The sequence below is a fragment of the Dreissena polymorpha genome, chromosome 11 (genome assembly GCF_020536995.1).
Source record: "Dreissena polymorpha isolate Duluth1 chromosome 11, UMN_Dpol_1.0, whole genome shotgun sequence".
Taxonomy (NCBI): domain Eukaryota; kingdom Metazoa; phylum Mollusca; class Bivalvia; order Myida; family Dreissenidae; genus Dreissena; species Dreissena polymorpha.
This window is the reverse complement of record NC_068365.1, coordinates 1,851,840-1,923,928: the sequence shown is the minus strand read 5'-3', so window position 1 is coordinate 1,923,928 and position 72,089 is coordinate 1,851,840. Positions and strand designations below refer to the sequence as shown.

The 72,089-nt window shown below is 35.4% G+C and overlaps 1 protein-coding gene across 1 annotated transcript; it reads right to left on the bottom strand.

The window, feature by feature from the left end:
- Positions 1–20,962: 20,962 nt before the first annotated feature.
- LOC127850735 (hippocampus abundant transcript 1 protein-like) lies at positions 20,963–69,169 on the bottom strand. The gene is made up of 13 exons (XM_052384020.1): positions 69,003–69,169; positions 54,462–54,557; positions 52,955–53,017; positions 51,706–51,833; positions 41,290–41,404; positions 35,742–35,960; positions 35,059–35,172; positions 33,917–33,988; positions 31,905–32,017; positions 31,360–31,457; positions 26,191–26,360; positions 24,944–25,091; positions 20,963–24,332 (listed from the first exon to the last, which is right to left on the bottom strand). Exons 1-13 carry the CDS (start codon positions 69,081–69,083, stop codon positions 24,268–24,270), a joined length of 1,482 nt encoding a protein of 493 aa, XP_052239980.1. The 5' UTR covers positions 69,084–69,169; the 3' UTR covers positions 20,963–24,267.
- Positions 69,170–72,089: the final 2,920 nt, after the last annotated feature.

Sequence of the window (72,089 nt, the reverse complement as noted above, 5' to 3'; positions counted from 1 at the left end):
GTTGAACAATTGAGTCACATAAAAGTGAATTGTCGTTATGCATATGTTCCCCATGTTGAATCGATGTATTCGGGCACAGTATTCCTGGAAGAATTAAAGCATTGTTCTGCTATTTACAGCAGAAAACACATATTTAGTTTGTTTAACAGAATCAATTTACATTTCAATGACATTGTGTTTGTTTAACTTAATCAATATATTTTTTTATTAAAAACAACACAATCTTAAAACAGTTTCATAATTTATTTGAAAAGCAAAATTTGTAGCCATACCAGTACAAAAAACGTCATATTGCGTCATTACATAAATAAAATATAGCAATACAATAAACTGGAACCAAGACACGCGCATACATTTTTTTAAAGAATAACACGTTTTTTTAATGTACAACTTCCTTTACATTACTTTGACACATTTTAATAGAGCATAAACAATACATGTATTAAATTGAAAGAAATGTATTAGGACAGCGAGCTTAACTCCTCTTGTGCTTCTCAAGAGTTTGTTCACTCTTTTTCCAAAAGAAAAATGGAAAGTAAAATAATTTTAATAGCATCCGTTTTGCTTTCAAGCTTCTATTTTTCTCAATTGAAAATATGTGTATATAGCTATTGAGCCATTTCTGTCTGAGAAACCGATCAGGTTACAAAAGGAAATTTGGGAATTCCACAACAATTGTGGAATTTATGTTCAATTATTGAACGGAAACTGTTAGTCTTTTGTCAGAATCCGTTGCCTGGACCATCGGCCCATCCGATATTCAATCCCGAGCGAGATCTAGATAAAAGAGAATAACACTACATGTACTTCCAAATTGTTCAAGTGTAATTGAGCTAAAATCATGTTTGTCTATACTGACATTGCGTTTAACCGCATCCGCTCAATATCCAATCCCTTGAAAGAGTCTTGACAAATTAAAATCGAATCACATTTGTGTGGTTAATTGTAGCCTTTTTGTTTTAATTTGAAACCTTTCATCGATTTCAGCATATAATTATACTGGTATGGGTCGCATGAACTATAAGAAATTCCAATTCATCATCATATCATATCAGACTCAAGTCACGTAATCAGGTGATTTTTGTCTTACAGTTTTTGTTTTATTTAATTTACAGAGCATTGATCTTTTTGTTGATTTCATGAAAAGATCTTACACAATTTTGGAACAGTGAAAAATAATATAAAACGTACGTACCAGAAATTTAATACCAAATTTTTAGCATAAGGACTTTTATAATATAATATATTGTGGTTAACTTGAGTTAGAAACAATGCATTTTGTAGTGCTATTATTTCAAGATATAGCTACCCATACAGTTCAATATTGTGTTAATTTATTTAAACACTATAATGCGAAGTTGGAATGAGACACCAATCTTGGAATGAACTTTTTTTACAATGCATTATCGGCAGTTTAACCTTTTGTATTTTTAACTGTTTTAAAGTATAATTGAAATTGACACTTTCATAAACAAATTGTATGATATAAATTGCTTTAACTTCAGTTAAACTTCATGCTGACTTGGGATTTTTAAATCCTAATAAAATGACACTCCAATAACAAAAGGATTTAGATTGACTGAGTAAAATAATAATCCTTGATTTCGTAAGTTCTTTTACAAAAGTTAATACAATTTATAATAAATCATTAAATTGTGGAAAATCATCAAAATTAATGAATATAATAAAAAGTTTCTTGTATATAAGTCACAAGTTAGATGTGTTCATCAAATTAATTGCACCAGTCTTAAGTTAAGGGTCAGAGGTTTGGGGGCTAAACAAAAATCCCATACAAATTGAAAGAATACATTACAATGTTTGCAAAGAACTAATCGATGTGAGGTCTCAAACACAAAATAATTTCGTATACGAGGAAATTGGCAGAACCCCTATGAAAAATAAATGTTATATAAATGTTATAAAATACTGGTGTAAAATATTACAAGTGGAACCAATTAAATATGCAAAAATAGTACAGTAGAAAACAATAATGATACCAAGTCATGGGCATATACTGTTAAGATTTTATTACAATCTATAGAATTTCTCATGTGTGGATATATCAAGGTGTTGGGGGCATAGATATGTTTCTTCTCGCGTTAAAAGAAAGAATCAGAGATGTATTTTTACAAAATTGGACAATAAATTAAACGAGTCAACATGATCTAGTTCATATACTATGTATTCTATTTTTAAGTTACAACCATATTACTACCAGGTTAATATTGACAGTTGTAGGATTGCATTATAAAGATTAAGAATGTCTGCACATAATTAAGAAATAGAAGCTGGTTGATGAAAAAAAAAACAATACCTGCTCCACGCGAAAATAAAATATGTTGTGTATGTCATAAGTAAGAGGACGAATTACATTGTTTTAATTGAATGCCCATTTACACTAAATTCAGAAAAAATCATTAACAAATATTTCTATGTCAGACCAAACGTTCCGAAATTTATCGATCTTCTTCAGTGCAATGATAGTAAAATAAAAAGAAACCTGGCAATTTTTGTAAAAAAGGCTTTCAAATTGAGAAATACATACCATACATATTATACATAATTTTAGCAGTAGTATAGTACATACCTCTCACACGCTCACCTAACACATAACTTGCTAACTCAAAAATATTTTCATCAGTACATTTTTTATTCTGTACTACGTATTACATAACAAATGATTTATAATCGGATTGTAACACATTTCATTTGTTCAGATGTCACTGTATTTTTTAAAGAGAATATATTGTACGTCATAACATCGTGTAACAATATGCATGTTTTATTATGACCTTGACATTAATAATAATAATAATTATTATTATTATTATTATTATTATTATTATTATTATTATTATTATTATTATTATTATTTTATTATTATTATAATAATTATTATTAGTAGTAGTAGTAGTAGTAGTAGTATTATGATAATAATACGAAGAAGAAGATGAGGAAGAAGAAGAAGAAGAATAAGAAGAAGAAGAAGAAGAAGAAGAACAAGAAGAAGAAGAAAAAGAAGAAGAAGAAAAGAAGAAGAAGAAAAAGAAGAACAAGAACAAGAAGAAAAAGAAGAAGAAGAAGAATAACATACACTGTGAATTAATGAAAACCTTTTATTATTGAAAAATACCATGGTATTTACAAATGAATTCACCGAATTATAACAAACACATTAATTTATAATATTATTAGTCAACTGTCGCGAAGTACGCGAGTAAACTCCGCTATATTGATATATGTATGTGTACAATATTCCCGTCGATAAGGCGGTGCTGTTTAACGGATAATATGAGCCGTCGGAGCCGCCACAGCCGCTAAAGCCGTCGGAGCCGCCAGAGCCGTCGGAGCCGTCGGAGTTACTATATAAAGGACTTACGAAGTACGGACTGGGACTGTTAAGAACCAGTGAAGAACAGTGAAGTTATTGTATTAATTTGTTAACTGAATATTAAAAACTATTAAACTAACTTAACTATTAAAATGACTTGTTTCTTATTCGGAAATAAATAAGTTTCTCCAATGTGGTGAAAAATATACAGTCGACAAAAAATAGAAATATTCACCACATTGATTGGTCCCGCGAACCGGATCTTTAAACATTTGGAATACACGTGGTTGTGTTAAAAGGTTGTGAAATTGGATTAAAAATAAAGTGTTAAAAATTATATGGATTTGTTGGACACATATCATTGACCAACTTCATCCAAATTAATTACATTAAGATAAATAAACGAATAGAAGTGGAATTTAAACTTCAAAATGACGGCTTTAAGGTACGTTAAAGCAGTAAGAACAAGGTACATAAACAGCCTTGAAAAAGAAATAAATTCTGCCAAGGATATTCTTAATCAAGACTTAAAAAGTGTGGATATAATCAAAACCAAAAATGAAGTAAACACGTGTGTTCAGATGTTAAAAAAATATAGTGATACGGTTGAAATACAGTGTGAAAAGTACATTTCTGCATTAGGTGAAAATGAAGACGATGAAAAAGAAATTGACAAGGTCATGGACGAGGATATGTCTTTATGTGACAGAGCTACTAGATTTGTTAGTTTGCTGGAACAGTTAAGTACGCACATTGTTTCTCAATTAGCAGATAAAAAAGATACAGAAGAAAAGGTACTTCATCAAAAGTCATCAAAAGGTAGCTGACGTTCCCATTGAATCACGTTCGACGTCAGTTAAATTACCCAAACTTGAACTGAAATCATTCTTCGGCGACAAAGCAAACTGGCCGGCGTTCTGGGATAGTTTTGAATGCACTATTAACAAAAATGCACGTCTTTCCGATATAGAAAAAATTAGTTATCTCCAAAGCAAGCTCGGCGGAGAAGCAAAAAGGGCAATATCAGGACTTTTGTTGTGTAATGACAACTATCGAATAGCTGTCGACATACTGAAGGAGCGCTTTGGAAAGAAACAGGACATTATCGACATTCATTATTCGGAAATGATGAAAATTGCACAACCCCAAAATAACGTACATAGTTTGCGACAGTTTTTGGATCGGTATGATCGGCATCTTCGCAGCCTTGATGTAATGGGAGAGAATACCGATCAGAATTGGTTTGTGTCAATGATCAAGACGAAACTTCCAAGAGAAGTCCTGTTACACCTTGAAGTTCAGAAAAGAGTTGACAAAGAGTGGACTTTAAAGGATCTCCTTTACAGCTTACGGACATATATTGTCGTAGGTGAGCGTTCGGAGCAAAACAGTATTTTAACCAAAGACGAAACTAAGCAGGGGATCGCAAAACGGGTCGCCTATGAAAATCAAGCGTCAAAACTCGTCTCGAAAGGAGCTAATAAAGAAACTCCATTTCAACGGCGCACATCGGCGGAGACATTATTGACTGGATCCGCCGGAAAATTAGAATTATTGAAAAAATTCCAATACTGTGAAAAAAGTCATTGGAGTGACGAGTGCAAAAAGTACAAGACCATTGAGGAGAAAAAAAGGATATTGAAAGGATCTTGTCATAAATGTTTAAGGCAAGGACATAAATATGAGGAATGCAGACGGAGCAAACTATGTGTGTATTGTGGCAAAAAGGACGCCCATCACCGTAGTTTATGCCCGAAAAGGTTTGCTACAAAAAGCAATGCTGGAAATGAATGCGCAAATGTCATGAATGAAATAGAATTCAGTTTACCTAGAGAAGAAGGTATTTCTCAAAATGTTCTGGTATCGACAGGAGAAATAGTTTTCATGCAGACGGCGACAGCGGAGGTTACTTCGCCTGCCAATAAAAATGGGTTGCATGTACGCCTGCTGTTTGACTCAGGATCACAAAGAAGTTACGTAACCGCCCGCTTGGCGGAGAAATTAGAATTACCTAAAGGTAAACAGCAAGAAATAAAACTAGTTACCTTTGTCAGTAAAACAACAAAAGTGATTAAAACACTTTCAACACAATTCAACTTGAAGCTGAAGAACGGAGAATATATGACTATAAGTGCGAATATTGTACCAGAAATAACAGGTTGTGTTGAACGCAAACGATTGAATTTAAGTGAGTGTCCAGAATTACAACAAACCTTGAACAACGTTGATCTAGCAAATACAATACCAACTCAGAATGAGAACGTGACTTTGGATATTCTAGTTGGAAATGACTTCTATCTTGACATTGTGTTGTCGCAAAGAATAGAATTGCAACCTGGGTTGTACTTATTAAATTCGAAACTTGGATGGCTTCTAACTGGAAGAAAATGTGATAGTGACTCGACGATGGAATCCGCCAGTATGCTTATACTAACGTACGGGTCAAGCATCGAACAGTCGAGTACATTTACGACACTTGATAGCTCATTACGAAAACCGCCAGACATTGAAGATTTTTGGACAATGGAATCTATTGGGATAATAGTTGATCCGACAAGAAATGATGACGAAGTAGCAATACGAAAATTTAAAGAAACATTGACGTTTGAAAATGGTCGTTATCAAGCAACTTGGCCCTGGAAAAATGATACACCCGAATTGCCATTAAACCGTGGCCTTGCACTAGGCAGGTTAAGGTCAACAGTCGGAAGGTTGCGTGATAAGCCTGAATTACTTAGACAATACGACTCCGTCATCAAAGAACAATTACAGAAGGGGGTCATTGAGAAAGTAGATAAGAATGTAACAGACGGTGTAACACACTATCTGCCACACCACGCTGTGGTCACCCCTCAAAAAACAACAACAAAGATCCGCCTCGTGTTCGATGCTTCCTCTAAAACAAACAAACAGTGGAATAGTTTGAATGGATGTCTACTAAGAGGACCTGTGTTGTTACACGACCTTTGTGGTATTTTACTGCGATTTCGTACTTTTAACGTCGGAGTTGTTGCTGACATTGAAAAAGCCTTTCATCAAGTTGGATTGCAAAGGGACCAAAGAGATGTTACTCGATTTATATGGCTGAAGGATTATGAAAACAATAACACAAACGATGACAACATACAAAAGTACAGATTTTGTCGCGTACCTTTTGGGGTAATATCTAGTCCTTTCATCCTTGGTGCCACGATTGATCACCATTTAGAAACATATAATACAAATCTTGAAGACAAACTTAAGAACAACATATATGTTGACAACCTAATCACCGGAGCAGATACAGACAGCGAAGATGTTAACATGTACACCAAGGCAAAGGTCATGTTTAAAGAAGCAGGCATGAACCTTAGGGAATGGTCAACAAATTCAATCTTTGTGAATAACATAATTCAAAGTGAGGACAAATCGTCGATGTCTACAATCAAAGTACTGGGTCATTACTGGAACACGAATCAAGACACTTTGTCATTGAAAGAACCGTCTCTTGTGGACAGTTTGGTAAGCAAACGAGCAATCCTTAAAGACTTAGCCTCAGTATTTGATCCGCTATGCTTTGTGTCCCCCGTACTTTTGAGGGGGATTGTGCTCCTAAAAGAATTATGGAGCAAAGGACAGCATTGGGACGATGAGTTGGATGCAAACGAGATTGAACGGTGGCTGCACATTAAGGTATCACTGGCGGATATTACGGATGTTTTATTACCAAGATGTATTGCAATGAAAACAGAACGTAATATAACATACAAACTAACATGTTTTTGTGATGCATCGGCAAAAGCATATGCAACAGCAATTTATCTGCGCCAAGAAATGGACAATCATGCAAAGGCTGATTTGGTTTTCGCAAAGTCAAGACTCGCACCAATTAAACAAACAACAATACCAAGACTGGAATCAATGGCTGTTGTTATTGCTGTTAGGTGTGCTACATTTGTGAAAACACAGTTACACATACCAATTCAACACATTATAATGTGGAGCGACTCTCAATGCGTTTTAAATTGGATAAAATCAAAATGTACATCTCCTGTTTTCGTTGGAAATAGAGTCAAGGAGATCATAAAAGCTGAAAATGTTGAATTTAGATATGTGTCGAGTATTGAAAACCCCGCTGATTTAGCTACCAGAGGAGCAAGTGTTAAACAACTCAAAGAGTCTATATGGTGACATGGACCAAAATGGTTGGAAAAGCCAAGTAAAGAGTGGACAACAAACAATGAAAACGAACACATACCAACCAGCGAAAGCTTGATGACGGCTATAAATTTAGGTGAAAATGGTGTAAACCAGGCGAATGCAGTACAAAAGCCACCATTTGAAATCGACATCGAGAAGTACTCTTCGGTCTCTAGGCTTATACGAGTTACTGCTGTTGCACTTAGGTTTCTAAACCAATTAAGAGCACACAGATTCTCTAGTGCTTCACTGAACAGCGAAGAATTAACTGTTGCGGAAACCACGTGGATACGATACATTCAACTTGAGCATTATGGTGACACAATCGACTCAATAAAAATAAATAAAAGCAACAGTATACAAAAACAACTTGGGCTAATTATAGACAAGGATGGACTTTTGCGATGCAAAGGAAGAATGTGCAACGCTGAATTAAATGAGGCTATGCGACAGCCTATTTTGTTGCCAAAACAAAGTCATTTTACACGGTTAATGATTGATAAAATGCACAGAGAGATTCTTCACAGTGGAGTATCACAGGCGTTGAGTTATCTTCGACATAGATTTTGGATACCAAGTGGGCGTGCAATTGTTAAACAAGTACTACGAAATTGCCTTGTATGTCGCAGGTGTGAAGGCGGTGCTTATAAAATGCCTGAAATAGCTCCGCTTCCAAAATTGCGTGTAACGGAGTCTACTCCGTTTTCACACGTTGGGCTTGATTACTTGGGCCCATTGTATGTAAAGACGACCGATGCAACAAACAAAATTTGGATCTGTTTGTTTACATGCATGGTTACCAGAGCGATACATCTCGAAATGGTTCACACATTGTCTACCAAAGACTTTCTTATGGCGTTTCGACGTTTTATATCAACAAGAGGCAAACCCGATGTTATCATTAGTGACAATGCACCTCAGTTGAAACTGGCAAATGACATGTTTGATATAAACTGGCGTAAAATACGCAAACATGAGAACATACAAAACTATGCTTCCGGAAAAAGAATCAATTGGAAATTCATCGTAGAGCTTGCCCCGTGGATGGGAGGGTTTTATGAACGGTTAGTGGGTCTTGTTAAACGGTCTCTGAGAAAGTCAGTCGGTCGAAATCTTCTTACAGAAATTCAAATGCAACCCCTCGTTAAAGAAGTAGAGTCAGTAGTGAACTCGCGTCCATTGGTCTATGTAGGAGACGACATAAACTCTTCAATATCACTAACCCCGGCACATTTTCTGTCACTCAATCCGAAAGTAGGTATACCTGATACCTATTCGGACGGTGACGATGAAGAATATTTACCAAGAAGGAGTAGTTCGCAAAAATTGCTTGACATCTGGAAGAAAGGCCAAAAATTGTTGAACAAGTTTTGGTTACTTTGGCGCGATGAATATTTATTAAGCCTTAGGGAGCGAAGGCAGACTCATCTAAAACAGAACCGAATACAATCTCCACATACCGTTTTGGTAGTAGATATTGTTTTGGTTAAAGACGGAATGCCACGTGGATGTTGGAGACTTGGTCAAATTATTGATCTAAACACAAGTTGTGATAGGCATATTCGGTCAGCAAAGGTGCGTTTGTCTAGTGGGCGTGTTATAAATCGGCCCCTGAATTTACTTTTCCCAATCGAAACCTCACAAAATGTCGACCATGAAAAGCCGACTGTCTACGTAAAATCGACAAGTCAGCTTTCTAGACCAAAACGACAAGCGGCAGAAAAGGCTAAGAAAGCAATAAAATACTTGAGCGTCAATTAATTAATATAAAACAATAAATATATATTTGTTGTGATATTATACATTTAAATGAAAGGAAACTGGTTAAAAGTAAACGATTACTACATGTGATATAAAAACATAACTGAATAATTAAATATTAAGTTAATATGTAATTATTTTATGAAATGGCATTTCTTGTTATTTGATCATTTGATATGAGATTAATATCACCATTTATTGTGGCGCTATGTTATTCAGTTCATAATGATATATATTAATAATTGGGAATTAGACGTTAGTCTTATTTTGATTTATAAAATGTTTTTCTGTGTCTCCTTGGTCGGGAGTGTCGCGAAGTACGCGAGTAAACTCCGCTATATTTATATATGTATGTGTACAATATTCCCGTCGATAAGGCGGTGCTGTTTAACGGATAATATGAGCCGTCGGAGCCGCCACAGCCGCTAAAGCCGTCGGAGCCGCCACAGCCGTCGGAGCCGTCGGAGTTACTATATGAAGGACTTACGAAGTACGGACAGGGAGTTAAGAGCCTGTTAAGAACCAGTGAAGAACAGTGAAGTTATTGTATTAAGTTTGTTAACTGAATATTAAAAAATATTAAACTAACTTAACTATTAAAATGACTTGTTTCTTATTCGGAAATAAATAAGTTTCTCCAATGTGGTGAAAAATATACAGTCGACAAAAAATAGAAATATTCACCACATCAACCCTGTCATAAATTTGATTAAAACATGTGTATGACCTGTCATATTAAGTAGTTTTATCCGGTACGTCAATCGGCAATGATAGCCGACTCTCTTCCTCAAACTGAACAAATATTTCACTTTCACTTTCGGTTTTTATAGTTTTGTAAACATTGTAAATTCCTTTTGAAACGTTGACAATACGGTTGTGTAAAACTTTTTGACCAGTTAACCGTTTGTATAATGTAAAAATGAACATTGACTTTGCTATGTTGATCAAACTTCGGCAGAAAGTGTAAAGCCAGTTCAACGCGCCCCCAATACAGTCTTATAACAACACACAGATCGCGCGTTGTGTAGACGGCTACACAATTGACGCGAGAACTATCTTACTGGAAGGAGTACTCGATGTATCACGATTTGATTATTTGAGTAACATGATACGTGTTTTTGTTTAATCGTGTTTGAAGTTCAAGGCTGTGTCTTCTTCTTTTTATGTTCGATTGCACATTTATTTATGAAATCGAAATCGAAAGTAGCAGTGAACTGCTGTACTTAATAATTTACATATTCAAATCGAAAGTGACAGTACTCAATAATTTGCTTAGCGACAAGACGTACATTTCACAACTGTGAGTGTGTATTTATGATGATTCAAAATCAGGACAGTCTAAGTACTGTGGAAAACCTTTAGTTCTGCTAAATTACTCGCAAAATCTTATGTGTTAAAGTTCATACAAAAATATTAAATAGGTTATTAATTTAACCAGATTTTTAAAGCAGGTGTACGAATTAAACTCACTTAGGTGGACGGTGCATGCAATTTTAAATTTGACAAGTGACATTGGAGCGATAACTAGCAAAACTATAGGTGGAATATTTAAAATACAATCATTGTTTCTTGTACATGATAAGCTACGAAGATTGTGAGATATATATGGTGAAGATGGGAAAGTCGGTAGTTAAGAACGTATTAGTGTACCGGTATGCATAAACGCAGATCTGTGTCCGATATATTTGAAAACCGCTTTCATTTCGTGGAAGCGAACAATCAAGATGGCCGATAAATACACTAAAGAACCACCGGTAATCGCCGCTATTGATATTGGTACGACATTTACAGGTTACGCCTTCAAGTTTGCTTCTAACGACACAATTTACTGCGCCGTTAACCAAACCGAATTACGGGTTCCAACGTGTGTTCTACTAAATCCAGACAAGACGTTGCGTGCTTTCGGAAAGGATGCAGTTGAGAAGTATGAAGCGGTTATGTCGTCCGCAGAGCAGAAATCCCATTTCTACTTTCGAAATTTTAAAATGTCGCTATATAAACCAGAATCAGGGGATGTGAAAGTTAAAATATCTGACGAACGTGGAAAAGATATGGATGCGTTAGAAGTCTTTAAAATCGCCCTAGCTCATATGAAGAACAAAATATTACAAGACATAAAAACGAGGAGATATTTTGACACACCGATGATGGATGAAGAGATACAGTGGATTATAACTGTCCCTGCTATGTGGAGTGATTTCTCCAGGAATTTTATGCGACATGCAGCCGAGAGTGCAGGATTCGTTTCTGAAAAGACGAGGCTCGTGTTAGAGCCAGAAGCGGCATCGGCGTTTGTTAGAAGTCAAAAAATAGTGATCAAAGGTAATGCCAGTGGTGCATTAGAGAAAGGCCATCGGTACATTATAGCTGATCTTGGTGGAGGAACAATCGATATCTGTGCCCATGAGATTCTTGATAAAGGAAGAGTTATTGAAATTAACCGGCCGTGTGGCGATTACGGAGGTGGGACTGTTATTGACCAAGAGTTCTTTAGTTTTCTTGTTAAACTATTCGGAGGAGAGGTTTTTGAAATGTTTAAAACCGGCAATCGATTAAAGTTCTTTGATCTTCTGAGGGATTTTGAAAACAAAAAGTCCACGTTTTCAAAAAGTACTGACGAAGTCGTCATAGATTTAGGTGGTCTTATACACCTGTATCAACAAAAAGAGAAAGAAAGTACATCGGAAATGCTCGAAAGATCGTTATATGGAAACAAAGTCCGTATGCATGAAAACAAAACCCATATGTATTTGTCCAACCGGACGATGAAAGAGTTCTTTGAAAAGTCACGGTCGGCGATAATTAAAAATATGAAAGAAATAGTTGAAGAAAGTAAAAAAAAAGAGCAAGCCCATTCAGTCCATTTTGTTAGCTGGTGGGCTTTCAGAATCGCCTTACATAAAGGAATGTATCAGAGAAGAATTCGAGGGAAAACTACAAGTCGTCTGTGCGGACGAAGGTAGATTGGCAGTAGTAAAAGGGGCTGTCATACTAGGATATACACCGCGAGACCATATTACAAGAAAGGCACCGTATACGTACGGATTTTATCGAATACGACCATTTGACAGCAAATGCCATGACGAAAATCTCAGCGTAACGTACAACAGCGTCAAGCAGTGCGACAAATTGTTTCATAAATTGATCGAAAAAGGACAGACCATTCAGCATAATGAATCCTTTGAAGTAGAAGGCGAAATCACAATACGAGATGACGATCTGAAAAATAAAATCCGCATTATGTCACTCTGGCGGTCGTCGCTTACCGACCCTAAATATTGTCTACCAAACGAGGAAAACCAGGCTCAGATTGTAGCGAAAATAGAGATAGAACCACCAAAAGGTGGATGGCCGAGCACGCTGCGGCACGTGCAAACACTAATAGTGGATGACAATGAATTCGTCATCAAGTTTGTAAACAAAAACAATAATATGGAATTCAAAACGACAGTCACTTATGTAAGCAACTAGTCCTGAAGACAGAGGTCGTTTAGGTTCGTAACATACCTTTTGGTGGCTGTGGTTTACAATTAGCTACGATATTAATTAAGGGCATTATAGTTGCTCTCAAATGTCATTTATGATTTATCATAATGTGTATAGTGTACCGGTAATTGAATTGTATTATATTATGAATATATATCAACTGTTGAAAGAATACAACCATGTGTATGCCTGCACATTATTTCCTTAACTGTTATAAGCATCTGATTGTATCAAACAATATATTGTAGAATGTATTCTTATAGCAATACTTACTTGATATAAAGTTTAGTGTCGTCGTCATTAAAGGGACCTTTTCACGTTTTGGTAAATTGACACAATTGAAACAAAATGTTTCAAAATTGCACATTGTCGTTTTTGTTATAATATTTGCGAGGACACAGCAATATTGAACATTTACCATGCTCTAAAAATCCATTATATGCATCTTTTGACGATTTAAAAACCTGAAAACCTGTAAAATTATAAAGCGTTACAAACGCGAAACGATTGAATAATTTGGAGATTTATGATGTTTTTGTGGAGATAATGCTAAAATTTCAAAAGCACAATTTGGATTTAGAAAACGATGTTCAACTGTTGATACAATTTCTTTCTTGATGTCTTTTGTAGAGCATATTTTGAAATGAAAAACAAACATTTGCATGTTGTATACGTTGATTTGCTTAAAAGTTTTGATAGTATATTTCGTAGTACATTGTGGTTAAAAATGTATAAATCTTGTATATAAATTTAATTAGTAAGAATGTGTATGAAGATTAAATCTTGTGTTAAGTCGTGTACATCATATTCGTAATACTTTAGTTATGATGTCTGTCTCAGACAAGACGAGATAATGTCCCCGATTCTTTTTCACTTTTTGTAGAAGATATTGAGCCTTTTTTACAAGATAGCACATTGTCTGGCTTCAGTATATACGACCTAACCTTAATTTTAGAGTTATAGTACATAACCTTTTTGATGACCTTTACCTGTATTGCAATTTTAGTGTGTGTGGGGGTGGGGGGCTCAATGGGAACACTTCAAAAAACAACAATAATGGTTTCAATCGTTTGTCGCAATAGAGGAACAATTTGACAAGATGGAAAATGGACATATTATGGTAAAAATAAAGAAATCGTCGATGACTTCAATTATATCGGCACTGTTATTAATTGCATTGGTAGTTTCACTTTAAATCAAGAACATTTGGTGAAAAGGCCTTTGAAGCTATATAAAGTAGTTTAATATATAAATGTAATCTTAGGCCGAAATTATTTGTCAGTTGTTTGATTCTTTTGTAGCGTCTATGTGTTGCTATGCCTCTGAAATATTTGATTTTCGAAAATCAAAAGAGATCGAAAGCAGTCATTAATATTTTTTTTGCAAAAGAGTGTTAAATGTAACAAAGAACACATATGTCATGCTTCACTATGGTGAGTTAGGCAGTTACCCGTTATATGTAAATGTGTATATACGAATTGTTCGATATTGCTTAAACGTTAATAACAGTAAAAATATTAATATTCACACTGTTTATAACCAAGCATTAAATGATAATAATAAAGGATGCAAACTTTGGGTTGCAAACGTTAAGCAAGTGTTAATGTATTTGTATATATGTATATGATTGTCTTTGCAACTTTTTTTTGTATTTGTTAATGAACAAAAGGCAAATATTTTGCCGATTGCTAACAAACTGAAACTGTTTAACGAATACGGACTGTCCCATAATTTCGAAACTGCGAATATAACTAATAGTCATGCTTTCGTATTTGAATTTAAATTTATTGAAAACTTTAATCATAAATGGTTGTGTAATATGAATAGAAGTTATATTCTAGATATTATGTTTAAACCTACATTTGAATAAAATACTTCTTAGATTTCGTTTATAGTTTGCCAACCCCTTGTATTCAGACCGGAAGATACTCACACAACATTATCATTCGTGAAGAACGTTATTGTTTTTTTTTAAGTCAACGGGACAAAGAGGATTAATTCCATTTGGATGTTTCATCTTTTCAAAATCGTTGTTTTTCTCTGCTCTTATTTTGTTTCGAAATTTCATTGAATTTAAACACACACACATACACTCACACACGCACACACATATATATAAACAAACAAACGATACAAACATAGCACAAAAACAAAAGACAGTCAATGTAAATAAGTAGAGATTAAGTCAAATTGTTATAAATATATATATATATATAATTGTTATAAATATATATATATATATATAATGGCCGCTGATGAAGACCGTGAGGTCGAAAGCTTCGGCAAAAAATAATACAGCGTTTTTGTTTAAATACAACAAGGCTAATAGAGACTTTGTTATATATAGATATATACATGTAAATACATAGATATTTTCAAAGCATGACCCTTGGTTATCGCAAGGGTGTACTTTATTTCTCAGTTCTTTGAACGCGTAATATTGATACCTTAATCAGCGTCCTTTGCACTTCACTAATAAAAAATATAGCGAAATTTGGAAGTGCCAGGTTTGGGGTTCGACGACATGCGTGGAGTTCTCTTGATGACTATGCCGCGAGTACCGATTGTAGAAAATTGGTGTAGTTAATCAAAAACTCTGGGTAGAGTTCTGTAGGCATCAAGTCTGATATGACGTCATCGATCATTCCCATGAGGTACAACACCAGTGTTGCAGGTTCTGCGTTTTTTAAGTGTTCGTGCCGTGGTGCGCTTACTGGCCGAACGGTTTCTAGGAACGTTTGTAGACGTGTCGGCGAGTCGGTAAAGGGGCACTCAAAAAGTGCGTGTACCACTTCGATGTGCATGTACTGGTGTGTGCACTTTGAGCATAGGACGGGTTGTTCAGGTGGATTTTTGCAGCATAAACGAGACAGGAACTTCATGAGCGAAAGGCTGTCTGGGCGGATCTTCGCGAGTCTCCATATGGTAGCCGGTTGCAGGCTCTTGTGAACTTCTTTGAAAAGCGAAAAATCTTTATGTTGTTCGAGCCTCAATCGCCAGTGACTGGTTTCGTGTTGGCGCACTGCCTTTTTAATTACAGATTTCCATTTCTCTTTTGACGGGAATAAACTGTTGGTTTTAAAGCTCATTAAATAGTCTTCAAGGTGATATTTTTGAAGAATTTTCACAATATCTGGAATAAAGAAAATTTTCCGGTTTTCGCACAAATCAAACTGACACAGTCTTACAATGAAAAGCATATGGCACGGTTCGCTAGTAGGGGCGTGGCATAGTGAACCATAAACGCTTACTTTTGTAAGTCGATAATCGCTTCGCTAGATGTCATTTCCGCAAGGCCGAGCCACATGTCTGAGCGCGTGAGGTGGGGGAGACCTTGGGCACGTTTCAAACAAAAGTGGTGGGCTACCTCGAGTTGTTGCATGTCGGCGATAGAGATACTGTTCCACAGCTCGCAGCCAAACAGCGCTTTGGGAATGACTGCGGTCTTGTACAGTTAAATCGCTGTGTTTGGGTTTGCTCCGGACCTTCCGGACACTTTCTGGGAGAGGGAAAGGAACATGCCTCTAATCGTCTGTTTCACAGCGTCAATGTCGTAAGGGTATTTTCCACTGATCGACTGGATTATACCTAAATGTTTGTAATGCCGCTTCAGGTATTGGTGTTGAGTCATATGCAATCTGGAGAGTGGGTACTGCTTTGGACCGTTTTCGGCGCATGGTCATAACGGCACATTTGGAAGCGTTGTATGTGAAACGCTACTTGTTGGCGTATGAGTTGCACTTCTCCACCAGTTCGTTTAAGCCGCGGCGCGAAAGCGACAGGAGTACCACGTCATCAGCTTTGGTTGGGGAACATAAATAACAAATTGAAATAAATGTGGCCCGAAATGAGGATTACGGGCTTGAGTCAACCGGAAATATCTTATACCTTATAAAATAAAATTTATGAAATGACAAATGAAAAACGTAATCATCAATTATTATTTTCAAACATAACTATATACCCCTTTAAAAAAATGCATATAAGATACTATTTATAGTGATATTTGTGGCAATCAGGAACAGTACTAAGTTCCGGACGTTCGTTAGTTCGGACTTTTGAATCTATGGGAAATATCCGATGCCTTATAAAAATAAACTGTATTAAGTTACAAATGATGAGCATACTAATGGGTTATCATTTTCAAATTATAATTCTATCCAATTGTGTTTTGTTTTCAAAAATGCATATAAGATACTATTTATAGTGGTCTTTGTGACAATCAGGAACAGTACTTTGACGTTTATTATTTCGGATATGTTTAAAAATAGAATATTTGAATCAATTGAAATAACGAAAAACGAATTCGAATATCATTTCAAGTTCGTTCCCACTCATAATTGCAATATAATTCGATAATGATGACCATTAGCTTTACATTTTCAAGTAGCACATGAGTTTTTAGTATATTAAACACTTATTGTTAAGCTTTGTGTTAACCTATATTCATCGACACGATGCAAGGCATGATACTATAGGATAAAACATTGAGCAATGTGCAAATGCTTGCATCACTTAGTAGAATTATACTTCAAATGCAATTCCTGCAATGCTTATGTCCGTCTGGTACAAAACGCGCATACGTCAAAACGTACCGAAACTTCTTCCAGTTGCTAATCGGTTTAAAACGTATGTTTCTTATAGACGATATAAAGAGAACTTGTACAAAATTGCTGAATTATAAAACATTTAAGCAAGAACCTTGTATGGAACCATAAATACCAACTCGGGGGAGAGAATGTTGTATTTAAGTGTTTAGTTAGTATTATAATTGTGTCCCTTTAACGTCAACATATTGAATGGAAATAACTATATGTTATGCGTTTTAGATGTACATATTTAGCAAATACAGCTAAACAAAGATATCGTTATTAATTCGCTCGCATCGTGAAAATATTTTTTACCGGACAAATTGTGAATTAAAATTCGATCATTAACAAAATGCAACAAATATGTGTTATTTAATAAGAAAAGAACTAATGGGAACTGTTAATAAAACAGAATTGTCTAAGCACATATGTCTTAAAGGAACTACAATTACCAACTTATGGGAGGTAAATGATGTATCGAAATCTTTAATGAGTATTAAAATATTGACCCTTTAACTGCATGCGTAATGAAGGGAATTTAATACTGCGTTCTCGATATACGTCTATAAACCATATTAGAAGTGTGCTCCTTATTTCTAAAATAAACTATTGCGATCTTGTTGTACAAACCATGAAGTATGTGACTTAACAGAAGCATTTCTTCATACGATAACGTAACAAATCATGTTATCACGTTATCTGAAACTCTATTATTATTATTATTAAATGTACCGAATAAAATGACAAAAAGAATGTAAAGATATCTACAGTCCTAGTGGAAAAAACAGTGATCATTTCTTGTTTAATTAATTTGTATTTTTCGAGATGGCGAAGTGATTTGGAAGTTTTCAACCGACAAGCATAAGACATTAATACATTTATATTTTCCTTTAAGTGTCAATCTAATTAGTTAGCATTCTTATTGAAGTCATTTGTTATGACAAAACGTCGAATTACATTTTGTTTTCTGGGACATCATCTTATATCAACATTTAAAGTAATGCGGAAACAGTTGTTATCATTATCATTAAACAAATTGTTGAGATCGTCATCAAAACTATAGTAACTGTCTTTAAATCGTTATTATTGCTCCAAATTGTTAAAAACGGGCAATATGTATGTAATACGAAACTTTGCAGGGTGACATGCGCTACAAGTAATAGTAACGCACATGGTTAACTGCTTGAACCTTTTATTTTAAAGCGACACTATAACATATGCAAGGCATTTATGGTTTTTTATAATTGTTTTCATGTATAAAGACATGCACATGATACCGTTATTGTGTGTGTGTTTGACTGGTGTAGAATACAGCAATTTTAAATAGTGTTAATTAAAACGTATTTTTAAAGTGTGCTAGAACTTGAAGTACTTTGCGCACAGTGAAGTTTTACATACGCTGGCGCAAAGCAACAGTGAAGAGAATAAACTATTTAAGTGTTTCTCAATACCAGACAAGGAGTGTGCTTCTCCGTGGTAAAACGCATTGTAGAGTTCCGTTTATCATATAACATGTTTAGAACACAAAGATATTTAGTGTTGTCGTAGTCAAGAAACACATTGAAACATCGCTTTAAAAATCAAAGAATAGTTAACAAAATAAAATATGTGTGTGTTTTTTACATATACTGGTGTCGGACCGACTGGCTCAGTTTACTCATTGATGCCTAGCGTCTAGAAAAGAGGCCTTGGCAAACAGCGTAGACCCAGATGAGACGCCGCATGATGCGGCGTCTCATCAGGGTCTGCGCTGTTTGCTGAAGGAATTTCTGTGATTAATATTCTAAATATAGAAATAAATATACTAGACATCCCTAATTTTGGAAATAAATTGATCCAATTTAGAAGGATTGGAGAGTCCACTAGGCATAAATGGGTTAATATAGCACTGGAATGCAAATCCGAGGACTGCGGTTTCGATCCCCAGCCCGGCTACATCACGTGTGTGGGGACTGGTCATAAAACCCAACACAACAAACAAACAACCGATACTGATATATACGTTTCTGCACAGTAATTACCGAAGGGAGTTCTGTAATTTAAGGTAGTGGAAAGATTTGTAACCTTCTTATGTTAATGAAATAGGGTTTAAGTTTATATTTATAAATATAGTGGGATTATTTTTGTTTTCAATGTGGTGTCATTGTATGTTATAATAGTTCACTCAAATCCATTACCAAGCGAGTGGCTATGTGTTAAATGCTGAGACCAATACATAAGTGTTTGTGGTTAAGGTGTTTATTTTTGGAATGCTGTTAGCATGTTGTGTGGCATCGTGTTTTCATGTTTTCAAATTGATACCGTTTTATTTTAGATCTGTGTCAAACAGCCCATGCAGATTGTAAAGTAAATCTCTTTTATATTTGTTTATGCTTTCTTTATTTAGGCAACTTAGCACATTATGGTCATCACATGCTGGTTACAAAATAATATGTTTGAGGCTTAAAGAGCATTAACCAAAATTTTGATGTACGCATTTGTTTTTTTTTATACATTAGAAGTTTAGAAAATGTATTGTAATGATTTAAATTTGAAAACTCTATCACGATTACATCCTAGGTTGATGCAATCAGTAATGCTTAAAAGTAATACACGTATTGCAAGGTATGCAATAAGGTGCTTTTTCTCCTTCATCAAGGTTCTATACGTTGGTAGTGAGAATGTATAACATTATGTTTACTTAGTTAAGTGTACACTCAAGTGTTCACACACTTTTGCATGTTTAGTAATGCACTTATAATAGGATATGTTTTACCAACCATGTTGTAATTATTTTTATTAGATGAACTTAAAATCATTTTAAATTTCCTGAAGACATTTGACAAAAGATGGAAACTATGTTTTTTATGGAAATTCTTCCTCTGTGCTGTATGTATCCCTCAATGAAGTCTGATTCAATACTTCTTATGATCAATCATAATACTTAATTGTCGTGATGCAAGGTTTTCATATGGTGCTTAGGGAAATATTATTTATTTATGTTAAAATGTGCTGTTCATGCTTACCTTTGTCAATATCGTGTTGTCGACGCAAGTTCAACATTGTTGCAACCATTTAGTCTGACATAGTATTTGTATCATATTGGTCGAAAAAAAAAACGGAAAATCATTAATTGATTCATTTATCCCATCCCCGTCCCACACTACTACATGAACATTCAATTTAGTTATGAAACATTACAGATAACGGGCAATATGATATTTATGCAAAATCTTATTACTACTGTCTCTTATTCAAAATCTAGCGGTAAGGCATAACACATTTTCAAGGGTGTACTTGGGAATTTAATTTAAAGCATTATACCATTTGTAACATTAAAAATTAATTACTTGTTATTTTAAACTTCGTAAAACTAATCTGATTTGTTTAATTTGCATGTTTTAATTGTCTTAGCTAAATAGTTACTGTTTTAATTAAAATAATTTGTACCTACTTTGCTGTCAATAAAATCGTTTTTGCTTTAAAATAGTTAGTTATATAATGTTGTTGTTGCTGATTTAGTTGATGATTGTTTTCGTTATTGTTACATTGTGAAATTCAATGAAAACAATTCTCTTTTTCTTCCAACGGACTCATTATGCCCGTCAAACATCTCATACAAATTCAACAAATACAATTAACACTATATTTTGATTTTATTTAAAATGCAATATTATCGCATAAAATGATAACATGAGCAATTAAACAAATGGCATTACATACATTATTGTTATAAAAACTGATACTCTAGAACACGATTAAATGACATTCAAAAACAGTATGTCTTCCTAAACCTTGATTTTTTTTGTTAAAAAATAAATCATAATATACATTAAACATAATACTATAGCTTTGGGTTCCTAAAGTCGAATAAGAACAATATATAAAGATACATACTTCATAATTTGTATTCTAAGCTAACCATTATGGTAAAAATCAGATATACATCATCAGGATCGCTCAATGCAAACTATAATAATGAAACTTTTTTGGCTATGTTTTAGTAACAGTGACTATGTTTTAGTAACCGTGGCTATGTTTTAGTAACAGTTACCTTTGCCTGACTGGACCCAAATGCCATTTCAAGCTAGGTCTTCTTGTAAGCTACATGAACACAAAATTTAGAGTCAATTTCACAAGTTATTGATCGCAAACTGTTTTATCTATTTTAGAAAACAGTGACCTTGATCCTTAATGGACCTTTAAGATGGTTCTTCATGCAAGCTTGCAATATCCTTAGTTTTATCAAGATTGGTCCATGCAAACTAATGATATTTTCCGGAATATACCTGTTTCCTTTGTTTTCTCTATTTATAAAAAGTGATCTTAACCTTGAGCCACTGGTCCCAAATGCCATCCCAGGCTAAGTCATCATTAAAGCTACCTGCACACAAAATGCCAGTGCAATATCTCCATTTAACTCAAATTATTGAGAGCAAACTGCTTTCTATATTTATTTATTTTTTTGTAAAGAAAGTTACACTGTTCGAAGTTTCCCTAAATGGGTCAATGTAAACTTCAGTTATCGACCTAAAATCACCTGTTTGGGGACACCCTCCCGCCATACCCCAATCTAGTAATGAGGACTTTCAACTTTGTTGGAAACCTAGGCCGATATTTACAAATATTATGATGTAAATCTAAAGTTAAGTTGTTGAGAACATTTCATATCAAGTTCCTTTAAGAAATCTGGTGTTTTCTGCTAACAAAAGGTTAAACTATTAATGAATGTAGCAATATTTACTTGTTTATAAACCTTATAAAATACATCAGCCAAAGATTTAAGGACTTAATGAATTTAACGAATTTCCTAAGGTTTTCCCAAGGATCTTTGTGAAAACTGGCCTTGGTTAAGAAAGCAATCCTATTCAAAGAAAACACTTCTGTGCTTACCAAATATGCCTGGTACTTATCTAGTTATCAATTATGCTGTTATACCTAAATGTGGATGAATATCAACCAACATTGTCAGAGTTTTACCTATCGTTTAAAACATGTATTGGATAGTCTTGAGTGAGTCTCATAATTTCTTTTTTAACAATCTAAAAATTATTTTCATACATTTGAAAACTTCGAGAAATAAATACTTTTTTTTCAAATGAAATAAACTGAAAAACGGTACCCAGTTCAAGACAACTGCATGAAATTTATTAATATCAGGACCGAGATGACAATGATGCAACATGAGATATGGTTACACTTTAACATGATCAAAACATAGAATAATCAAGTTGAATAATACAAAGTTAAACAACAACTTATTCTACAATTCAATATCACAAAAACTGACAAGACATAGCCGCTTAATCTGTAACAATACTAAACAGAAAAAAACACAATAAGCTCTTTTCCTAATTAGCACAAGACAAAGCGCTGACTATCATTTCCACATAAGCTCTTGAAGTGAATGCAGATATTTATAACTTCAAATATTTTAACAATTCTGATACACATAACAGACTTTAAAAACAAATCATTTTTCATGAAACATTTAAAATATATATTTACACCTGAAAATATGTAATTATTTATAAACACATTGCACCTATGGATTAATTATAAACATGTTATACAGTTTAATAGATTTACAAAAATGTACATAAGCAAACATTGCATTTGACATCAAACAAATACCCTTTGATATAATAATTTTACAGACATTTTACACCATTTAATTATCATTACTTAAATTTAACCCAAAAGATATTAGGCTAGTTGACAACATGACCTCAAATATCCGTCAGTCGCTCTGTTTTACTGTGAAATGACGTCATTTTTTTAACGAAATGACGTCATTATTCCAGCGAAACTCTCCAGTTATTCAACTCTTTTACAGTGTAAATAAACGGTGAAAAAAAGCATAAAATAAAAAGAAATAAATGTGACATGACAAATAGAATAATAGGTTGGTGACGTGGATGGAGAATGGTTATCTGGCTCGTCAGAGGATCTTATCTGGTTCGCTTTCGGCCCACCGATAAATTCCTCCGACTTGCCAGATAACCATTCTCCATCCACGTCACCAACCTATTATTCTCTATTAAGTTGTATGGAGGTATTGAGATGAAGTTATTTGAACAATATTACAATATCTTACACAAAAAGCACTTAGCAAAAATCATGGAAGATTTAGTTGTTTAATGCAAAATATATAATTGTTGTATACGGCAAAGCATTTTAGGTTAGGCATAAGTAGTTGCCATCTTATTGTGTACACATATTTACATTTACCCAAACTTAGCAGACAGCGAACAAATACAGAGAACAGATTAAACATGACAGTATTTGAAAATACAACTGTACAAATAGACCTTTACACAGCAAGTTATTTTCTCTTAATACTAGTTTCCCAAACTTTTTAATATGCAAGAAAGAGAAATTCATGCAATGAAGCACCATTAACTTCAATCTGCCTCCGTTGACTTAGTTATTCTCTACTTCGCAATGTAAAGACTAAACAATAATATGACACAGTGGTTTTTGACATATCTTTGGGCTGTAAAGGGAGTAACTGATGATAAATCAGCAACAATCTCTGTCATACATCATGCACAAGCCATGTTCTGTGTAACATCACACAATGACACGCCTATTTGTCATAGAGCCTGTATTCATTATGCTTTTAAGAGACAACCTATGTCCAAGTCTAGAAATCATAAAAGTATGTTGTACATATTAGCTTTTTTGTACACAGTTGTCTTTAACACAAATAATACTATAATATCTGGCAAATTTTCGACCATTTGTTAAAAGAAATAACAGCATTTCACCCAGAATGGTTAAACTGGAATATTATCTTAGAATTATTTAAGGTAGATTTTTCCGAAGGTAATTTTTGAAGCTCTGAACATGTGACATGTGTTATTATGGATATCTGTTAACAGCGGATGAAAGCCCTTGCTGACCCCAGGGGTTGACCCCTGGCCCTGTTGTAGGGTGTGATCATAACACCTCCTCCTCGGAGACGGCCATCAGGGGCTGTACATCTTCCTTGTCACTACGGAGACCTGAGAGATATCGTGCCAATCATTAATGACAAAGTAACAGTGTTATACTAAATATTCAATGGTAATAACAAATGTTAAATTTCTTAAATAAAATGGCCATGCTAAATTTCACTGTAACTCATAGTAATATTTATAGCACATAAGATTTCATTAGACAAAATATGTAGGACGCATATTCAAAATAGGAAGCACTAGTAACTAATCCAATCATTTTTCCTCAAATATCAGTTCCAAATACTCCATATTATAAATAACATATCTCATAATATAAGTACAAAATTTTATATTTCTGAAACTTTTGACAATAAGACAGCGATTAAATTAAAAACAAGATGTGTTTGAGATACACTATGTCCCCCCTCTATTTTACTTTTGACCTTGAAAGATGACCTTGACCTTTCACCACTCAAAATGTGCAGCTCCATGAGATACACATGCATGCCAAATATGAAGTTGCTATCTTAAATATTGCAAAAGTTATGGCAAATGCTAAAGTTTTATGCAAATAAACCAACAAACAGACAGGGCAAAAACAATATATAGACTGGGGGACATCAAAAGTGACCATGTCCCTACCCTTATGTTGCTGAAATTGTTTTGAGGCTGCATACCTTGTTCCATAGACTGGTGCAGCTGAAGGGCTGCCTTGGAGACTCCAGTCTTCTTGGGGTGGGGACTGTCCGGGATATTGATAGCAACCAACATCGCTATGATCACTAGCACCGTGCCGAACGCAAATGGTGGGCCAGGGATAATAGACTGAAGAAAAGTCGAGCTTTAAAATTCTTAAACTCTCTAAATAATGGGCATTGAAAACAATATATAAATAGGAAATTTGTTGTATTTGGTGGAATATCGATTTGAATTCACGAGTGATCATAGAAAATTTTCACACAGCCACAAGCGAAAAAATATTTAATCTAGGATCACGAGTGAATGAAAATCGATATTCCACCAAATCCAACAAATTTTCTTTTTATTTTATGATTACAAATGATTATTTTTGCTGAAATAATGACGTCGTAACACCATGAAAAATGACGTAATTTCACAGTAAAACAGTTAAAATTATCTATAATTTTCACTGTTAATTTTCACTGTTGGCATCAGGGAATTATCAGTATTTATTCATTGATAATTCTCTATTAACTGCCCGATAGCATAAAAAGAAGTGATTAAATATGATGAATGTGCTAATCACAGACACATGGAGTTAAGATCATGAAGCCATTGAAATGTGTATATGCTGAATATTGACCACAGATTTCTGGTCTTATCATTTCAATCGACACTTATCAGAATTACTACTATTATTTATCTAAAATTTCAATTTGAAGGTCACAATAGTGTATAGGATCTTTTTTCAACTTTGCACTCAGGATGTTTCAGGTTCAATTTCTACTCACTGCGTTTCCAAAGACATCAAGTACTGATTCTTCCCTGTTAACTGACACAAATGTGCCATAAGAAGCCAAAGGCTTGAAATTCAATCGAGGGAAAATAATAACAAGAGCACCGCAAAACGGGTGCCAACGCTCGGCTGCGGGTGCAGTTTTGAATAAATGAAAGCTTGTCAGATATTTTTTTTTTTTAGAGGTCACAGTGACCTTGACCTTTGACCTAGTGACCCAAATATGGGTGTGGCATGTAGAACTCATCAAGGTGCATCTACATATGAAGTAGTTCAAAGTTGAAGGTGGAAGCACTTTGATTTTTAGAGCCAATGTTAAGGTTTTAGCACGTTGGACGGCGGACGACGAGCTGGCTATGACAATAACTCGGGTTTTCTCCAAAAACAGCCAAGCTAAAATCACAACAAATAATAAAGGTCATAAACAAGACTATACAATCTACTCACATCCTTGTGTGTGTGGCTAGCAGATGCATTGAGTGTTTTCACTTTGGATGTGTCAACGTTTGTAGTCTCGTTAAGATCCACATGGAAGAGGTAGAAGATGAACCCAAACAGGGCTGGTCCCAGCCCGTTACAGAGCCCTCGGATACCTGTCACCACGCCCTGGGCGACACCTTGCAAATACAGCAAATAGCAAGTGTTTATATATACCTGGTCTATGTTTGGACAATACAACTCATAGGCTTACAAGCAAGTTATTAGCTTGAAAAAAGATACTGTACTTGATTATAAGGATGATTAACCCTTTGCATGCTGGGTAATTTGTCTTCTGCTAAAATGTCGTCTGCTGAATTTCTAAAATAAGCATTTTCTTCATTTTTTTTCCAAAGAATACTATCAGAATAGCAAACAGTTCGGATCCAGATGAGAAGCCACGTTCTGTGGCGTCTCATCTGGATCCAAACTGTTTGCAAAGGCCTTTAAAATTCGGCTCCAGCGCTTTAAGGGTTAACTGATTGAAGACAGGGGTCAAAACTTAAGCGTCAATTTCTTTGTCTTTGGCATTGACCTCATTATTAGACAAGGTTAATATCTACAAAGAAAGCTTTTTTTTCAGCAAAACCAAATATGCCTTCAAATTATTTAATCCAAGCATTCCACTGAACTTTGAAAATGTATCAGTCTCAATTATAAACAGTCTCAATTGTAGACAGACATTGCCTTGAATCAGTTTAAAATTATTCTGGACTTGACTTGTGTTAAGAGCTACAGACTAAACCCGATGGCTCGAACTCGTCGGGACCGGCAACAAATGTTCGAGCCATCCGGAATTCGAGACATCCGATTTTTTTTAACTTTTATAAACTTTTGTTTACAAACAAGTCTGCAATACATTTCACCTCCAGTTGATGCGTACACATATTGCTTAAACTCCATACTACTTCGTACTACTTTCTGATTTTGAATTAATAAGGACCAAATATATACTTTTATTTACCAATATTTTAAACTAGGGATGGCATCGAATACCAATATCGGTATTCGAATGTTCGCAAATTCATTCAATCGAATATTCGAATATTCGCATAAAACGGCTGGATTTATTTTACCTTGTTATGTGTTAATTAACATTGGTTTGTAATTTATATCCGTTTGCTAAATACGAGGCTGTTTATTAACGTTGCTATCGAATAATTGTATTGCTGTCGACTAATACTATGACCGATACTGTGGTCGGGCACAAATAGAATGAAAAACATCGTGTCATAGAATTAAATTTTTTAATGATTCCACAGATTTGTAGCAGACTGCGCATATGTACAACTAAGTTTACACACATTACACGTTGCGGTCTGCTTATCCACAGACCATGTAAAGTATTCCATACTGCAGAAGGGGCTGGTGGCATTTTCAGATTTCAATTATGATTCCTTGATGATTGTTTAATTTATATCATCTGTTACTTTTAAGTAATTCACATATTTAAATGTCTGTTCAAACTGTGATCACAAAAACTAAATTATTATTCGAAAGTAAATTGAAGCCCTTAATTGGTACCTAATTGACAAACAACAGTTCGGGCCCTTACTTATAGTTAGTATATTGCATTGCTTGATTTGAGTAATTCACACATTTTAATGGCTGTACATACTGTGATCACAAAACTTAATTATTATTCGCCAGTCAATTGAAATCGTTAATTGGCACCCCATTGGCAAACAACAGTCGGGGCCTTTCTTAGAGCGTGTATATTGCATTGCGCAATCAACACTGATACGGGCCGCGTTATCAGTTTGACACGAATAACGGCACGTCAAACATGTTACTCCCAGGTGATTTTGGTTGCTTTTTAGTAAGCGGTTCGCAGGTCATTAAATATTGGTGAAATTACGTTTGGAAAAAATGCGAATATCATTTTTATTATTCGAATGCTGACCATTCAATCGAATATTCGAATAATTTTGCCATCCCTATTTTAAACAGTTACAAATAGAATCAAACATAAAGTAAATTACAGCCGGTTGAGATTGAACATGCTACGAGTGTTCGTACTCAACGAGATAATTTCTGATTACATTAATACAAAATGTTATCTTTTACTCAAAACAATTAAAGATTAAGTCGCTGACATGTTTGCAATCAATGTTAAATCAATAATTGCGTGTCTTTTATCAAGCGGTCCTAATGGATTAACAGTTTATAAAAATGCGACCCGAAGCGAGTTCGAGCCATCCAAACAAAAGAACGTGTGAAAATTGTGACCGGGACTGTGAAAACAGTTAAGCCATCCGATAATTCGAGCCTGGTAATTCGAGCCATCTGACACAATTTTATATGAATATATAGCAATAACAAGAGGGCCTGAAAGGCCCAAAGTCACTCACCTGAGATTCAATGGAACTGACCTGTTCTGTGCAGCCCAAAATGTCATTAGAACAAAATGTTCTTACCAACTTTCATGACTCGTGAACACCCTGGCATCCACGTTTTTCAACAGACCAGAACCATTTTCATACACATCTAAGATATCATTTAAACAAATATACTGACAAAGTTTCATGAAGATTCATAAGTCCATATAAGGAAAAATGCCCGACCCACTGGTTGCCATGTTTTTCAAGCAACTGGAACCATTTTCGAACTTGTTCAAAATATACTTGGGACAAATCTTCTGACAAAGTTTCATGATGATTGTTCAATAAATACGGCTTCTAGAGTGTTAACAAGGTTTAACTATAGCTATATAAGGAAAAAAGCCACGCCCCCTTGGCGGCCATGTTTTTCCACCAACCGGAACCATTGTCGAACTCATCCAAGATATGATTGGGACAAATCATCTGACCAAGTTTCATGATGATCGAACAATAAATGTGGCCTCTAGAGTGTTAACAAGGTGTTACAAAAGCATGATATATAGCCATATTTGGAAAAATGCCCCGCCCCTGGTGGCCATGTTCTTTAAGCAACCGAAACCATTTTCGAACTCATCCAAGATATCATTAGGACAAATCTTTTGACCAAGTTTCATTACGATCGGAAAATAAATGTGGCCTCTAGAGTGTTAACAAGGTTTTACTATAGCCATATAAGGAAAAATGCCCCGCCCCCAAGCGGCCAGGTTTTTCAACCAACCGGCATCATTTTTTAACTTGTCCAAGATATTATTGGGATGAATCTTCTGACTAAGTTTCATGAAGATCAGACAATAAATGTGGCCTCTAGAGTGTTAACAAGATTTTACTATAGCCATATATAGCCATATTAGGAAAAATGCCCCACCCCCTGGCAGCCATGTTTTTAAAGCAAACATAACCATTTTCGAACTCATCCAAGATATCATTGAGACCAATCTTCTGACCAAATTTCATGAAGATTGGACAATAAATGTGGCCTCTATAGTGTTCACAAGGTTTTACAATAGCCATATATATAGCCATATAAGGAAAAATGCCCAGCCCCTAGGCAGCCATGTTTTTCAAGCAAACGTAGCCATTTTGGAACTCATCCAAGATATCATACAGACCAATCTTCTGACCAAATTTCATGAAGATTAGACAATAAATGTGGCCTCTAGAGTGATAACAAGGTTTTACTATAGCCATATAAGGAAAACTGCCCCGCCCCCTGGCAGCCATGTTTTTTCACCGATCTGGACCATTTTCGATCTCATCCGAGATATCAATGAAACCAATGTTTTGACCAAGTTTCATGATGATTGGGCAAAAATTGTGACTTCTAGAGTGTTCACACGGTTTCTCTTAAGCCATATAACGAATACTGCCCCGTCCCTGGCGGCCATGTTTTTTAACGGACCGCAACCATTTTTTTAACTCAACCAACATATCATTAAGACAAACATTTTGACAGAGTTACATGAAGATTGGGCATCAAATGTGACTTCTACAGTGTTCACAAGGTTTTTCTTTTTTTTGACCAAGTGACCTAGTTTTTGACCCAGCATGACCCAGATTTGAACTCAGTAGAGGTATCAATGGGACAAATGTTCTGACCAAATTTCATGAAGATAAGATAATAAATGTGGCCTCTAGAGTGTTCACAAGGCAAAATGTTGATGACGCACGACAGACAAAAGGCGATCACAAAAGCTCACCATGAGCACGTTGTGCTCAGGTGAGCTAAAAAATCGGTGCTTTGATGAGAATTCGAGCAAATTGGAATTCATGCCAAGCAAGTTCGAGCCACTGTATTTTCTGCTGATCCCTGACCTTGCTGAAACCATTTACTCCTACACACATGAGAGATTTGGCATTTGAGATAACCATCCACCCTTTTTTATCATTACAGATGATATAGTGTTGTATTTATAGGCAATTAGGTTAGCATTGGTTGTTTTGAAAATATAGACCACTCCTGTTAACAGTACATTCACTGATTAACAGATAATGTAATTTGAAACAGGTATTATAACTATTATAAATACGTATTAAATGATTTTTAACATCTTGCAAGACATGAATTGGTGTGTGTTTATTTATCACACCTGAACATTCCATCCTATAGATAGTAAAAGAGCAACGAGTTTTACCATCTTGGAAAGAAATTTAATTAAATTTTTTCAATCACTAAAATTTATAAACACCATCATGGCCAAAAAATGTGTACAAATTGGCAACAGTTCTCAATCATTTTGGTTTGAGTAAAGGGAAATGACTCTTAGAGATATTTCTAACTATATTTAAATATTCTCCATTTTGTCTGTAAGTTTTCAATGAACAAAAAGGCTGTTATTTGCATATTATATCGCAAAATTTATATTTAAATTATATATTCGAATAGAAATATATAAAGGCAAACTTAACATAAATAAACAATTTATATAAAAATACTGCATATGCTGTCATGCTTAGCTGTCTTAATGAAAAATGTTGATATACATTTAAGAACTCTCTCATAAAAAGGTCCCCAACTTCTTAATGATATTGTTAAGTAAACTTTCCTGTCTCATACTCAAGAAAATACAGTATTAGGTTATAAATTTAATTTTAAAATGACGCAAAACAACAAAGAGTATCTTTTTTTGCTAGGGATGGGCATATTATCCTCTTGCGAGTATTGTAACTACAAGTTACCAAAGTATTTACCCATAACCATATTCAACATCTAGATGAGGGCATAACATGCATAATATGGCCGTCACATTGCCATGGTTACCTTGCTGATCAGCCTCGGCATGGGCAGAGACAAATGCGCTGATTGCAGGGTAAGTAATACTGGACATGGCTGCCACGGCCCCCCCAGTCCACATGATCCTGTAACAGACATAGGACATGGCTGAAAACCTAAACTGTGAGGCTTAGGAAAACATAACCTCGGCAAATCAACTTTTGTTAAATCAACAATTACTAGGCATGGTATTTATCACAACCTTTGTTTTTCTTTATTTTGATTAAAAATGCAAGAAACAAACTAAAACTATAATGATGCCATGAAAATGAACAAGATGATGTTATTAAACAACATATGTTGGTGTTATCTTTACCAAATAAACAGTTGTTTAGTCAACAATTACTGAGCATTATATCCTAAAACATTTTATTTCTTACTTTGATTAAAATGCAAGAAACACACAAGAAAAATCAAATATGCTATTTAACAACATATATTGATTTTACTGAATAAGATGTGAACAAACCTTGTTAACCCAGGGTGTGTTTGGCATGGCCCATGTGATAGTACAATAAAATTGCTATATTTACCAGTCCTGCGATCCAAAACCAAAGCATGCGAGCTGTACCGTCTCAAAGAGCAGCCCAAACACAATGGACTTCTTGTGACCCAGGTACTTCATGAGTAATGCCAATATGACAGTCTGGAATAGGAAGACTTTGGTAAGTATTAGGCATTGAAGATCCTTTGTAAACATGGCTGAACGTGTGGGACTATGGTCATTTGGAAAGAGATAAGGTATTTTAAGTTTGGGTAAAATTTACATTAGGTCAAACTTGAACAACAGGGTCAGGATATCTCTGAATCGCTCACCTGACTTTGAGGTAAATCAATAATCAAACCAGGACATATAGTGTCTGACTTTGAGGTAAACCAATAATCAAACCAGGACATATAGTGTCTGACTTTGAGGTAAACCTATAATCAAACAGGACATATAGTGTATGACTTTGAGGTAATCCAATAATCAAACCAGGACAAATAGTGTCTGACTTTGAGGTAACCAATAATCAAACCAGGACATATAGTGTCTGACTTTGAGGTAAACCAGAAATCAAACCAGGACATATAGTGTCTGACTTTGAGGTAAACCAATAATCAAACCAGGACATATAGTGTCTGACTTTGAGGTAAACCAATAATCAAACCAGGACATATAGTGTCTGACTTTGAGGTAAACCAATAATCAAACCAGAACATATAGTGTCTGACTTTGAGTGAAACCAATAATCAAACCAGGACATATAATGTCTGACTTTGAGGTAAACCAATAATCAAACCAGGACATATAGTGTCTGACTTTGAGGTTAACCAATAATCAAACCAGGACATATAGTGTCTGACTTTGAGGTAAACCAATAATCAAACCAGGACATATAGTGTCTGACTTTGGGGTAAACCAATAATCAAACCAGGACATATAGTGTCTGACTGAGGTATAATAATCAAACCAGGACATATAGTGTCTGACTTTGAGGTAAACCAATAATCAAACCAGGACATATAGTGTCTGACTTTGAGGTAATCCAATAATCAAACCAGGACATATAGTGTCCAAGTTTTTTTTACACACATGGCTCTGCCAAAGTTTGTTAAAAAATAGCATACATCAAGGTTGTCTAAAAGGTTTTTACCTCACCTGGCCCTGTCTAAAACTCAGTCAAAATATCATAAGAACAAATGTCCAAATCAATTTTCATGAAGATTGGGACATCTACAGTGTAACCAATCTTTCACTTTGGCCTAATAAGTGCCACGCTCTCTGGCAACCATATTTTTCAACTGACCTGGAACCATTTTTGAACTCAGCTGAGATATCAAAAGTACAATAGTTTGGTGTAATTATTGAGATTGGGCAAAAATGTGACTTCTTAAGTTTGTGCAGGCTTTTTCTCAAATTTGACATACAGAGTCCACTTGACCTAGTATCACACGTAAGTGAAATTTCTCGACCAATGCTGACAAGGTGTGCTGTAGAAATTTCACAAGCATTTTCTTTAATTCGTACTGAGGTTTTGTACCATGTGACACAATTTTGAACGTTGACAAGATATCAATATTACAAATCTTATGGCCAAGTTTCATGACCTTGGGCTATACATGAGGCTTCTAATGTTCACAAGCCTTCTCTTTTATTTTACCTTGCATTGTAGTTTGAGACCCCACATGTCCAATCTCAAACTCCGCTTAGAAATAATTGGCACAAACAACCTGACCAAGATTCATAAAGTTTACAAAATAAAAGTGGCTCACAAGCTTTTTCTATATTTGATATAGTGACCTAGTTTTACGCCATATGAAGACATTTCAAACTGCCGAGATATTATTTATGTATGTTATGACAAAGTTTCATAAAGATTAGACATTAAAAGTGGCCTCTACAGCGTTCAAATGACAAATGATGATGACATTGTGCTCAGGCGAGCTAAAAATGCTTGTTTACATCAGAAACAACCAATTTGAATCTTTGATTCAAGAAGATGTTCTTTGAATTATTTTGCCTATACGGACCCAGCCATTACTTCAGTGCCTCCTGCCTCACCTGTGCTATGACGGACAGAACACCAACCACAGCTATGAAGACAGCAACCTCCTCCTCAGTAAATAACATGATCTGAAATCAGACACATATATTAAGCCTATTCTAAACATCAAAACCAAAGTATTGCAGGGTTTTTCCTTCCAGAGCAGGGTAAGTATTATGCTGTTATTTTATGATGTTTTTTAAAGCCTGCAATTTTACCCTAAACAAATTTCAAAATGGCTAATTATACCTTCCACAGACTATTAAAGCTATTAAAATCAATAATTAAATTACAAAGCAGCTGACAGACCAAACTACTAAACCGAAGTCCCATATGCAACCATATGTCAATAATAGTTGTTCCCATTATATGTTTTTCAAATTATAAAAACAAAATTACAGGCCTGTTGGAAGAATTCAGACTAATGTCAATTTAATCATAACATTGAAATTATGTACACTAAAATACACAACTGCATACCAGTGGTCAATTATTCATAAAAGTGTGTCTTCTTCTTTAAACATTTTTGAGATGTGTAAAAAAAATCAAAGCAATACTTTTTAAAATACTCAGAAATAATTTTAAAATAGCTGGAAATAAATATATAAACATTAAGATAATCATAAAACATAGAAAAATAATGAAACAGAGGAATAAAGAAGTTTTCAACAAAAAAATGTCAAAATTCAACTAAATACCACAAGATATGTTGTGCTTTCAAATTGATATGTAAACAAGAGATGTTTGTAAAACATATTTGTCCCAAAGTCTCAGCAATGTAGTTCCTCTGACTGTGAACTTGATCTCTTGATTTAAAACTCAATAGGCATCAGCGTTTGTCAAGACTTTTCAGCATATCAATTAATATGATATAGTGCAGAAACCAATTTACTGTTACACGCCCAAGTGACCTTGATCTTTGACCTGGTGACATCAAAATCAATAGGCATCTTTTCTTTCTCAGAAGTATCCCCTATACCAATTTTTATAATCTAAATTTGTTAAAGTAACTATATGTTGTTTTTTTTTCACTCATTTTAAGTGACACACTGACAGACAAATGAAAAGCAACTAAATCCTACTTCTTGTAAGGAGGAGGGCGTAAAATAACCAAAACATGCAAAGTTATTATACTACTTAGAACAAATGAGTTACTTACTAAACGCAGATAAACAAAGAAGCACGAGTATTCACCCGCCTCAGGCAGGTACGACAAAAACACAGTGATACACAGCAACAAGATAAGGTAATCATGGCTCATCTTGCGTAAAGACTGAAATCAGAACACAGTGATACATAGAAACAGGATCAGGTTATCATGGCTCATCTTGGGTAAAGACTGAAATCAGAGAATAGTGATACACAGCAACAAGATCAGGTAATCATGGCTCATCTTGCGTAAAGACTGAAATTAGAACACAGTGATACACAGCAACAAGATCAGGTAATCATGGCTCATCTTGCGTAAAGACTGAAATTAGAACAAAGTGATACACAGCAACAAGATCAGGTAATCATGGCTCATCTTGCGTAAATACTGAAATTATAACATAGTAATACATAAAAACATGATCAGGTAATCATGACCAATCTTGTGTAAAGACTGAAATCTGAACACAATAATACATAGAAACATGATCAGTTAATCATGGCCAATCTTGGGTAAAGACTGGAATCAAAATATAGTGATACATAGAAACATGATCACATATACATGTAGACAACCTAAAACAAGTAAACTTCCTAACAGCTAAACTTAATAGCTATCATTGTCATTTTGCAGAATAAGCATTTCAATTAGTTATTCTTAATCACACAAAATAAATAATAACGATTACTTACTGAAAATGGATCTACTTTCTCCCATGAAATGGGTGACCCCCATGAAGAAGGTCGCACCTTCTCAGGCAAAGACTCAGGTATAAATACTAGTATGAAGAGAATGTCAAGAACAGCTATAGCTGTGGCTAGCCAGACAACAAAGTTATCACTGTACATGTGGCCCAGATAGGCCCCTATGGCTGGGCTGGTGACCAGACTAGCTGCAAACGTAGCCGACACCTGAAAGAATTAAAGTCATAAGACAGGGCAATCATAACAGATGACAAAACACTCACAAGACATAACAATTACAAGACATAACAATCACAAGACATAACAATTGCAAGACATAAACAAGAGCACCGCCTTGCAAGTGCAGACCGCTCATCTATTTTCTTTTTAAAGGTGAAGGGACTCTCATTTTCAATCACAAAGGAGGGAGGGGTGGAGTGAAGAGGGGTGCATTGTGTGGGGGTGTGGACATTTATTACATTATCTTCCAAAAATGCGAAAAAAGGGGAAAAAAAATCGGGGTGGGGGGTGGGGGGGGGGGTGGTGGTGGGGTGGGGGGTGGTGGGGGGGGGGGATTCTTGGGTGCGATGGTTGGACGGTATTTCAAACATAAAATAATAAAAATAAATATTTGTGTTTTTTAACCGTTCCAAAAAAATAAATTGGGGGGAGGTTAGGTGGGGGGGGGGAATAGTGTGAGGGTGTGGTGGTAATTTGTGAGATGATCTTAAAAAAAAATAATAAAAAAATAGATATTCGACCTTGAGAGACAAGGTAATTCAAAGGTCAAGGTAAAATTCAACTTGCCAGGTACAGTAACCTCATGATAGCATGAAAGTATTTGAAGTTTGAAAGCAATAGCCTTGATACTTAAGAAGTAAAGTGGATCGAAACACAAAATTTAACCATATATTCAAGGTTACCTATCAAAAAAGGGCCATAATTCCGTAAAAATGACATCCAGAGTTATGCAACTTGTCCTTTTACTGTACCCTTATGATAGTTTGCGAGTGTTCCAAGTATGAAAGCAATATCTATGATACTTTAGGGGTAAAGTGGACCAAAACACAAAACTTAACCAAATTTTCAATTTTCTAAGTATAAAGGGCCCATAATTCCGTCCAAATGCCAGTCAGAGTTACATAACTTTGCCTGCACAGTCCCCTTATGATAGTTAATAAGTGTTGCAAGTATGAAAGCAATAGCTTTGATACTGTAGGAATAAAGTGGACCTAAACACAAAACTTAACCAAATTTTCAATTTTCTAATTATAAAAAGGGCACATAATTCTGTCAAAATGCACATCAGAGTTATCTAACTTTGCCTGCACAGTCCCCTTATGACAGTTAGTAAGTGTTGCAAGTATGAAAGCAATAGCTTGGATACTTAAGGAATAAAATGGACCTAAACACAAAACTTAACCAAAATTTTCAATTTTCTAAGTATAAAAAGGGCACATAATTCTGTCAAAATGCACGCCAGAGTTATCTTATATTGCCTGCCCAGTCCCCTCATGATATTAAGTAAGTATACCAAGTTTGAATGCAATAGCATTGATACTTTCTGAGAAAAGTGGACCTAAACGCAAAACTTAACCAAAATTTTCAATTTTCTAAGTATAAAAAGGGCACATAATTCTGTCAAAATGCACGCCAGAGTTATCTAACTTTGCCTGCCCAGTCCCCTCATGATAGTAAGTAAGTGTGCCAAGTTTGAATGCAATAGCATTGATACTTTCTGAGAAAAGTGGACCTAAACGCAAAACTTAACAGGACGCCAACGCCGACGCCAAGGTGATGACAATAGCTCATAATTTTTTATCAAAAAATAGATGAGCTAACAAGACATAACAAACACAAGACATAACACACACAAGACATAACAATCACAAGACATAATAATCACAAGACATAACAGTCATACAACATTACAATCATAACATGCAGCAATCTCTTGTCAATCAAGAGACATGAAAATCATTAGACATCGTAATTATAAGATGTGTCAGTCATAAGAATTGGCACACATTAAAAATGGAAATCATAAGAATAGGCATACATAGGCATTTGAAATTGTCCGCAGTTTACGAATCATGCCATTCCGAATGATTAGCTTGGTGGCACTCAGATCGACAGTGAATATAAAGAATAACAGGCTACTGCCTGACCTTTTTGTAATATATCAGGCAAGACTTCGAATAATATAATGGCGAGGCTTGCTGAGTCGTTATTTTATTCGTGCCAAGCCTGATATATTACAAAAAGATCAGGCAGTAGTCTGTTTTTCTGGTTATCATACCTCTACGTCCCCAATTTTAAAGAAATAATGAAAGAATCACTAAAAAGCTGCAGTTTTAGCAGGAAAGAATATGACTTTTGTCGTTTGACATGTTAATAATGACGTCATGAGCACGCGCGCTTAATATTTGTAAAAAATGTTTTTTGCTGTTTGTGTTGCATTTTGTGTTTACAGTATATTACATCTTGGTATCAAATTGTTTGTTTTGTTGAATCTGATTCCATTTTACTAAAAATGATTACTTTATAGTTGATTCTGAGTAATATGACCATTCTCCACACATGACTGATATAAAAAAACTTCCTGTTGACCATGATATAAAACAAGAGGGCCATGATGGCCCTGAATCGCTCACCTGACTAACCAAATACAAACCCAACCCAGATTTCATCAAGATAAACATTCTGACCAAATTTCATGAAGATTGGATGAAAACTGTGACCTCTATTGTCTACACAAGGTTTTTCTATTATTTGACCTAGTGACCTAGTCTTTGACCCCAAGTGACCCAAATACAATCCCAACCCAGATTTCACCAAGATAAACATTCTGATCAAATTTTATAAAGATTGGATGAAAACTGTGACCTCTATTTCCTACTAAAGGTTTTTCTAATATTTGACCTTGTGATCTAGTTTTTGACCCCAGATGACCCAAATACAATCCTAACCCAGATTTCTTCAAGACAAACATTCTGACCGAATTTCATGAAGATTGGATGAAAACTGTGACCTCTATTGTCTACACAAGGTTTTTCTATTATTTGACCTAGTGACCTAGTTTTTGACCTAGTGACCTAGTTTATGACCCCAGATGACCCAAATACAATCCAAACCCAGTTTTTATCAAGATGAACATTCTTACCAAATTTCATAAAGATTGGATGAAAACTGTGACCTCTACTGTCTACACAAACAAATTGTTGAAGGTTTTTTTATTATTTGACCTAGTGACCTAGTTTTTGACCTCAGATGACCCAAATACAATCCCAACCCAGATTTCATCAAGATAAACAATATGACCAAATTTCATAAAGATTAAATGGAAACTGCGACCTCTATTGTCTACACAAGGTTTTTCTATTATTTGACCTAGTTTTTGACCTAGTGACCTAGTTTTTGACTCCAGATGACCCAAATACAATCCTAACCCAGATTTCATCAAGATAAAGATTCTGACCAAATTTCATAAAGATTGGATGAAAACTGCGACCTCTATTGTCTATACAAGGTTTTTCTATTATTTGACCTAGTTTTTGACCTAGTGACCTAGTTTTTGACCCCAGATGACTCAAATACAATCCTAACCCAGATTCCATCAAAATAAACATTCTGACCAAATTTCATAAAGACTGGATGAAAACTGCAACCTCTATTGTCTACACAAAGTTTTTCTATTATTTGACCTAGTTTTTGACCTAGTGACATAGTTTTTGACCTCAGATGACCCAAATACAATCCCAACCCAGATTTCATCAAGATAAACATTCTGACCAAATTTGATAAAGATTGGATGAAAACTGCGACCTCTAAAGTCTACACAAGGTTTTTCAATTATTTGACCTAGTTGTTGACCTAGTGACCTAGTTTTTGACCCGAGATGACCCAAATACAATCCCAACCCAGATTTCATCAAGATAAACATTCTGACCAAATTTGATAAAGATTGGATGAAAACTGTGACCTCTACTGTCTACACAAGCAAATTGTTGAAGGACGCACACAGGCACGCACGCACATACGCACGCCAGACATCTCACGGTCACATAAGCTCACCATGTCACTTCGAGGCAATGTTATATCAGGCAGATATCAATGTGGTGGTATGATAAAAAGGCTAACAAATTGATAAGCAGTCAGTACTCCTGCAAATGCAGTTGGATCGCCTTCTCCAGCAAATCATTTAATGGGAATAAAGACGGCTGTGAAACTGTAATTAAATACATTTTCTGCAAAGATTAAGTAGAAGTATTCCCTGGATTGCAGTTTCTTTTAACGCCGCGGAAACTTTTAAGTCAATTTAAAGGGTACAAAGAGTCCGTTGTGTATGAATGTTACAGTGTCTTGGTGTCTGTAGAAAGACAAGAGTGTTTAACTGAGTCTGTAGACTCATTGAGGTGGGGGTAAGCGCAGGTCAGCTGCTTAGCAGCCAAGAGCAATTAGTCCACCTCAAACCCGAAATCCCCTTGGTGCCTAGCACTGTAAATATTCTTGCGACTTACTTTTGTTTCCGCTCTAGTAATAAAGGCAATGACGCCTTAGGACAATTCCTGAATGTACAGTTATTTTGTAACCCTAAGCCTTCAGAGAGCTTTGAGAGGCACATCGTGATTGCGAGGCTGCAGCAATGTGCTCGGTGGCAGCCTCTGAAAGTTGGTCCCGCGCTACATAAGCAGGGCTCAACATTAACCTAAAAACCAACTTAAAAAATCTACTTGCCCTGAACATAACGCCACTTGCCCAAACATGAAATATCACATTAACTGTAAACCTGATATTTTTTAATGGAGATCAAAATGATACACCACAAAACCTTTTTTATTTTTGCACATTTAACAAAATGATTACAGCAATTAAAGATTTTGCAGACTTACAGTAAAGACAAAGCTAAATAAACTAAACATTTCTCGTCTGCTAACAGTACTGTAAACAACACGTGAACCGAAACAAAAATGTCAATTGACGTAAAGCAAAAGATTGTTGAAAATGTATGTTGCAAAATATGAAATATATATAAATCGAAGCTATTTGTTGTTGTTTTGATATAGTTATATAATTTTAGTAGTTTTCTTTGTGACTGAAAACACCAACGATGTTATTTGTACCTGAATAGTAATGAAAAAGATAAACACAATAGCATTTGAAAACCGATGTTTGGAATCCCAAGCCATTTTCGGCGTTTGGTTTCTAAAAATAAGTTTGGAAATGCATGCGCACCATGCGTAGTTAGTTCGGACTTCCGCAAACAACAATCGCCGAGGTAAATTCTTGCATTAGACAAATCGTTCGTGATTTTTGTACTATTTAACCACAGAAACACACGTTTTTCTTTGTTCTTTTGTGCACTTGCCCAGGCGGACAACTAGATTATAAAATAACTTGCCCGGACCCAACTTTTACTTGCCAGGGGCAATCGGACAACCGTTAATGTTGAGCCCTGATAAGTCGCATCAACAAATTCCAAATCACTATAGACAATATTCTCTATTGATCCATGGGTTCACAAATTGAGCAAGTAATTGCTCACCCTGCAACTTACCAGTCCGTACGCCTGACTGCGGTCCTCCTCTGTCGTGATGTCAGCAACATAGGCAAACACAACACTGAATGTCACCGCAAATATGCCCGACAGTGAGATCATTGTAAAGTACCACCTGAAGAAGAACAGTGGAAAAGCTTGATAGTACTAGACAGTCATTGTTTACACACTTATTTCTTAACAAAATACTCACAGTTGCCATAAAAAAGTATTTGATATTTTTTACTCAATTCGAAGTATCTTAGTGATTTTCAAAACAAGAGGGCCTGAAAGGCCCACAGTCGCGCACCTGAGAGGAAAGGAACTGACCTGTTCTGTGCAGCACAAGATGTCATTAGAAAAAATTTCTTACCAACTTTCATGACTAGTGAACACCCTGGCAGCCACGTTTTTCAACAGACCACAACCATTTTCATACGAATCCAAGATATCATTTAAACAAATATTCTGACAAAGTTTCATGAAGATTCATGAATTCATATAAGGAAAAATGCCCCGCCCCCTGGTGGCCATGTTTTTCATGCAACTGGAACCATTTTCGAACTTGTCCAAGAAATCATTGGGACAAATCTTCTGGCAAAGTTTCATGATGATCGGACAATAAATATGGGTTCTAGAGTGTTAACAAGGTTTTACTACAGCTATATAAGGAAAAATGCCACGCTTCCTTGGTGGCCATGTTTTTCCACCAACCGGAACCATTTTCGAACTCATCCAAGATATAATTGGTACAAATCTTGTGACCAAGCTTCATGATGATCGGACAATAAATGTGGTCTCTAGAGTGTTAATAAGGTTTCACTTAAGCAATATATAGCCATATTAGGAAAATGCCCGGCCCCTGGTGGCTATGTTTTTAAAACAACCGAAACCATTTTCAAACTCATCCAAGATATCATTGCAGAGCTCCAGATAAGGTTTTGTGAAATTCTTAACGTTACTACCAGATCTTCAAAAATAATTCTTAACTCTGAAATTTTATTCTTAACGTTACTACTAAGTTTTGGAAAATAATTCTTAACTTTTCTAAATGACCTAAAAATAAATAATAATGGTTTTTTTCATGCAAAAAATTAAAACAAGGGACAAAATTGTCACAAAACCAGGTTTTCATTGTGAAAAAAAATCTGATAAAGGGAGAAAACTCAAACTGAACTTTTGAAATGAACAAACAAAATTAACCCCCTTTGTAAGTTTTTTTTTTAACAAGATGTGTTTGTGAAACACAATGTCCCCCTATATGATGTTTGACATTGTAGGATGACCTTGACCTTGTGAAGGATGACCTTGACCTTGATCTTTCACCACTCAAAATGTGCAGCTCCATGAGATACACATGCATGCCAAATATCAAGTTGCTATCTTCAATATTGCAAAAGTATTCATAAAATAAGCGATTTGGGCCACATATATTTGACCGCTGACCTTGAAGGATGACCTTGACCTTGACCTTTCACCACTCAAAATGAGCAGCTCCATGAGATGCACATGCATGCCAAATATCAAGTTGCTATCTTCAATATTGCAAAAGTATTCATAAAATGAGCGATTTTGGCCACATATAATTGACCTCTGACCTTGAAGGATGACCTTGACCTTGACCTTTCACCACTCAAAATGTGCAGCTCCATGAGATACACATGCATGCCAAATATCAAGTTGCTATCTTCAATATTGCAAAAGTATTCATAAAATGAGCGATTTTGGCCACATATATTTGACCTCTGACCTTGAAGGATGACCTTGACCTTGACCTTTCACCACTCAAAATGTGCAGCTTCATGAGATACACATGCATGCCAAATATGAAGTTGCTATCTTCAATATAGCAAAAATTATTGCAAAATGTTAAAGTTGGCGCAAACAGACAGACCAACAGACAGACCAACAGACAGGGCAAAAACAATATGTCTACATAAAAATCTATTTTTAGTCGTGGCGACCTTGACATTGGAGATATTGACGTGATTCTTTCGAGCGACACACCGTCCCATGATGGTGAACAAATGTGCCAAATGATTTTAAAATCTCACAATGAATGACATAGTTATGGCCAGGACAAGCTCATTTATGGGCATTTTTGACCTTTGAACTCAAAGTGTGACCTTGACCACCTTGGAGATATCGACGTAATTATTTCGCGCGACACACCGTCCAATGATGGTGAACAAATGTGCCAAATGATTTTAAAATCTGACAATGAACGACATAGTTATGGCCCGGACAAGCTTGTTCCGCCCGCCCGCCAGCCCGCCCGCATTCGCCAATCTAATAACCAGTTTTTTCCTTCGGAAAACCTGGTAAATAAACATACTGGCAACTTTATTTATACGAGTTCAACAGTGTCTAGTCAGTATTATACAATTTTATTTTTCAAATACCTTCATATGCCCAAACTGTGCTTAGATTGCATGCCTTCGATGAATTTTTACATATTTCACAATTAAAACGGGTCCCCCCTATCAATCTTTTCAACGATTAGCCCAGGGTTGTCATTATTAACCGATTGCCGATCGAACTCATCGGTTAAAATCGCCAGAAAATCGGTTGTTTTTCCCGAATCTTTAAAATTGCGATCGGAAGTTTGTATCATGCAAACCTAAAATAATTGACGAGGAATAAACGTACTATAGTAGAGCGACGCCCGGTCATTCAGTCAGTCCATTAACTCCGCCTAAGAGCTACTGTTTTCAATGAATTTCTCAGCGAGTGGCCAATATTGATTTTTTTCAGCTGTCAATCAAATTCTTCTTGGAAAGAACGTCAACCAATCAGCGCTCGGGCAGCCGAATACACGCCGACTCCACGTGAAATTGTATCAAATAGCTGTACATTTGACAGATTATTACTGACCGTATCTCAACAAATGCTGCACTGTAGAGCGTAATTAACTAGTTTTTTTAGTTAGAGAAAAAGTTTCCACATATTCAAACAAGAAATATCTTTAAAAAAGATATACGGCGTTGATTGTGGTCGATGTTTATGAACGATCAAAAGTTATCTCCATGAGATAAAAAGTAGCGGATGCCTTTTTTCTGCCCAGTTCTTAGCTACATCATAAGCAAATCAATTACGGGGTGTTGCGCCAGATTTCGTGGCTTATTTTGCTTTATGTGATATTATTGCTCAGATATCTATATTTACAGAATAGAAAAACACAACATGAAAATAAACGAGTGCATATAGGTCAGCCGGCAATACTCGAATCTTATTTAATTGAATAATTATAGTATAGTGAATTATTGTGCTCATGCTTAATAAACTGGTCTAAATGGATAAAAATTTCTAATTAATTTTATCAAAATTGGTCCTTATCATGCAAATGTTGAAACCATATTAAAAATCGATGATTGACATACCACAATAATATCGCCGAATATCTTTATTTAGTATCTTTCTGATCAAAACAGACTTCAAGTGCACAAAGTTTACGAGACGGCGTTTATATAAAGATTTCTGCAACTGACCGCAAACTGACCTTGATACCTTGCGGATTGAATGCAATGCATTACAGTCACTACGTTATTGTCAGTAAGACCGGTGTAACACAATGATCGCAACCCCTTCTGCGAACTCCGGTGATGAACTGTATATAAACTCTGACTTACACAAATGGCCGCTTTTGCGCTGGTAATTCTCTGAAAATAAAAGGTGAACGCACAAACTGTATTTATTTGGAAAATTGATTGTAAAACTGTTCTATCTATTGAGCCTTTTCATTAGAGATAAAATTGTTTCATGCAGTAAAACAGTGTTACAAAGACGCGGATATGTTTCCAATGTTCTGGTGTTATACTCAAATCAGCCAATGGAATAAATGAAGTGTATTCATTCGTACCTAGCCGCGGGAAATTTTATTTGAGTATTATTGGACACTTACAAAGGTCAAGTCAGGGTGAAAAGCTGGCTTAATACAGCTTACGCCGAAAAATCATATTAAAAAATGCTCTCTGATTTTCTACCATGCGAACTCTGCGCTACGAAGTTGTTATTCAGCATCTAAATATTAAAGTCCACGCTTTCTCCAAGGAAGAATGACGTAATGTTATACATGAAGTCTAACTTTGGCATGATTTTAATCTGTACATGAAAAACACGAGAAATGTGTCTCTGTTGCTAGAATTTTCTTAATTTTCCATGAATAATGAAATCTGAAAATGATTTCGGATAACACATTTAATTATACGCATTTGAAAATACTTCAATTAAATAATGCATTTTGTTATACAAATGGTCATAACACATAATGTAATAAGTAGGTAAATAACGTGTTTTGAGATTGCCAAACTATGCATACATATAGGTCTACATGCATGAATGATCTGACAAGTTATACCACGATCCGGAATGAAAAGTACTCGGTAAAATTTAAAGAAAGGCGCGTTTTTATTTTCAGAAATTCACTTTCACTTTCGCAAACTTTTCTGAAAGGAGGTACCGTACATGTAACAGTTTAGATTGAGTGTTTGACTTGTCGTTATTACTAAATATAAACGGTTCTCAATGCTCCCAAATCGCGTCACGTGATTCACGCATGTTCAATCGGAATTTCCTAATCCCACAATTCAATTTGTATATGCATTTGCGCTAAATGGCGGACGACATTCATCGTCAACATTGGGCGTAATTTGGTTTTGAAAAAAAGAAATCGTAATAATACTGGATTATCGGGTAATGGATATTATTGGAACATGCAAAGATCTATCAATATAATATGTTTTTACATTGTACAGTATACTAAAAATGTGAAAATCTTAAAATTCGCTATTCTTTTTAGACCTCATTTTAACTTTTTATGCTCTGAGAATAGCAGTATTTTGTCCCTAAAATGTCTATAATTCTTTTTCGGTCGGGGGGCTTCGCCCACCTGACCTCCCTACCAGGGCCTTGCCCTGGACCTACAAGGGGGCCAAGGTGGCCCCCTTGACCCCCTGCCGAATCGGTTACTTTTCCAAATTAATCCTTTGTTTACAATCATAATGACAACCCTGTAATAGCCACGGGAATTGTCCCTTCCACTCGTTCAATGATTTTAACCAGGTTTTCCGAAGGAAAAAACTGGTTATTAGATTGGCGAATGCGGGCGGGCTGGCTGGCTGGCGGGCTGGCTGGCTGGCGGGATGGCGGAACAAGCTTGTCCGGGCCATAACTATGTCGTTCATTGTCAGATTTTAAAATCATTTGGCACATTTGTCCACCATCATTAGACGATGTGTCGCGCGAAATAATTACGTCGATATCTCCAAGGTCAAGGTCACACTTTGAGTTCAAAGGTCAAAAATGGCCATAAATGAGCTTGTCCGAGCCATAACTATGTCGTTCATTGTCAGATTTTAAAATCATTTGGCACATTTGTTCACCATCATTGGACGGTGTGTCGCGCAAAATAATTACGTCGATATCTCCAAGGTCAAGGTCACACTTTGAGTTCAAAGGTCAAAAATGGCCATAAATGTCCCTTGAGATATAACCTTCATATTTGGTATGCATGTGTATATGGACAAGGCCTTTCCATACGCACAACAATTTTGACCCCTGTGACCTTGACCTTGAAGTAGGGGTCTGCGTTTAGGTTTCAAAATCTGCGTTTAGGTTTCGAAAAATGCTCTTAACTTCTATGTCCCTTGAGATATAACCTTCATATTTGGTATGCATGTGTATATGGACAACGCCTTTCCATACGCATACAAATTTTGACCGTCCGTCCGTCCGTCCGTGTGTCCGTCCGAAAACTTTAACGTTGCTCATAACTTTTGCAATATTGAAGATAGCAACTTGATATTTACCATGCATGTGTATCTTATGAAGCTGCACATTTTTAGTGGTGAAAGGTCAAGGTCATCCTTCATGGTCAAAGGTCAAAAAAAATAAATTCATGTGCATATCTCCAATGTCAAGGTCGCCACGACTAAAAATAGATTTATTTTAAAACAAACTTACAAAGGGGGTTAATTTTCTTTGTTCATTTCAAAAGTTCAGTTTGAGTTGTCTCCCTTTATCAGATTTTTTTTCACAATGAAAACCTGGTTTTGTGACAATTTTGTCCCTTGTTTTTGTTTAAGTTTGGACCCGTCGTGTCACGTTTTTTTAGCTTTTTCCGACTGTGTCGGCAACTGAACATACAACATCGTATAAGATCTTTTCTATAATGTCTTTCTTAACATTCAACTTCGGCTCACTTTGCGTACAATATGTTAAAGCGTGTTTTTGCACACTTTGCAGTTTTTTTAAGACGCTCTCTGGGCGCCGCCATTGTTTTTGACAGAGAGACTGTACACGCCGCTTTTATTGGAAAAAATGCGCTTTGTTAAACAAACCCGATAACCATTCTATATAAGCACCAAAAAGATCTTTAATACGCGAAATTCTCTCAAAAAAATCGATACGAACCGATGTAAAAATAATATTCGTAACTTGATTTTGTAATTCTTAATGGTACGACAAGATTTTAAAATAAATACGTAACGGACTTGAAAATAATTCGTAATTACGAAAATATGACCCTTATCTGGAGCTCTGTCATTGGGACAAATCTTCTGACCAAGTTTCATGAAGATCGGAAAATTAATGTGGCCTTTAAAGTGTTAAAAATGTTTTACTATAGCCATATAGGGAAAAATGCCCTGCCCCCTTGCGGCCATGTTTTTCAACCAACCTGCATCATTTTTTATCTCGTCCAAGATAGTATTGGGATGAATCTTCTGTCCAATTTTCATAAAGATCGGACAATAAATGTGGACTCTACAGTGTTAAAGATTTTACTATAGCCATATAAGGAAAAATGCCCCGCCCCTTGGCAGCCATGTTTTTCAAGCAAAGGTTACCAATTTCAAACTCATCCAAGATATCATTAACACCAATCTTCTGACCAAATTTCATAAAGATCGGACAATAAATGTGGCCTCTAAAGTGTTAAGAAGGTTTTACTAAAGCCATATATAGCCATATAAGGAAAAATGCCCAGCCCCTGGTTGCCTTGTTTTTAAAGCAACCGAAACCATTTTCGAACTCATCTAAGATATCATTGGGACAAATCTTCTGACCGAGTTTCATTAAGATCGGAAAATAAATGTGGCCTCTAGAGTGTTAACAAGGTTTTACTATAGCCATATAAGGAAAAATGCCCCGCCCCCTGGCGGCCATGTTTTTCAACCAACTGGCATCATTTTTTAACTCGTCCAAAATATTATTGGGATGAATCTTCTGACCAAGTTTTAAATGAAGATCGGACAATAAATGTGGTCTCTAGAGTGTTAACAAGATTTTACTATAGCCATATATAGCCATATAAGGAAAAATGCCCCGCCCCCTGGTGGCCATGTTTTGAAAGCAACCAAAACTATTTTCAAACTCATCCAAGATATCATTGGGATCATTCTTCTGACTAAATTTTATGAGGATCGGAAAATAAATGTGGCCTCTAGAGTGTTAACAAGGTTTTACTATAGCCATATAAGGAAAAATGCCCCGCCCCCTGGCGGCCATGTTTTTCCACCAACCGGCACCATTTTCGAACTCGTCAAAAATATTATTGGGATGAATTTTCTGACCAAGTTGCATGAAAATTGGACAATAAATGTGGCCTCTAGAGTGTTAACAAGATTTTACTATAGCCATATAAGGAAAAATGCCCCGCCCCTTGGCAGCCATGTTTTTCAAGCAAAGGTTACCATTTTTGAACTCATCCAAGATATCATTGGGACAAATCTTCTGAGCAAGTTTCATGAAGATCGAAAAATAAATCTGGCCTCTATAGAGTGTTAACTATGTTTTACTATAGCCATGTAAGGAGAAATGCCCCGCCCCTTGGCGGCTATGTTTTTCAACCAACCGGAATCATTTTCTAATTCGTCCAAGATATTATTGGAATGAATCTTCTGACCAAGTTTCATGAAGATCAGACAATAAATGTAGCCTCTAGAGTGTTAACAAGATTTAAATATAGCCATATATAGCCAGGTAAGGAAAAATGCGCCGCCTCTTGGCAGCCATGTTTTTCAAGCAAACGTAACCATTTTCGAACTCATCCAAGATATCATTGAGAACAATCTTCTGACCAAATTTCATGAAGATTGGACAATAAATGTGGCCTCTAGAGTGTTATCAAGGCAAATGTTGACGCTGGACGTCGCACAACGGACAAAAGGCAATCACAAAAGCTCCCCATGAGCACTTTGTGCTCAGGTGAGCTAAAACAAGAGGGCCAAGATTGCCCTAGTTCGCTCACCTGAGAGGAGTCGGTTCATTCAATCTTTACCAAATGTCAAACTTGACCTAGATATTGTCCAGACAAACATCCTGGTCAAGTTTCATCATCATTTCATCTGCGAGTCATGATCAATGTACCTATAAAGTTTCATGATCCTAGGCGTAAGCATTCTTGAGTTATCATCCGGAAACCATTTTTCTAAGTTGAGTCACCGTGACCTTGACAGCCATTGTGTGAATACGTTTTCTGGCACTGTGACCTTGACCTTTGACCTAGTGACCTGATAATCAATAGGGGTCATCTGCGAGTCATGATCAATATACCTATGAAGATTCATGAACCTAGGCATAAGCGTTCTTGAGTTATCATCCAGAAACCATTTTACTATATTAGGTCATCATGACCTTGACATCTGACCTAGTGGTGACCCAAAAATCAATTGGGGTCATCTGCGAGTCATGATCATTGTAGCTATGAAGTTTCATGATCCTAGGCATAAGTGTTCTTGAGTTATCATCCAGAAACCATTTTACTATTTCAGGTCACTGTGACCTTGACCTCTGACCTAGTGACCTGAAAATCAATAGGGGTCATCTTCAAGTCATGATCAATGTACCTATGAAGTTTCATGATCATAGGCATAAGGGTTCTTGAGTTATCATCTCGAAACCATTTTACTATTTCAGGTCACTGTGACCTTGACCTTTGGCCTAGTGACCTGATAATCAATAGGGGTCATCTGCGAGTAATGATCAATGTACCTATGAAGTTTCATGATCCTAGGCCTAAGCATTCTTGAGTTATCATCCAGAAACCATTTTACTATTTCGGGTCATCGTGACCTTGACCTTTGACCTAATGACCTGAAAATCAATAGGGGTTATCTGCGAGTCATGATCAATGTATCTATGAAGTTTCATGATCCTCTGCATAAGCGTTCTTCAGTTATCATCCGGAAACCATTTTACTGCTTTGGGTCACTGTGACCTTGACCTTTGACCTAGTGACCTGAAAATTAATAGGGGTCATCTGCGAGTCATGATCAATGTACCTATGAAGTTTCATGATTCTTGGCATAAGCAATCTTGAGTTATCATCCGGAAACCATCTGGTGGACGGACGGACAGACATGAGCAAAACAATATACCCCCTCTTCTTCGAAAGGGGGGGGGGGGGCATAATGAGAAAACTTCCCCCCTCCCTGCAGCCATGTTATTCAACTGACCGGAACCATTTTTTAACTCAACTCTCGTATCAAGGAAACAAATGTTCTGAGCAAATTTCATGAAAATTGGGCCAAAAATGTGACTTCTACTGTGTTCACATGTTTTCACTAAATACATATAGAGAAAAATGCCCCGCCCACTGGCGGCCATGTTTATTCACCTATCCCGACCGTTTGCAAACTAGTCCAAGATATCAATAAAACCAATGTTTTAACCAACTTTCATGATGATCGGGCAAAAATTATGATTTCTAGAGTGTTTACAAGGTTTCTCTATAGCCAAATACACAATGTAGGGAAAACTGCCACTATATACATATAGAGAAAAATGCCCCGCCCACTGGCGGCCATGTTTTTTCACCGATCTCGACCATTTTCGAACTCGTCCGAGACATCAATTGCATCAATGTTTTGACCAACTTTCATTATGATTGGGCAAAAATTGTGACTTCTAGAGTGTTTACAAGGTTTCTCTATAGCCAAATAAGGAAAACTGCCCCGCCCACTGGTGGCCATGTTTTTCAATGGATCCGAACCACTTTTGAACTCAACCAAGATATCATTAAGATAAACATTTTGACAAAGTTACATGAAGATTGGGCATGAAATGTGACTTTACAGTGTTTACAAGGTTTTTCTTTTTTTTTGACCTAGTGACCTAGTTTTAGACCCGGCACAACCGAGTTTCCAACTCGGCCGAGATTTCATTGGGACAAAGCTTCTAGCCAAGTTTCATGAAGATGGGACGAGAAATGTGGCCTCTAGAGTGTTTATGAGCAAATGTTTACGGACGGACAAAGACCGGTCAAAAAAGCTCACCTGAGCAATCAGGTGAGCTAAAAAGTTGCTATTGTATTTTCCTTATTCAAATGGACAAATTATAGTGGTAGGTGAAAGATGGAATTTTCTGTTAAAATCAAGTTCAACAAGTCATGTTTTCCAATTAAAATCCTTGTACGAGGCACATCTCTGGAATACTTACATGGGGCTTAGCTTCATAAGGGGAATGGGGGCGCACGTGAAAGACACTGTGAGTAGGAGGAAGGGTTTGCGGCCCCACACGTCAGACAGGGCCCCGATCAGAGGGGCAGCGAGGAACGACAGCATACCCTGAAACAGATAGCAGGAAACACTTGCGACCGTAGCAGCATCTTGATGTCTGGATTGAAATCAAAGTGGTAGACACAATCGAATAATCAGCACACACTGTTCCCTGTACACAAGAAATTGTGAAGAACAAGTTCAGGCTTTCCTCCAGGTGTTGAGGCACATTTTTGACACCGTGCCTAACTTTCCAAATCCTTTTTTTGGCCAACATGAGTCAATCGCAGCACACGTATTTCATTAAGCATAAAACAAAAACTGAATTTTGTTTTAAATGAGAAACACATTGAAACCAGACAAAAAACACTATTTGCTGTTCCATATTTTAACTACAAAAAGCAAACTTTCTTGACCTAACAGCTGACTTTACATTGCAAAGCACTGGTCCACTTTCATTAAGTTATAATTTAAATGTTAACACCATTATAACCTGTATAAAATGTATACAATTAACAAGTAGTAATCAAGCTTAAAATCTTCTAAGCCATTAAGTATAGGAGTAAGTTTCAATTTGTTTCTGTGGTTACACAAAAACGTCAATGTTTTAATACTGGTTAGTCCGTGTATTGAACAGTTACAAATTACAGTGGATATTAATATAATTTTTGCTGTTTTACTGATAAGTCTTTATGTTGACGTCATGACATTATTATTCTCACAAAACTAAACAGTTAAAGCCTCACAATAAACAAATAGTGTGAAATAAGTATATACAAATAATATATAAAAAAATGTGGCAGTTTTTGCAGATTATGGATTTTTATGGAAAATAAGTATTTCCAAATCAATTTCTCTAATAACATGTGAAATGAAATTTGTAATCTACCGAAACCATCTACATGTGAGCCGTGCTCTGTGAAAAGGGGGTTTAATGCATGTGCGTCAAATGTCGTCGATAATCAAGGATGACACTTTCCTCTTTTATGATATTTTGCGCTTCAAAAAAGTCAGAAAGTTTCTTCTCAGCAAAAATCAAGTTTTTGCAGAAAGTGTCGTCCCTGATTAGCCTGTGCATACTGCACAGGCTAATCTGGGACGACACTTTACGCACATTCATTAAACCCCTTTTTCACAGAGCACGGCTCATATGAATTCCAATGGAAATATCGATGAGCTTAGTAACTGACCTTGACCCCCTGTATCAGTCCATTCATAAGAAACGTGTGGTTGGGGAACGTCTCATTCAGAACCTGTCAAAAAAGAATATGGTGTTGCCATGGTGACAGGTCTTAACTTTTGATGATAACACTATTTGTATTACCAAATATATATCAAGCTTAAAGCTGGTTGCCATGGTGACAGGTCTTAAGTTTTGATGATAACACGATTTGTATAACCAAATATATATCAACCTTAAAGCTTGTTGCCATGGTGACAGGTCTTAACTTTTGATGATAACACGATTTTTATCACCATTTACCAAATATATATCAAGCTTAAAACTTTGATTCATAGTGATGTTTTAACAATATTACCAGATTTAGTTGTAAGTGTAGTGATATATTCAGTTTTTATAAAACAAGATGTCCATGATGGCCATTTAGCACTCACCTGATTTCAAGGACACCAATGTTGAAAAAAATTATCTATTTTTTTATGTAAGTGACCTATATTCTCAAGATAAACACTCTGACCAACTTCCATCACGACTGAGTCATAAATTTTGCCTCGAGAGGGATAGCACCTTTTTATTAAGATTTGACCTAATGACCTGGTTTTTGGACGCACCTAACCCAGATTCAAACTTGGCTAAGATATTGTCAAGATAAACATTGTGGCCAAGTTTCATCACAACTGAGTCATTAATATTGCCCCTAGAATTGTAGGACTTTTTTTAAAGATTTGACTTGGTGACCATGTTTCTAAATGCATATGACCCCGATCTGATCTTGGCCTAGATATTTTAAAGATGAACATTATTACTTAGTTTTATCAAGATTGAGTCATGCCTGTTAATGTGGCCTGGAGAGTGTTAATAAGGTTTTTCTAAGACTTGGCAAAGTGACCCAGTTGTTGCATCCAGTTTTAAATGTGTCATAGATATTGTGAAGATGAACAATCTGACCATGTTTCATTAAGATTGAGACATAAATGTGGCAACTATGTTTTTATAAGATTTGACCTAGTGACCTAGTTTTCAGTCATACAAAACCCAGTTTCAAAATTCAGCATTTACAAGATTTACATTCTTACAAAGTTTCAACAAAAATGGGAATTGGCTTTTTTCTAATATTTGACCTTGTCATATAGTTTTTGGTCTAGATATTGATAAACATTCTGACCAAGCTGCATAAATATGACAAATGTTGCTTCTATTGCGGCATTCCGCTATAAATTGATGACCCACACAACACCACCAAGCCTCACACTGCACCACACCGGACATAGGGTAATCACAATAGCTCACCTTATGCACTAAGTGTGATAACACTTACATAGTAACTGAAAAGGGAAACAGTTTACTTGAACATATATTTGAAATAATCAGCCTTTCCAGTGATGAAATAACATGTTATCAAACTCAAACCAACACATATTCTCTTCACTTAATAATAAATGTTATAATGAGGCCATAAGATTTAATAAGAAACAATGCAAAGTTAAATAGATTAGAATAAGTTTGTTTGTACTCACGTCGATCATGGGGGCTGTGAGAAGACCCCAGGCAAAGAATTCCAGGAAGATGACAACCAGGGCATGGTACACGCTGGGGTGCATTTTATTGCTGGACTGCAAGTAAAAAGGTTAAAGGTGCGGTTTATATTCTGCTTCGATAACGTATGCATCTTCAGCCGACTTCGACATTAGCCCCGCAATTACTGGGATTTAAGTCGTCTGTTTACATATGGCGCATAAGGCAGCCACGGCACATTGACTTCCTTCCCTCACAGGTAACCATTTATACACCTGGGTGGAGAGGAGCAAGCGTGGGATTAATTTTTTGCTCAGAAAAATCCAGTGCCCTGGGCAGGATTCAAACCAGGGACCTTCCGATCCTTAGACCAGCATCTTACCACTAGACCACTGTCCCCACATGTATACAAGTATTCATAGACAGTACAATCTCAGGAAGATGACCACCAGGGCATGGTACACACTGGAGTGACCTTTATTGCTGGACTGCTGACTGCAAGTATACATGGACAGTACAATCTCAGGTAGATGACCACCAGGGCATGGTACACACTGGGGTGACCTTTATTGCTGGACTGCTGACTGCAAGTATACATAGACAGTACAATATTTGCTGGAGCAAAATTAGATACAAACAAGACTAATGCCAAGCAATATATGTCCCCTACCAGCTCCACCATTGTCAGAAATTCCACCATTGTCAGAATTTTTTTTCTTTTTTATATTTGTTGCCATAGCAACCAGAATTTTTTATGTAAGAACAAAATTAAATGACGTGCATATTGTCCATATTGCCATCTATCCATGTTTCAAGATTCATGAAAAAATATCAAGACATGTTGCCATAGCAACCAGAATTTTTTATGTAAGAACAAAATTAAATGACGTGCATATTGTCCATATTGCCATCTATCCATGTTTCAAGATTCATGAAAAAATATCAAGAACTTTAAGGTAGTGCACCTCTAATGGGCACATATCCAAATATAATCTAATTAATTATTTTCTTAATCAGCATCATTTTACTGAACTACATGCAAATTTGTAGGTAGGCTTTCCATGCTTTTTAAAAAAATATACCGATTTTTTCAAAACCACCCCCACACTCGGCTTTTGTCCAGTTTATTTTCACCCCTGGGGTATATAAAAGTTCCATAATTCATTCAAATTTCCAAATATGGGCATGCAGTTGGTGTGTACAGATGCTGTAAAGGTGTTTAAAGTTTAAACAAGATGAAATAAGTATTCTTTTACAGACATTTATTTTTTACAAATTTTTATCTATGGAAGAGCACCATGAAATGTAAGTGATTTCAGCCAAGTAAAAATTGGGTCGGTTAAAAACAAAGTGTCGTAAAATTCAAAATAGTATCATTTAAGTCATATTTTAAACTTAGTTTTTACAGAAACACTATATACAGCAAAAATACCAAGAACTAGACAGATTTACCGTTTACTTTTTGAAATAAAAATAAAAATGCAACATGCATGGTTCGTATTTTCAACAGTAAATCACCCAATTTCGCCATAACGTTGTTTTAATTTTAATAATTGAAAAATGTGCATAAAAATTGCAACATATTTAACAATAAATATAGCTTATATGCCATATTAAATCAAATTACGTTAGAAAATAAATAAAACGCGTCGCAAAAAAGTATACGTCGTGTGCAGGATTCGAACCTGCGCGGGAATATCCCAAAAGATTTCTAGTCTATCGCCTTAACCACTAGGCTACGGCACCTAATAGTAGGCTCTTCAACCTTCGAAGAAATCGCGGGAAATCATTAGAGGTGCACTACCTTAAAAGTAATTGCAGGATCAAAAAAAAACACCCATTTTCAGCAGTATTTCTAGTCTATTTGTTGCCATAGCTACCAAAATTTTTGACATAGGAACAAAATTAAATGACGTGCATAATGTCCATATTACCATCTATCCATGTTTCAAGTTTCATGAAAAAATATGAAGAACTTTTAAAGTTATCGCAGGATCCAGAAAAAACACAATTTTCAGCAGTATTTCTAGTCTATTTTTGCCATAGCAACCAGAATTTTTGACGTAGGAACAAAATTAAATGACGTGCATAATGTCCATAATGCCATCTATCCATGTTTCAAGTGTCACGAAAAAATACCAAGAACTTTTAAAGTTAAAGCAGGATCCAGAAAATTGTGACAGACTGACGGACTGACAGACACACAGAGCGAAAACCAAACCAAGTCCCCTCCCGTGAAACAAGAACTGAGTTTGTGAAACACAATGCTTCCTACTGCACTTTGAAGCAGACAGCAGCTAAATCCAATTGAAAACATCATGATGAAGTAATGGTCCATTGCTATTTGACAATGTTTAGGGGCTTGAAGTCTGGGAAACTGTTATTTTACGGAAAATTCCAAGGTTCTTTAATACGTCAAATATTAGTCAAATATAAGTTCAAACCTGCAACTTTGTCAAAAACCAATGGACTGGATCGAAATTCTAACTTTATCTGGAAGTCATGTACAGGGTTTTTTGACCCGATTTTATAGCTGAAATTCGGCTATATTCCCAATCGCAAAAAGTATACTTTTTCCCCAAAATTTGCTAAAAAAATCGCAATTGAGAAAAAAACTAATGACATCCGCTTTTTCAATTATTAACAAAGCGTAGTCCGATCCAGTCTCGTACAGTTTTTAGACTATACCGCGTTTTGGATAACGTCAGCATTATTTGTGTGCCCGATATTCTCAGTGTTTTTCAGACGCTTATTATACATGTATTTGTGATGAAATTTAAGTGTTTTGTGATTCGGCTGAATGGAAAACAAATATGTCACACAATTCGAAATATTACTTGAAAAAGATTACTTAGCAAAAATGTGGCCAAACAAAAACTGTTGATTTTTTTAAAGCAAGCATCATTAAATAAACAAACATCGTCAACAAGTACAAGTCTTCCCATTGAAACTCCTTCCATTGTCAATGATAGTAATTTAATAACAAGTAACTCTTTTGCATCGTCATCATTGATTTCCGAAAGCAAAGTGCTGACTGATATTCAACATGTTGAAACTAGAGAAATAAGTTTGTGACTGAAGACTTTGTGTGAGTTTATTATGTGGAAAACTGTTGATCATGATGGTGTTTGTGGAGCTTGTGATTAAAGATGTTGAACTCTTTCATGTAGTTTTAAATCCCAATTTATTTTCCCAATTTCTTGAAAACGCCGATAAAATTCCCAATTTCAAAGCCATGGGCTATCTTCCCAAAATGCTGAGAAAAAACCATGATGTATGTAAACTCACACACCAAAAATAAAATCAATATCTAAAAGCGTTAGCAAAACACTTTGGAAAATTGTCATTCCTGAACAAATTTAAATCCAAGGCTTGTAACATACTGTAGCCAAAAATCGATGGACCAGAACTGTATTCATAACACTTACAGTGATAATATTTTTAACCTAAATAAGTTAAAAAAATTAAAACAAAACTACTGAGACAAATAAATGCAAAAAAGTTTCAAAATTAAAACTTGCCAGACATTTTTAGACATGTTCCAAAATGCAGACACAAGAGTGCAAAATAAATATCCTACATGTACATATGTATATTATAATGCCTGTGATCAAACTGTCTGCTCTAGATTGCTAATTGACATTCTGCGTTTGTTGCCATGGTGATAGGTTTCATTTACAAGCTTTGGGGAATGTATGGCATCATAAATATTGCAATCAATCATGCTCTATCCAAGATAATAGAACCTCGTCAGACTAATAGACTGCTTGTGGGATCAAAATAAATGCAAACATGCTTGATCTGCTGTAAGTATTGACAAAGTGTTAACCCTTTGCATGCTGGGAAATTTGTTGTCTGCTAAAATGTTGTCTGCTTTATTTCTAAAATTAGCATTTTCTTCCATTTTTTTCAAAGAATACTATAAGAATAGCAAACAGTTTGGATCCAAACGTTCTGTGGCGTCTCATCTGGATCCAAACTGTTTGCAAAGGCCTTCAAAATTCGGTTCCAGCACTGAAAGAGTTAAGGCTATGAAGCAAATATGACAAACAAGCAAAGTTGGATGCACGTCTAAATTGTGAATTTTGACTTTTTCTGTGATGTTTTCACACAATTTATTTTATAATATTTATAAATACATAAAATTTCAGCAGCATTAGAAAGCTGTTTTACTCTTTTCCCAAATATATAATAATATTATTACATTTTCCTTACAAATGTGAAGTACAACAGTTATGAAATAAGAGGTATGAAATAAAATGAAATGAACATTTTAATTTGTTGTTCGATTGTTTACACTACAGTTTCCACTGATACAACATAATTTAATTCAAACAAACACAACAATTATACCATAATAAGTTCTTTTATCATGTAACAAATCTATCAAATAATTGATAGATAATTCACACCAAACTTTCATGAAATATGCCGCTTATGGCATGTTTCACTAACATTTTAGTATTAGTATTTTGTATTTGATAACAACTGCAGTACACGCCACGCGTTTTCCCCAAAAAACGCGCTCCCTCCGCGTTTTTTTCCTGCTAGCGAGTGTTCACGCGGCGTTGAGAGAGCAAGGTGAACTAGATAAAACGCTCGATCTTACGCCGCGTTCGCTAATTCCTGCGGCGTGTATTACTTTAGCCTAGTCGGTAAATGCAGACAATTTCCGTTCTTATCAGTGACCGCCGCGCAACGCCGCGTTAGCAGTGTGCTACTGGGCATGCCAAAAAAATAAAAACATTGTTATAATAAATTGTTTAAAAACTGTAGTACATGTACATCAGGGATGTATAATCAATTATACATCCCTGTGTACATGATTGTATAAAAAAGATAATTGTATATAGAAAATTAATACGTATAAAAATTATGTTTTTTAATTCACAGGTACGTCTACAATATGAATATAAGACATTTGACAAATTAATATTTAAATCATAACACAAATAAGACAATAATAAATGTTCCGTAAAATTTCCAAATGAGAATAATAATTAGTAATCCGAAACACACTACGATTTTTAATGTTAACACGACGTTTACAAATGCTTCCAATATACAGTCATCATGTATATTTCCCGACAAAAGCGCGCGAAAATTATGCTGCAATGTACAAGGTCAAGGTATACTCCTGCCGCGTGTATTGATTTTTTTATACAAACTTTGTAGCGCAGAGAACATTGAATTTGTTGATTTCGGTTAAAAGTTTTTTTGGTATTTTTTAACAAAATTATATCGCGAATAAGTTGATATTTCCTCCAAAATAATTTCAAATCGAAAACGCCGAATCTTTATCGCTACGGTATTTTAGTAATTATTTTAACAGTAATTGTACTGTAAACTGATTAAAGAAGACATCTGGGCGGAACTGGATTTTAAGTGTTTGACTTTATGAAAACACGCAAAGCTTGTCTACTGACCTATTGTGTAGTCTGCTGTCTGCGGTGTTTTGACAAAAGGGATTAACATGTGTGAATGTCACTCTGCCGATTTGGTCCATAATTACTGGTAAACATTGTTTTGAATGTCGACGCAACAAGAATACAACTGTGAATATTAAATGCAACTATCAACTCGATAGTTACCACCTTCTTTTAGCAATCAATGGAATAACCTAACTTCAAAGAGAAAATAAATGCATTAGCAAGCAGAGAATTGACTTTGTTCCGACAATTAAAACCATTCCTTATGCATTTGTTGAACGTGTTTACTTGAGTAAGTTATGCCTTTAGACAAGAAGCGGCTTTTCTTTGATAACGTCAAACTGTCAATTCACACAGATTTGCAAGATTTTTAGGGTCCTTGGTCATTTGTTGACATGTTCAGTATAGAAAATCACCTGCTAACATGAAAACTTTGGATTAAATTATCAAAATAAAAACAATGTTGCAAACTGTATTTATATTAATTGGTAAGTATAAGTTAAAAGACGACGTTTTGATTGTCGTAAATCAACGAGTTTTCTATACAACAACTACTTCTACAACCACGTCGGGATCGATCTATCTTGGTTGTTTTTTTTTTATTGTAAATATTATACTACATGTACATGTATGTACTTGTAATAAATGTAATTTTATTTGAAAATCAGGAAGTCAAACAAAATTAAATTGATCGTTATCTTGTAAAACGCGGAGTTTCCCCCGCGTTGCCAAAGCCGAGGGTTGCCGCGTCGGATTATCAGTTTTGCCGATCGTTTAACGCCGCGTCCAAAATCATGCAAACGCCGCATCTCGCGGGATTTTCTTAATCTCCCTCCAGGTTAATCCCCGCGGAATATGGAGGGAAATTGGGGAAAACACGTGGAGTGTACCATACAACAAGAGCTGTCAGAGGACAGCGCACTCGACTATTCGAGTGCTTGACAGTATAACATCAGCCATCATGGGGAAATTGTTCATATTCAATAATTTATAAGACGATCTTTCAAAAATAAAAAAAGGAAAAAATATATCTATTTTTGGGGGGGGGGGGGGTTGAGAGGAGAGGGGGTATAATGTGGGGTGTGGTCATTTATTAGATGATCTTTAAAAAATAAAAAAAGGAAAAAAAATGTGTGGGGGGGGGTAGGGAGGGTAGGGGGGTGAGAGGGGGGTATAATGTGGGGTGTGGTAATTTATTAGATGATGTTTAAAAAAAAAATGGGGGGGGGGGTTGGGGGGTGTTCTGGGTAGGGGCGTGGGGTATTGTTTGGGGGAATCCATTGTGGTATTCAGGTAAGTGTTGTTTTGTCAAAGTAATAATAAAATGTGATCATAAATAAAAATGTTATGGCAATTTAAGCAAAATGTTCAATTATCCAAGTGTAAAAGGGGCCATAATTTTGTTAAAATGCTTGATACAGTGGTCTTCTCTTGTTTATAGGTTGGGGTCATGTTGGTAAACAAGTATGCAACATATAAAAGCAATATGTCAAAGGATATTAGAAATATTTGGGATAGTACGCAAACTTTAACATAGATTTATCAATAATATGCATATTCTAAGTATAAAAGGGGCAATAATTATGACAAAATGCTTGATAGAGTTGTCTGCTCTTGTTTATAGGTTGGGGTGATGTTGGTAAACAAGTATGCAAAATATGAAAGCAATATGTCAAGGGACAATGAAAATAAATGGGATAGTACTAAAACTTTAACATTTGCTGCATATTGTAAGTGGATAAAGGACCATAATTATGTTGGTAAACAAGTATGCAAAATATGAAAGCAATATGTAAAGGGACAATAAAAATAATTGGGGTAGTACAAAAACTTTAACATTTGTACGCTTACGCAGACGCTAACGCCAGGGTGAGTAGGATAGCCCCACTATATATATTTCATATATGATAGTCGGGCTAAGAATGGGTACAAGTAACTGAAAAAGAAAAGGATGTATTGTTAAGATTAAACATTGATTATTTAAATATTTTATTAGTGTTATGCTTTATTCAGATATTGACATGATTGGTTTATAGAAATGATTGTTTTTATTTATTCATGTAGAAATTAGAAACAAGTAACTACAAATACAGCATAAAAACAATGGTCTCTCACCAGGTCGAAAAAAAAAAAAAAATTCCGACCCACCCACCCTATTTTTTTGGGCATGTCACAGGAACCAGACATATTTTTTATTTTGGCCTTATGTACCTATTACTAGAGTTGCGACACCTTAAGGGTTTCGCGGGATGGAATGAGTGGGGAGATAAAATAAAATTGAAAACCTATTTCTTTTTGTGCATTTAATGATGGTAACCAAAGTTCTCGCAAAAATTTCATATACATATCACATGATAGTAACCATAATACCGTGACGTGAAACGTGAAAAGAGCAAACCACTGCAATGTGTCGGACATCCCCATCTTAAACACTATCGACTAGCATTAAGCCTTTTTCTGTGTCTACAAAATTCTGTGTATTTTATTGAAACATCATTATAGCTTTGTTGAATTCATTTTGCAATGCAATCAGCGCTTTGATTTTATATTACGAAATGTACTACGCAGTACATTGTGTGACGTCATTTCGGTGACGAAACACAATAGTTTTATTTACACTCTCTGGAATTTAAGGACATATCGCGGACGTTGTGTTTTTTATCTGTAAACTATTTGTTTAAAGCATCGAACGAATGCAAAACGTATTTCGGATTGTGTGTTCATCATGCATAAATGTAAACATAGATAGAAATACAATACAATTTTGTGGTTTGAACTAAGTTTCGATAAAGACATGGATTAATAAAGGTGGAAGTGCATATCGTTTCAAGGTGTTTGTTATAAACTTTGGATTAAAGTAGTCAACGTATTGTTACAAACATTGGATAAACGATGTCATTTAGATAAGCGTGACGTTTATACTTAATTAAGTATTTTTATAACTCTTGTTAAAGCTGAAATTGAGTCATTAAATTTCGCTACAAAACGGTGTCAGTTGCAATAGATATTTAAATGTGCTACGTTAAATTATTATTATGTTTAATTATTTTGTTTATTTGTTACGCACTTTATGCTGCTAATGATGTGTTGCTCACGGCAAGCCTCGCCGTACGTGTAAACCTTTCTTCAACTCGTCGGACAAATTCAAGTACACGTGATACTTGCATTGTATTTTATTTTTTCTGTGAATTTAATGATGGTCACCAAAGATATCGCAGGGATTTTAATATACATGAAACTATTTCAATTAGTGCTATTTTGAGAAGTCCGTCCCCGCTCTGCCGTTTGTTATTGTTTATATCATACTATTTTGCTTATCTATATAAACATTTCTCAAAACCGGCTTTCCGTACTTTTATTTTGCATGCAACTGATTGCGCAATTATGACGTATGTTGTGTGACGTAATTTATTTGTTAAAACAAACAATTTTAAGTTAAATTCTCTGGTTGTTTTTAACAGTTATTTATTTGTTTAAAGCATCGAACGAATGCAAAAACGTATTTCGGATTGTGTGTTTATCATACATAATTGTAATTGTTATAAATATTGGATTATCGTCGTCATTAAGGTAAGCGTGTTGTTTATACTAAATTGATTTGTTGCTCACGTTTATTTATTGATTCAATAATTATACCCTAAATTAATAATGTATTTGTCTCATGATTATCATGTATATTAAAGATATTATCGGATAAATAGAATACCATGTTAATACCAGTGTGTACTTACATTTATCCGACACGTCTCGGAAAGCCTCCTCGTGTAAACCTTTCTTCAACTTGTCGCTCACAATAACACATAGATATATGTCATTTATATATATATCTAAACAACCACACTCTATCTCCACAAAAGACATGCATGTGTACTTCGTATTGATATTCAAACACAATTATTACGTCGTTGTTTATCGATTTAACGCATGTATATTGCATTAATAACGCGTAACGTCAGTTACTTTGTTTCTTAACAAGATGGAAGCTAGCCTAAGCGCTTTTATGACGTGACGTCACAATGTTTATCTTAGCGCGTGTGGTTTCCCATAAAAAAATATTTAAACGCAAAATACTCGAAAACGATTTTTCCCAGGTATAACGCCTACGCCAACAGGTAGATCGCATTCTTGTCCATATACATGTCAAATTTCAGCAAAAGTTACCGACCAGTTTTCAAGGCGCCCAAATCGCGACTATATGCCTCAACTTAATGAAACTTAGCCCCCTTTATCATTCGTTCGATTGAACGTCATCAATGATGACGTCCAATACATCACTCATTCCATACAAGAACAGGTAAGTAAGTAGAAAATGTGCCACAATTTTGTTTGTATCAATCAATATAAATATAAACAAGATGTATTTGTGAAACACGATGTCCCCATATATTTGACCTTTGACCTTGAAGGATGACCTTGACCTTTTACCACTCAAAATGTGCAGCTCCATGAGATATAAATGCATGACAAATATCAAGTTGCTATCATCAATATTGCAAAAGTTTACATAAAATGGGCGATTTTGACCCATATATTTGACCTTTGACCTTGAAGTAAAAGTTTTCAGACGGACGGCGGACGGACAGATAGAGGGACAGACAAATGGACTGACAGTTCAACTGCTATATGCCACCCTACCAGGGGGCATAATGATACAAATCAGGGACTGCTAGGATTCAAATCCCTAGAGTCATTACTCTAGCGCTCAAAAAATTAAGAGTCAAATTTATTTATTCAAAAGTCATACTATATAAAATGGAAGTTATAAGTAATTTCTTTTTTTTATTATTTTTGCGCTTTAGTTTTCACTTTCTCATCTTAGAGAAAAAAAAAGTTATTTGATAAGAATTATTTTTCAGCAACAGTATTACCTTCATTTTTTTAGTCTGAAAAAAACACACACTCTTTTTCATTTCTCAACAATTAGAAAACAGAAAACAAATTACAAAACTTAAATAAAAGACCGAATTATTGAATCTTCTTATTCTAACCACTAGACTCAATAAATGCAGAGATTTGTTTTCCTTCTTTATAAAGTATGCGTTAAGGGTACTTTCCCAATTGAGGTAAAAACTACAAAATTCCCAATGGACGTCTGAAAAATTCCCAAAAGGTAGAAATATTTGGTAAATTATATTCTAAAAGTGCATTATCTGCAAGCGAACAAATTAAATAAACACTAAAACTGAATATTTCAAGCAAAAATGCATATAAATGAATATTTGAAAACACCCATAATTCCCAATTTGAAGATTTCATGACGCATTTTTTTCAAATTTCAGGGTTTTTTTGGCTTTTTTTTCCAAATTGGTTTGGTACTGGTACTTTCCCAAAAATATGCAAACAAGAGGGCCAAGATGGCCCTAGTTCGCTCACCTTTTTGAACTCAACCATCATATCATTAAGACAAACATTTTGACAAAGTTACATGAAGATTGGACATGCAATGTGACTTGTACAGTGTTTTCAAGGTTTTTCTTTTTTTTGCTGTTTGCCAAGGCTTTTTTTCTAGACGATAGGCATAAATGGGTTAAACTTTAAATACATAAGTTAACCTGATCCAGTGTAGAAAATATAACACATTGCATAATTAAATAATCTGTTGCCTTGAATTTGTTTTAAAAACAGCAAAATATGTTAAATTGATTATTTAGGACTTTCCTGATTTTTCCCAAAATCTGGCGTTTCGCGTGATTTCCCCCCAAAATTTGGCATTTCGCGCGATTTTCCCCCCTCAAAAAAGGCCATGCCCTTTTCCCCAAATCAGATAAAAAAAACCCTGAAATGTGACTTCTACAGTGTTTACAACGTTTTTCTTCTTTTTGACCTTGTGACCTAGCTTTTGACCCAGCATGACCCAGTTTCGAACTCGATCGAGGTACCGGTATCATGGGGACAAATCTTCTGACCAAGTTTCATGAAGATCAGACAAGAAATGTGGCCTCTAGAGTGTTTACAAGGTTTCTCTATAGCAAAATAAGGAAAACTGCCCGCCCACTGGCGGCCATGTTTTTCAACGGACGGGAACCACTTTTGAACTCAACCAACATATCATTTAGACAAACATTTTGATAAAGTAACATGAATATTGAGCATGAAATGTGACTTCTACAGTGTTTACAATGTTTTTATTTTTTTTGACCTAGTTTTTTACCCAGCATGACCCAGTTTCGAACTCGATAGAGATATCATTGGGACAAATCTTCTGACCAAGTTTCATGAAGATCAGACAAGAAATGTGGCCTCTAGAGTGTTTACAAACCAAATGTGGACCACCGACGGAGGGACATACTAGGACAAAGACCGATCACAAAAGCTCAGGTGAGCTAAAAATATCTAAAAATCGGTAATAATTACGGAGCGTCACCTTGTACAGTTTGTCAACCAGTTCTGGATAATCAGCAGTTCCTATTAATTTGTATTTAATTTACCATAACGCCCCAATAAAACCAAAATGATAAGTGTCTACGGTAAACATTAGGTAAAGTACAGGCACGGTGTACTTAAACAAAAACGCCTGTCCGTTATGTTAACTTTTCCCGATGGGTGACATTTCGCGGGGACAGACACGCTACTGACTGCAGGGTGTTCGGCGAACACCCGAAATCGCTGCGATTGCACACTATCGTTAACGGGAACACCCGTGATCACCGTGATGCTGTGCAGCCACCGTAAACACCTGTCTGCGAGGGTCATTCACGCGTTTAAAATGTACAAAAGAAAATCATATACTACACATAGATATTACATGTATGCGTACTTAAATTCGGACATTACGTAAAGTTGGAAATGTAAATAAAGCATTCAGATGATCAATATTATTAACTCTTATGGTGTTAATCAATGCAAACTGCCTTTTTAACAACAAATATCGAGTTTCAAATAAACCAAGTGAGTATTAAATCATTTATTTATGTGTGTCCGACTTAAAGTACTGTCTGAATTTACGTACTGCATCAGTATGTTACTACACTTGTGTGCAGTCAGTATACAATACAATAATTTTTTTAAATAATGAAGGAACTGAAACAGCTTAACATTTACGATACAGCGGGTTTAAATCATATTGTATTAAGAGGAAATGTCAATTCCAAATAATAAGAGAGATACCCCGGTAGTTAAGTTGAAATTCACAACAAAACTTTTAATGGAAATTAAATAAATGATCTCAATGTTGTACCAGCTACAAAAAATTTATTTACAAATAAATACACCCACGCCAATTTTCACGCGCTTTTTATCAGGACAAAGAAATTCATATATTTTATCAGTGCTCCAGCTAGGCCTAAATCGAAGGGCGCCGCTCCCTGCCCTCCCAAACCTCCGCCCTGCCACCCCCCGAACATCCGCCCTGCCTCCCCCCCTCAAAAAAAAAATATATTTTTTTTTTACATATGATAATTCATAAATCTCTTATTACATTGTAATTAGTTTAATCCTCATTGTAGACATTATATTTGAATGCTTTAATAATAATAGGAATAATACAATTATTTATAACATATAAATTAACATGCAATAGGAAGCATTCCAGAAACACCCGCGCGCTGGAACGTGCCCTTTTGACAAAATACTGCGCGTCAAAAGTGCCCTTTTGACAAAATACTGTGTGTCGAAAGTGCCCTTTTGACAAAAAAGCCCCCCTGCCCTTTTCAAATCCTAGCTGGAGCACTGTTTCATGTAGAAGTTGAAACTGAAAATAGCTTTACACAACGCATGCAAACCGTGTCAGTTGATTTACGCATGTTGGAATACAACTGTCCTGCTTGGGCGCTTATTTCATCAAATCTTTAAACAGAATTTTATGCCGAAATTCATTTGATACTTTCGAAAATTGAAAACGTTTGTGTTATTGACATTCTTGTCAATATTATCGTCTATATAACACACCCTTAATTTGCTTTGAGAAATGGAAATCGGGCATATTTGGGATTATTGAATAATGGATAAAGATGGGAGAAGTTGCAGGTATGCTATTGAGACAGTTGACACATATGTATCGGGGAATCAAGAGACTCGGGATAATACGATTACTACAATCAGTTATGAGTTCTCCATGGCTTCAAACTGTTAATTGCATAATCAAACACGCAATTATCACTCCTCCAGGTGCGGTATCATACAGCTAGGTGCGAACATGGTTTTCTTTTATACGCGGCGTTTAAAAAGACAGAAAACACTGTCATGGGCATGGGTGTGAAATACATTATTCATTATCACTTTTAAATGAAAGAGATCAAAACAATACGTTTATGTTCAATTGTTTTTGGCGAACACGATGAACACCGGGATAGATATTATGGGTCCGCTGTGATTCGCGGTGTTAGCCATATTGCAAACCGCCCACGCGACATTTGATCTGAACACCCATCATATAGGTAAGCGAACACAGTGAGATGAACACCGCGGCGAGTGGCGTATGTTAAAATACACTGTGCCTGTACTGTAAACTTTAAAGGAATTAATTAACAAAATTTAAGCAAGAAAGCTTTTGTATTATGCTTGCAGGGGGATAAATGAAGCAAAAAGTTAACCGGAACTGCTTGAATGAGTTATGTTTTGAAATGTACATATGGATATAGAATTTATTATTTTCTAATAAACTTTTTGCTGATTAAAAAAAATAATGACATGACAATGTTTTGAAATACTTATTCTGTAAGTTGTATGATTTTTAATAATTTTCGGAAGGGTCAACTTTAATTGGATATTTTTGACAAAAACTGCATATTCCGTCTGGCCTAACCTGTTATCATACAAAATAAATTTTACCCTTTATTTTTACATCTTCTTACTTTGACACTAAATCCCGAAAGAAATAATTGTGGTCAAAAGAATTAAAGTTTTTTGCCAGGTTATTCTTAACTGGTTGACTGACAGTAGTGGCCTTTAATTTGATGTGACTAGTTCATTTAAAAACTATTACTAGAGAAGTCCAGTTGCCATTAAATGACGAAGACGTGGGATACAACGGGTCCTGATCCTTAATTACGAGCATAGCAACGGTTACACGGTATTCTACAGTAATGATAAGTTATGAAATTGAAATGTCACTTTAAATTTCTCATTATGTTCTAAAAATCTAACTTTTATTATTAGCACCGTGTTAGTTCTTACCGCGCCATTCTCTTTTAGGTGACTTTTTCTGGGGCCCCACGATATTTTACCTACAATTCTTTTCTTCGTTCTACCAGACATATTAAGAAAGCACCAACAGATTAAAAGAAGTAAATATTGTCATGTTTTGTCAACATTTCATTCAATCATACCATAAACTATCACGAAGTGAATAATTAACTTCCGGTGTGATATCGAAGGTAACAATCCACTAACAAATATCAACAAAAAGGCTAACTAGTAATATGATTATAGGTGCTACCTAATTTACGGGCAAAAGCATTTTAAGTTTTTTTGATAACCATGTATTTTTAATAAATATATGGACATGATTGTGTTCAAAATATTATAATTGTTGCAATAATTAAGTAATGCATCCCAAAAAATCAATCTTAAAACGAGTTACATGTTCCTTGCCAGGGCCCTCAATCTGTCAAATCCACGGCCGAAATTCGGCCGCATTCCCCCCTGAAAAGTATACTTTTTTCCCCTTTTTGGGGGAAAAATCCCCCCCCCCCCCCCAATTTTTTTTTTTTTTATAGATAGATGTCTCATGATTACTATATCTCAATTCTATTTTAATTTAATCTTGTCAAACATACTAAATTATGAAATAAGCAATGAATATAGTGCAAACATGAACAAATGTAATAATTAGAGAGTAAGTTAAAAATCCCCCAAAAGGGAAACTCCGCGAAAATTCCCCCTGCTATGGGTAGCGACCCGCTTCCCCTAAAATGGATTGAGGGCCCTGCTTGCTTAAAAGGGCCTTTTCACAGATTTTGGCATGTTTTGAAGTTTGTCATTAAATGCTTTATATTGATAAATGTAAACATTAAATTTTAAAAGCTCCAGTAAAAAATCAAAAATAAAATTTAAAAAAGGAAAAAAAGTAGCCCGCAGCAGGGCTCGAACCAGTGACCCCCGGAATCCTAAAGTAAAAACGCATTAGCCAACTGATCTATCCTGCCAAGAATACTTATGATGCGTATTTTATACCTTATATAAGCAATCTTCGTAGTTTCACAAATTTAAACGACAACAACAGAACTCTCCAAATTATTCAATCGTTTCGCGTTGCAACGCTTTATAATTTTTAGGTTTTTAAATCGTCAAAAGGTGCATATAATGGCTATATTAGACCATGGCAAATGTTCAGTAATACTGTTTCCTCACAAATAAAACTAAACCAAAAATTTGCGAATCTGAAACAACTTTTTTCAATTTTGTCAATTTACCGAACCGTGAAAAGATCCCTTTAAAGATCTAGCATCTTATATTTTTTTGTTTTCTAGCCACAGGAATTTAAAGCTGGTTAGGTTGGCTGTGGTATAGTGGATGGGGTGTCTGCTTACTGGCTTAGTCACTGGGAAGTCTCTGTATTGATCCCTTAAGTGGGAGCATTCTTTAGATAACCCTAAAAACATACTATGGCGTACCATTTGGGTTGAAAGTCAAGAAGACCTACAAGGTAAAAAGAGAAATGTACGTCGAAGTACAATAATTGTACGTCGACATACAAATGTAAAATACACTTCGAAGTATATATTTGTACGTCAAATTACAATTTGTACTTCGACATACATGTTTGTACTTCGACATACACAGTTTCTGAACAGCCAATCAAAACACTTTGCTCTTGAGCCGCTTTTTCTTCAGATTTATTCATAATAAATGTTTAAAATCTCTTTTAATTGAGGACAAAATGAATAAAAATATCAGAATGGCAAAAAAAGCACATAGAAGTTTCAAGTATTTAATGCATTGAAATAGATTACCGGTATATACAAATTTAAAGAAGATTCAATTGTTACCATTTTAAAATTAAAATTATTCAGCATATTGTGAGTATTTATTGATCATGCGGGGCGGAGTATCACAAATGTCCAGCGCATTAGTTTACTGTGTAGGAAATTCCCAACGGTAACCATATAGTTACCAAACATTAACAGGATAATGTATAATAACCTCCCCGTTGGTCGTATTTTGTGATAACCATAACTTGCACAAGTCAGAGGTTAATTCCGCCATGCCAGGTCAATAAATACGCACAATATCTATGAGTTAGCGGTCGATAGTCGCATAATTTGGTATAAATTATAATAATAATAATGTTTTATAAATACGCACAATATCTATGATTAAGCGATCGATAGTCGCATAATTTGGTATAAATAATAATAATGTTCAATGTTAAATATCTCTAAAAGCAACAGATGTAAGGTGTCTTCTGATTGGCTCACACTCAAGGGTCGGTGAAAATTGTACGTCGAAGTACATTTCTCGTTCTACCTAGTAGGTCTTGTAGACTTTCGACGTCATGGTACGTCATATAGACACTAAGTACTGGTCCTACCCAGGAAACAGTTTGTTTCAACAAATGTCTCAATTCAACTTGACAGCTTGCTAAAGCAGTTGCATTTAGCATACAGTACACTGATTTAACATAATCAAAATCATGTGATGTGTCAAATCAATTTTTATTGACAAATTTGACAGGATTTTTTTAATCCAATAAGTTTTAGACTGTCAAATAACACACACTACGTATTGAAAGCCATGCCTGAAGCTTTCGTCTGTATACCACTGACTTCATCAGAAGAATGATTTCTACTGTTGGGAAACGTTAACACCGCTAATTGTCTTCTTATTTATTATCAATGTATAATTATGTGTAACAGCATAACAACATACTTGTTTAGCAATTAAAATATTTAATAAATACAGGTATCTTGCAGGTTTCTTATTTTCTTTCGCAAACTATTGTTGAATAGTTTAAATTTTGTCGCCACTAAAAACTAGCCATTTTGTAGCAATTCTTAAATCACAGTCTAAACTGCATACACTTAGCTCTATAGTTACAATTTGAATGCAAATATTAGAATGCATCATGTTATATCATCCATATTTTTTTTTATTTAAACATTCAAATAACACATAACACAGTACATATAAAAAGGTATGTGGTATTGTGTGGAGATACAAAACACTTCACATCATTTATTTGCACATAAAATAATAGTTACAAAATAAGTAATACTAAAACACTGTTATCAAACTACAGTACAAGAATATTTACGTATATGA

What these genes read in the sequence shown, in the direction of transcription:
- LOC127850735 (XM_052384020.1), bottom strand. Translation starts at nt 69,083, where the DNA reads ATGTCTGGTAGAACGAAGAAAAGAATTGTAGGTAAAATATCGTGGGGC. An exon ending in CTAGCCACACACACAAGGAT is followed by an intron (nt 25,092 to 26,190) that starts GTGAGTAGATTG and finishes ACTTTTCTTCAG; the next exon opens with TCTATTATCCCTGGCCCACC. An exon ending in GCACCAGTCTATGGAACAAG is followed by an intron (nt 24,333 to 24,943) that starts GTATGCAGCCTC and finishes GATATCTCTCAG; the next exon opens with GTCTCCGTAGTGACAAGGAA.